We start from the raw sequence: 72,089 nt of genomic DNA, 5'->3' as shown, positions 1-72,089 counted from the left end.
ATAAAAGAAAGTGTTTCTTCAGCCCGCGCTGTGCGGGACTGAGAAAAACAACAAGAAATCGCCGCATTGCCGCCATGAGAGAGAGAAAAAGAAAATTCCACCTTCATTCTCGCCAGGAGAGAGAGATCCGCCTACGCCTATATTTTGCTAAATCTGTTTGCTACCGTTGATGCCACGATTGCTAATTTAAAAGCAATTGGTAATTAAAATTAAGCATAGGCTTAATTCAAATGATTTTTAATTAATTGAGCATAGGCTTAATTCAAATAATTTTTTAAATTAATTGAAATGGACTCCTATGCTTATTAATTGAAGTAGAGAAGGAAAATCTTGAATCCTTGATTATAGAAATCTTATCCTGTGGCCACTATCCTGAATTCTGAAAGTAGGAGAATGTTTCTCATGCCTTGCTCCATACATCCATAAAGAAGGATCTACAAACCATATTCAATTTGACAAAACCATTTTTGTGAAACTAAGCATGGTTTCTCTTCCACAGTAGTGGTTTTGCAAGAAGGGGTGACATCAATTGCCAGCCTTTGATTCCAATATCTATCCAAGGGTCCACAAAATTCCCATGAGCCTTCCAAGCTTTTATCCAAGAGTCTTCAAGCCTTTGTCTTCTTTATCCTTTGGGTTTTTGTGAGCTTCTTGTTTTTCTTTTTCTTTTTCTTCAAGTACAAGTATCAGTAGCTCAGCTCTGATACCACTATAGGAGACCTTTTGTACTTCTTGAAGAAATAATTAAAAACTCACAAATATATCAAATATTAAAGCATAGACTTGAATCAAATTGATATGATAGAGCAAAGCATAGCATAAAATAAGAGAAATAAAACAACATCACCATCAAGACACTATTGGGTGCAATCTCCCCCCTCATGGGTGTAGCTCCACTTCCACGACCTGGGTATTTTGAGAATTGTATTCAATAAATATCCCAAGGAGCTATTAATAGTTGTGTGTACAAAATTGGGCTTGCTTTTTCACTTTTACAAAAATAGCTCAAACACTAGAGCTTGTTCAAACTAAGTGTAAATAATCAAAATTCTTCTAACATATATGCTAGGAATATAGCAATGCCATGCACAAGCGTGTATAAATAATATGTACAAATATTTGTCACGTGGCCAACAAAATAATAATGTTCCGAGATGATATAGACAAGATCCTCCATGTGCAACATGCGTACTGCTCATCACCTATCTCACAAACATAAACACATTAGTTGTTTCAATTAGTTTCCCTTCTCTACAATTAATCCCAATATGAAACATTGATAGGCATAAACACAACATACATTTACCACTTGTTTCACTATACGATGAGAGTATCATTATACACATCATTTTTCACTGAGTGTATTGCCACTTTCAATTAGCATGGCATATTAATTGCATAAACCACTTATTACACTTCGACCATGTGCAGTTGTCTAGCATAGTCCACTTGTTTCACTTTTACCACAATACAGCTGTCAAGCATGGCACTACTTATTACACCTCAACAACATACACTGGTCAAGCATGGTTTGAAGCTATACCAATAACACTAGGTAACCAGTTTTTAATGTGGGGCCACCCATGATACCAATTCACTAGGATGGCACACTAGCATCTGGGTGTCCCCGTATAGCTAAAGTGTGGACATTATATAACAGAAACACCAGGCAAAGTTCACGATACCAATTCACTAGGATGGCACACTAGCGTTCGAGTGTCCCCGTACAGCTAAAGGGTGGACATTATGTAATAGAAACCCCAGCCAAAGTTCACAATTATAAGTATCTAGAGTTTTTCACATCCAAAACAGGTGGTTTAAATGCAGTGTGAATCATATAAAGGTCTTCACAAATGATTAGATACTCCCGAAAATCAGCTCAAAGTACATAAAATTGAAAAGTTTTTTCGACATGAAAAACCAGTAGATATTCACGGCCATGAATATCTTAAGTTTCTGATACTCTAAATTGAGGTAATCACAAGCTTCCAAGGGGATTAGAGAAAGCCTACATCTGGTTATAACCATAAATTAGTAAAGTTTTTTTGACATGAATATCTCAAGATATTCACGCTCTAAAAAACCAATTTTGTTTTTCATGTCAGGAAAAGGAATCCAAAATGGTACTTTACACATTGATCACATCTTCTTTTGCATAACTGAACCATTCTAGCTAAGTTGTGCCTCAAGAATTATGATATTTTTGAGATGTGAATATCTCAAGACCATGAAAAACCAGTCTAGTCCTTCACACTAGACGCAACCCTTCAAAATTATTATAGACGCATGTAGATAAATTGAATACACTACACAACAAATAAAAAAAATAAAAAAAGAGAAAAGAAAGAAAAAAGAAGAAGAAGAAGAGATTAACCCCTACTAGCAATGCTTCACTACCTAAACTAAGTTCGTGTCAAAGAGTTTCTCTTGGTGAACCAACCCTCTAGCATTACAATTGATTGGATTGTCATTTTCACAACAATTAGTCTATACTAAGTTCGTGTCAAAGAGTTTCTCCCGATGAGCAAGCCTCGAGTGCTCCCTATGTAGTGAGACAGGTCTAAAGGTAGGTGTGTATATAACACAAGTTATAATTATTTTTGTTTGCTTTCTTTTTGCACATGTGAACTTAACTCACATAGATTTGGTGGGCTCACATTAACAGTAGTTGGGTAGATTCATGTCACATCTTTTGTATATCCTGATTCATTCTGTTAAATCATTAGGCATTGCCTTATTGGCTTTCTTTGAGCCTTTTTGTAACATTGTTTTTGCTTTTACACCACTTGGTACTGAGAGCCCTTTTATGAGAGACTTAAAGGGGTCAGCCCCTTATTGCTTGGTGCTAACCCCAAAAACAAGAAAACAAATGGGGTCAATATCTAGTGATAAGGGGCTTATGCAACGCTTGCGAGCCCTTGACCGCTTGGTACTAACCCCGATTGACAAAATGAAAGAAAAGGGGGTTAGTAACAAGCTATAAGGCACTACAAGAATACCTGGTTTGGTTGTGATGGCAAAACGACGATGGTGGCAGGGGAGCTTGACACCAAGGAAATGGCAACGCAGAGGTTAGACGACGGCCACACAAAGCAACAATGATGGTGCAAAGGGGGATGGCGATGCAGAGGGACAACGCGAAGGGCAGAGAGCTCGACACACCAAGGCAATGGGAGGGCTCTCAGGGAACTCAACGCGAATGAATGCCTCAAGGGAGATTTGGGCCATTGTAGACCCTTGTGGTGGTCTTAGCACCACGCATGTGGTATGTACTGATCATAAATGGCATAAATATAAGGTCTCACGCATGAATGACACGTCAATATGGAGGTACTCCTCCCCTATTGGCTCCTTTTAGTTAGAGAGAGATCGTGAATATGCAAGAGAGAGAGAGAGAGAGAGAGAATGAACGAATGCATGAATTACACGTCAATATGGTAGGTACTCCTCTCTTGCATGTGTTTGATTTTTTTTTTCTTGTACCATGTGGTCTTAGCACCACTCGTACACTGATCATAAGTGGCAACGCATGAATGACACGTTAGAATGGTAGGTACTCACTCCTCTCCTACATGTGTTTGATTTATTTATCATGGTACCCTATTTATTTTGCCTCCGCATTGATTGCCATCACCATTTGCCTCCTCATAGACCTCCCCTATATCATCCCCAATGCCATCGCATCAACCAGTGCATCACCATCACCAGTGGTATCCTCTGGCTTTGTGAGACTCCCGGTAGTAGCTGACAGCGGAAGCAGCCCCCTCATGCGCGGGGCAGGGTTTCTCACTCGGGGCCTCGCCCACGAATGTCCGAGCACGAGACTAGGCTGGTGGTCACTCCAAAAACCGAAATCGGGAAAATTTCCCATGCCCGGAAAGCGGGGACGATTCCACCTTTTTGAATTTTCTTAACGAATTTTTCTAACGTGATCAATTCTAAGCTATCCTTCAACTGAATAAACCAGATAGAAGGAAACTATCACTAATATAATTTGATCATTTTAGTAAATTCAACGCTTTTTTCCTGATAGAAGGAAACTATCACTAATATAATTTGATCATTTTAGTAAATTCAACGCTTTTTTCCTGATCAAGATCAGGCACAGCCGTTGATCCACTCATTTGAGAAATTTATCAGGGAATTGACTAGCTACTCGAATCCTAGCGTAATCCTAAGATTTTTCAGTTTGATTATTAAAACTCCACTGATTCCAGCCTAACCCCATCCGGCCCATGGGGTAGCCACCACCCTACCACTGGAATCGGTGGAACCGAACAAGTACTCATCCACCCATAATTGAAATGCCATTCTTAACTTTAGCTTTAGAAAACAGATACGCACACACTCCTCTTTAAAATTTTAATCTATAAAACAATCCATTGACAAACAATTTACTGGTTATACATGTCATACTTCAAAATTTCCATTGAGTCTTTGTTTCTCACAAAACAGTATCACTCTGGACTCTCCGTTGAGACCAGCGAGTCGACAACGAGATCCAATGATAGATTACAATAAACATAGGTCCATCATATAATATCTTCCTTGACATACGCATGGATGTCCTCGGCACCGCGAGCCCGTGCATCTCCTGGTCAAAACCCTCCAGGATCCTCCTTAGGTGTCCTGGCACTTCACTCAAGGATGGCTTCGTCGGCCCTCGTCCATCGTACCGGAAGCGCACCATTTTAACCATACCGAGGCTGGTCAAAAAGACCTGGGCAGGATTTGCCGCGTGAGCTATCCCTTGAACACTCCCCGCCCGCTATTGCAACCGAACTTTCCTCAGAAAATATAAATGCCAAATGCTCCCTCCAGCATTCTGGCGTAAGACAGTCCTTTAAGAAAACAGGGTTTCTATGCAAGTTTTTAGTTTTGATTTTGTTTGTATACCATGAATAAATCTTAAATCCGTATCCCAATACTTCTAGATCCCGGTCTGAATTCCAAACAGAATTCCTCAAATTCTGTTAACTTGATCCTCAGATTAAAATCAAAGTCTTAACTTAGTTTCAGATTCGGTGGGTGTTTTGAGTGCATTTTTCCTGAACTGATCACATCGTCATTGACGAAGGAATTAGGTCTTGGTCAATAATCTGAATCAGAGTTTGGGTCTGGAAAGGTTCTTCCTAAACTATCTTTCTCGAAAGGTACTATTTCAATTTCTCTTTTTCTAAATTCCGTTCGACGAATATTTGCTTACAGATTTCTAAAACATGGATTTCTTAAGAGGAATAAAATAATAATTTATCTCGATCTCCGACTTCGATAGTTTAATTGAATTTTCTCATTACCAACTTAGTGAATATGAAATGGTAGAATTTGCTCTCACATATTATCTACCTATTCATTTTTATAATTTTTATGAAAATTAACAAAAGATTAAAGAGAACCCTTATTTAATTAAAAAGATTCTATATGCATCTAATTATGCATAAAATCCAATTCTGATGAAAGTCACACTTTTATCATCATAAAAATCATTTATGATGGAAATCACTCTTTTAACATGAAAGAATTTCTTTTATGCAACCAATTCATTTACGATGAAAATCACACTTTTAATATAAAAAAATATCTTCTATGCATATGTTTATGCATAAAAATCTTTTATGATGAAAATCATACTTTTTAAATATCTTCTATGCATATGTTTATGCATAAAAATCTTTTATGATGAAAATCACACTTTTTAAAAAAACACTCTTTTATGCATAGAAATCAATAATGATAAAAGTAACACTTTTTTAAAAAAATAATCTTTTATACATACTAAAAAGATTATTCTTTTATGCATAAAATAATAATAATAATAATCAATATGCATCTTCTATGCATGAAAATGACACTTTTAGAGTATAGAATTTGATAGGAATTACTCTTTTAGCATAATAAAAGATAATACTTATTTCCAAAAAATTTTGCCATAACCTCCTTGTATGGCTGACCATTTTTCAAATTTTCCTACTTAGTTTGTCTTTAAAATTTAACTCTAATTGATTTAAAGTAATCTATACTAATCAAAATTCACTTATAAAAGAGAAAACATTATAAAAAGTTTAATTTTAACAATTATCACTTAACTAGGATAAAGAAGGGTTGATTCTAAGAAGAGAGAGGGGAAAAGCCTTTCGATTAAGGCATAGCATCCATTTATCGCTTCAAACAATCATAAACATTAGAAAAACATAAAATCAATAAAGAAAATTACAAAAATCTCTACTTACATAATTTCTTGGAGCTTTCCTTTGGCTTGATGGTTTGAGGGTTCAACTCTTGTTTGTAACAAGAGTGGCCACCAATCTTTGGAAGAGGAAAATGTCAAAAACTAGTGAATTATTAATAAATTCACAGTTCTTGGCTTGGAATTGAGGAGTAGAGTAACAGTGCATAAACACTATTGTTTTTCAACAAAGGGCGAGGCTTCTATTTATAGGAAAAATTGAGCTCCTAACCAAACAAACTGATTCTAGAATTTTCCAAATCAGTTTGGTCAATTTTTGACCATTTTTAGGTCAGTTGAGCTAACTTTTTGGAACTAGACTTGAATTAGGAGAGAGGAGAGATGAAATATCTCAATTTTTGAAGATTTAAAACTCAATTGCACATGTGAAGTAGGTGCCTCATTCATGAGGGGGGAGTCCCCCATGCAGAGGTGTCAAAAATGCATCATTACTTCTAAATATCTCCCCTTTTTAACTATTAACATTGTCCTTAGTCAACTCTTCATCTTATGTGAGTATTTACTCATTTTTGGGGATTTTTCTTTTATTTCTTCACTTATCTCCTCCCTACATTTGGATGAATCTTATTGGTCCATAGGAACCTTAATTTAAAATTTTAAAAAAATCTTCACCTCTAGGATAATGCCTCTTGAACAGATTATACTTAATTTCTAATGCACCTTCTGAAAATCTTTTTGAACTTCTGTTTCAGGGAAACTTATTTTAATAAGGAGAGTTATTTTTCCATCCAAAAATATTCAAAATCTGAATATTCTCTCTCTAGAATATTTTCTCTCTCTAGGTTAAAACAGGTAGAAATAAGATCTTTTATATTTCTGAAGAGGGAATTGATTACAGGAGAAGATACTGGACATCTTGAGAGGCTAGGGAGGAAACTTACATTCTCTCCCACTTGAAAAATGCGAGATGTCCTTATCTCGCAACAGATCGGCTTCTTTCTCCCAGGTGGCATCTTCAAAAGGATAGAACTTCCATTTGACCAATAATTCTCTCAGAATTCTGTTCCTGAGAATCTTTTCTCGAACATCAAGGATTTCTTCAGGTTGGAGTTCCATCTGCCCCTTGGGTTGAAGAAGTTAAGATTTCATCATCAAGCACATGATTCGGGCTTGGTATATACTTTTTAAGAAGGCTGACATGAAATACATTATGTACTTTAAGATGAGGAGGCAGAAGAAGCTCGTAGGCTAAGTCACCTACTTTCTTTGTAATCAGATATGGCCCACAATATCTGGGGGATAACTTCTTGTACTTCCCAAGAGATAGAGAACTTCTTTTGGGGCGTACTCCAATGAAGACCATATCTGCTTCTTTGAATTCTCTGTCTATCCTCTTCTTATCTGCATATTGCTTCTGTCGATCCTGGGTAGCTTTAATATCTTTACGAATTGCCTGCATCTATTGTTCCATGTCGTTAAGCATCTGTCTGGACATCTCGACCCTAATCAATGGGTCGGACCAAGTTAATGGAGTTAAGCAATCTTGTCCATACAAAGCTTTAAAAGGGCTCATCCCGATACTTCGGTGATAAGAAGCATTGTAGGCGAACTCGACTAGGTGCAGATAGCTTAGCCACTTCTTGGGTTCCCTGCCACCACAGCATGACCGAAGTATATCTTCAATTACTTGGTTTACCCTTTCAGTTTGACCATCGGTCTCAGGGTGATAAGCTGTGCTGAGATCCAAGAAAGTTTCCACTGCTTCAAAAAATGTAGTCCAGAACCTTGAAGTAAACTTGGGATCTCGATCACTTACTATTCTCCTGGGTAGGCCATGCAATCTGAAGATTTCTTTGAGGAACACTCTGGCCACATCCACTGCAGTAGTGTAGGTTTCTTTTACTGGGATCAGATGGGCAACTTTGGTTAGTCTGTCAACTACCACGAAAATGGAGTTGTAACCTGATTGCAGTGAAGGTAATCTAGTAATAAAATCCATACTGATACATTCCCACTTCATCTGCTGGGGGGATGTCCAATGGATGTAACTTCCCAGGCATTTTTACTCTTTCAGCTTTGACTTTATGGCATGTTAGACATTGACGTACATGATTCAGTACATCCTTTTCCAGACCAGGCCAAAAGAAGCTTTTCTTTACAGACATGTAGGTTTTGATGAAACCTGATGGGCTTCATTCAGAATTTATCCTTTGGTTTCCTCATCATTGGGAATGCATAGCCTGCGATTATAATACATAATTCCATCATCCAGGCTGTACCCTTGAACTCGGTTCAACTCCTGTGGAGTTTTGCTTTCTTGCATAATTAGGGTAGCAATAGGGCCAAAGAATCTATCCTGCATGATCTTCTCGCTTGCTTCAATAATCAAGGGATTTGATACTACAATTAATGGGGGCTGCGATATCCATATGAGTTGTATTACTCATATGACTCATAGATCTCATGTTTTGGACTCTTATATTCTAGATTCTCAGAGTCATCTAATGGTAATGTTACCGAGTACAGTTATACTAGTGCGATTGTGAGCATGTTCTAGACTCTCAAAGTCTGATGGCAATGTCATCAAGTACTCTTGTACTATTGTGATTCTAGAATAAACTATTTGGGGTGGTAATATTAGAGGTGGGTATGGCATCGGTGGCAATATAGGGTTCTAATAAATGGACACTGGATTATGTGGAGGTTGAGAAGCATTTAATATGGGCGATAGTAGGTCTAGTGGTTGCTTTGGCACCGAGAGTGTTGTAGTACCGGTGCCAAAGAAACCACTAGTAGGGCTTGTGGTTGCTTTGGCACCGAGAGAATAGGTTGTGGTACTCAGAGCATAGGTTGTGGTGCGAGGTTTTCCTAGTACCAACAATGGGTTGAATCTTGGTTTCCATGGTACTAGCAACAAGCACAATATTGTTGTTGTCTAGGCCTCATCATCAAACACTCCCTACTTGTAGCGGAAAATTACACACTAAACCATATCTCTCAGTAGAAAAATAAGAGTGGGTGTCCAGCTTGAGAAATTGGTTAGGGTTGGGTTGCCCTTATTAGGGTTGGCCTTGCACTACTCGCCTAAAGAATTAAGCATAAATCAATCAATGAGTGATAGGTCATCTGGTCCCTTGTCATGGGGTTTCACCCTCCTCTTGCTTGAGGTTATAATATAGTCATACATTTTTTCACCCTCCTCTTGCTTGAGGTTATAGTAATATATTCATACATTGTTTCACCCTCCTCTTGCTTGAGGTTATAGTAATATAGTCATACATTGTTTCATCCCCCTCTTGCTTGAGGTTATAGATTTTTGTGATTTTGGCTCCACTAGGCAAGAGTCCTATAGTAAATGTGTGTCTTAAGACCTCGTATAGCTATGGGGTTGGATTGTATGGTTTCTAATGAAACCTGTTGGCTTATGGCTTTGAGGTTACGAGGTCGCTCGGCTAGGGACATGTTATGTGAATTTCCTTGTGGATCCCTTTTTTGGTTTGAGGTAGTCCTAAACATTCATTTTTCACCCTTCCCATATTCCATGTTCCTTGTCCGAATGGAGAGAAGAACTAGAAGTTGGTTCCATGGAGTGAAGACACTTACATACTAAGCTCCTATTGAAAGTGGACTCCTACTTGCACTGTGTGTGCTTGCTATTGTGTGTTTTAATAAACACTTCTCTCTAATGGCACACCAAAAGGATATATGTTTTTCAATTATCAAAGCTATGGTTTTTGGGCTACTTGTTAGTCGTGGTTTGCTTGGGATAAACCCAACTCAGGATTGACATCAAATGTTTGAAACATTGTGGCATCTAACATGGCTTAACCACTTCCTAAGGGAGTAACAGAAAAGTATGCCAAGTGAAGATTTTAGGACATTGGTCCTGACCCAAAGCTTGAAGGCATAGAAACTACACTCATAAGGAAGACTAAAGGATTCCATACTTTTACCTATAATAGAAGAACAAGCATTCGTCCACAAAGAATTGGCATTAGGGCCAGGAGCAAGAAGTAAGACCAAGATAAAGTGTCACCATTGTGGTATGATGGAACATATAGCAAAGGATTGTTGGCATCAAATCCACATTGAAGCAACCACACGATGAAGAGAAGGACAAGACTTGCTAGGAAGGAAATCAAGACCTAGTGTTGAGGGGCAATCCTTAACATGAGATTTACACAAAAAGAGACATACTCAAAGATCAACAAACCATTATATTACTTCATGAATAAGAATGATTTCATTTCTTATGACTACATGAGAGAGATAATGGTGGTTATGATATGAAAAGGTGTAATCAAATGGGTGCCTTTGATTAAGGGGGATTCACACCATATAAATGTAAATGTAATAAGTTCAATGATATCTTTATTAACGCCTAGGCTAACCTTAACAATCTCTTTCTTAGACCTAATGTATTGAGCACATTGTGGGCATAGCATCCCAATCCATATTGCATATACCCTAAGCTAGTCTTTCTACATTACAATCATTGCAAGGTGTTTAGGGTCATGATATCTCACAATGTATGTATCATCCACATGTAATAACTCACCTCAAAGCCAAGGAGCCCCATCCACACATTTAGTCTCCTTGACTCAAATAGAAACAAAACCAGGGATAGAAAGTGCTAATAAAATAGTTAGATAAATAGTGGAATGCTTCCATTTTCATGGACCACACAAGGTTGGGGAGATTGCTTAATGTGGAATACACCTGTAGTTCTTGATGCCATATAGCCCATGGGTGAATGATGTGTCATTGATAACTTGTTCACATGGACTACCTGAGGAGAGATGCTTATTTGCAAGCTATCTCATAATGTTCAACTCAATATCTTAAGTCTGCATAATGAACACTTGTCCACGGTTCCACTCAATGGATTCACACGGTTATATAAGGAAGGTGCAAGTGAAATCCAAAAAACTTGTAAAAGAACATTATATACGAGTAGGGGAGAATGTCTCAAAAAATAAGAACAAAAAAAAAGGATTCACAACCTCCTAAACCCAAGAAAGTGAAAGCTACACAAATTGAAGACAAGGGCAAGAGGCCTGAAGAAAGCATAAACCCAGGGGAGGTAAAGGCAACACAATGCCTAAGAATTGACTCCAAGGACCCAATGCATGTGACACTTGCTACACGTGCTCAAAATAAAAATAGTTCTCATCATGACGTGGAAAAGAACAATGGAAACCTGTGATTGGAGAAATATCAGATGAAGAAACAAGGTCTAGCACCTTATCTAGTGCAATTGAAAGTTAAATCAAAGCACTAAGACTTGACCCACTACTCTAAGATGAGAATAAGAGCCTTAGCAACAAACAACACTCTCAAGGTATCATGTTTCTCTCATGTTTAAACTGGTCCAAGTGTTGATTGGGTCACTAGTTGACATTGAACAAAATCTTGTTATAACCAAAAGAGTTTCCCAAAACCAACAAGAAGAGGAGTACCGATTCTCTTTTAAAGAGGAAGAGACACTACCTACCAAAATGGACGATCCATTAAACCATAATATTTCACAAGAACCTCCAAGGTCTTCAAGCTTCTCTTCAGTAGCCAAGAAACAAAAAGCTCAGGTTTTAACCTTGAAGCCAGCAGCCAAAAAGCCTGAGGCACAAGCCCCAAATGCTGTAGTAGCTCCTAAAAAGTCTAAAGGACCAAAACCAGAGGTCCAAAAGAAAAAAACCTTAAAGAGCACATGGCCGAAATGTAACACACAATCAATTGTTCAAGGGTAAAATGACGTTGTGACTATTGAAAGTGGTCTCGATGATAGCTCCAAGGCTTCCTCCCTTGGGAGAGAATGAGAGATCTCATGCACAAATTATGCCTTTTCAAATAGAAGGCATTGACTACATAAACCCTCTGAAGAAACTCAAATAGTACCCCAACCCCATGTGAATGAACAAGCCCAAGTGCTTGTAAAAAGGAAGCTTGTAAGGAAGATGTAGCAAATGGTTCCCATGGACCACTTTCCCCACATTCAATATTGTGCTAAAGATCATAGCTAAACCTATTAATCATTATTAAGAAGCCACAAAAAGAGCCAGTTCTGGAGTGTTTGATTCTGCATTACTCGATGTAGTATGACGAGGACTTAGTGGGAGGTGAAACTTGGCCTTCCACCATGGGTCATCCTACTTATCACATTTTCTCCGATGTTATAGGTGACTTCATTTTGACCCTATTAGAGGCATTACTTCTAGGGAAGGATCAATGCACATCCCCTACAAATTAGCACCTCCAAGTGAGCGTGAATGATTGGGAACTTAAGAGCCCACACTCCTGAACTTAAGAGGAGGGGGATGAGCCATGCCACATTAATCTCTCTTCTTCTATACCCAAGATAAAAGGATAGCCAAAAGTGTCCATGAAAAATCTAGGACACTACTTCAAAAATGATGAAATTTACATTGTGTTACCTATTGTTTATAAAGGCACGACGGCCTCTGTAATCTTGGATGGTGGTGTTGGTGTCACCATCATCACTAAGGCTTGTTGGGAGCAAACCTTTGGGCTAACTTCCACCACACATTCATGGTGATGGATTCTCAAAGAAGAGGGTCATTATATACAATGATCTTGGGAAGGCCTTACATGTGAGATGTAAGATTGGTTCATGATTGGGGAACCAATCACATATACAACATTACAAGCCTCTACAACTATGCCATCAAATGCCAAACCAAAGATGGAGTGGAGACTAAAAGCCATGCCTCCGATGTCAAAACCCCAAAGCTTTAGCAGGAATGGAGAACAGTGTCACAAAAGAAAAACACTTTCTAATTTTTTTTAAAGTGCCACGTGGTGACGTAGCCTTACGTGTGTGCCACATGACAACATAGGCTCACAATGCCACATTATTACCCAAAAGAATATATTTAAAAAAAAGTTCCACATGGTAGCATAGGTTCATGTACACCACATGGCAATGTAGGCTCATGTGGCCACATCATCACCCTTTTGTTTTTGCAAAAAGATATAAAAAAAGTGACACTTGGAGATGTAGGCTCACGTGTGCCACGTGGTAACGTAGGCTCTCATGGTGCCACATCATCCTCTTAAAAAATTAAAAACTGAAAAAAAGGTGCCACATGGTGACGTAGGCTCACGTATATCACATGGCACCATAGCCTCACAGTGCTATGCCATTACCAAAAAAATGAGAAATTAAAAAAGTTAATTATTAATGTGTGTGTGTGTGTAGAGAGAGAGAGTGTGTAGAGAGAGAAGAGGGTGCAAGATGGTGCACAAGAACCTCCCCAAACAAGAGAACCGACGGGAAGAGAAAGAGGGTGCAAGATGGTGCACAAGAACCTCCCCAAAGAAGAGAACCAACGGGAAGAGAACCTAAACGGGGAGAAGAGCTAGCAACACAATCGAAGTTGAATAAAGCCCAAGGCTCAGCCTTTCCCTCCATTCCCTCCACAAGGCACAAAACATGCCACAATCATGCTAATCAAATGTGGTAGAGATGTCACATCCCATGGTTTACATTGTCTAACAAGCCACCCAGCAGTCGTAGTTTACTAACATACATGACATAGTGGGTGTCCTAGATTCTTCCACTCTCATGGACAATCCAACCTCATTCACACCCACCTTATCGACCATCCTCATTATACATCAATACTCAATTCCCTATCTCAAACCATGTGTAAGAGTTATTAAAGAAAGTAGACAAATAAGTGTTGAAAACTCAACGATGCGTTGGAGTTTTCACCAGAAGGAGCTCTTATATGACCACACCTTTTGCCCAATACGTATATACATACCTACAATATATGGGCTATGCATCTAATAGACACATCAATAGGCACTAATATCTTAAGCACCTATATTAAGCCCATCTAGGTATGTTTCTGGGTGGAGAAACCATGGCAAGTGCAAGCATGGGCCCATGATACGACCCATTGGTTGGACCTTCCTCAAATCTACAGGAACCTTTCATGGCCTCTTCTTCAGTCCCACCACCTATTGATCCACATTGCCTCTATCCCTAGTGCTCGCTAATGCCAAATCCCTTGAGCCACAAAGGCCGCTCAACTCCACTGCAACTATTGGCAAAGCCAACTACCCAAGCATCAATAATCTAATGCTTAACCCCCTAAGAAAAGGGACATCACAAGAAAATATCAAGAAAGCGGTAAAGAGAGTTGAAGAAAGCACTTGGGTTTGAGAAATCTTCAAGTTGGAGGAGTAATTTCCATTTGATGGAAGACCTTTAAATAGGTTGAGGTACACCATTAGCCCATAGTTTAGCTTAATTCTCACCTAAACATGCCCGAAATCATCTACTAGTATTCATGAAGACTTTTGTGCTCTCCACATTTCCACTTGAAATAGGCACCTTCTTCCTACAAATCTACCATGCCTGGTTAAAACCTTTTGAGGTAATGCTAACACTTTATAAGTGTGATTTCGTAGTAATCTTTCATCTCCAAAGGTGCCTACTCCTCTCCCCATTTCTAAGTACCCTTTATTTTCTAATAGAGAAAAGCAGCATAAAAGGGAGAGGCATATAAAGAGAGAGAGAGAGAGAGAGAGAGAGAGAGAGAGTTTCTATGTGGGAGAGTGCATGTGAGAAGAGAGAGAGCATGTGTGTGTGTGTGTGTGTGTGTGTGAGAGAGAGAGAGAGAGAGAGAGAGAGAATTTCTATGTATAAGAAAGTGTATGTGGAGGGAGGAGAGTGTGTATCAATACATGTGCGACAGTGTGCATGTGTGTGTGTGTGTGCGTGTGTGTGTGTGTGTGAGAGAGAGAGAGAGAGAGAGAGAGAATTTCTATGTATAAGAGAGCGTATGTGGAGGGAGGAGAGTGTGTATCAATAGATGTGCGGCAGTGTGCGTGTGTGTGTGTGAGAGAGAGAGAGAGAGAGAGAGAGAGAGAGAGAGAGAGAGATCTATGTATGTGTGTGTGTGTGTGTGTGTGTGTGTGTGTGTGTGTGTGTGTGTGAGAGAGAGAGAGAGAGAGAGAGAGAATACAAAAATATAAAGATATATGATAAATAAGTATAAAAAATATATAATAACAATATGCAAACATATAATAAGTAAGGATATCAAATAAATATATATATTAGATCTATACTAATATATTATAATATAATGTTATATATATATATATAATAACACAAGTACAAATAAGATAATTAAGGATACATATATACAATAAATATATTATAATATGGATAATAATATAATATAAATGTATAATCAATAAGTAAAAATATACAAAATGAGAAATTAAGAAATATATATATATTAATATTATATTGATACTATTGCATATAAGCACATTCACACACACATAATGTGTACACACAGTCACACGTGCATGTGGAGGGTGTGTGTGTGTGTGTGTGTGTGTGTGTGTGTGTGTGAGAGAGAGAGAGAGAGAGAGAGAGAGAGAGAGAGTTTCTACATGTGAGTGTGCGAGACGAGTGTGAGAAGAGACAGTGCATGTGCACGTATATGTGTGTGAGAGGGTTGTGTCTGTGCATGTGACAAAGATAGAGAGAATGCATGTGAGAGGGACTCACATGGATATACGTCTATGCACATAGACATATGCATACATGCGCGCACATACACACATACACACAAATACACACACGCATATTAAACACACACACGTACACACAAATACACATAGGCATATATAAACACGCACACACACACACATGCACACACACACACACGTTTGCACACACATACACATATGCATAGATGGACACACACGTACGCAATCACACTTGCGTACGCACATACATATGCGCACAAGCAAAAACTTCGTGCCATAGCAACGTGCGGGTCATTCATTTGTTTTCTTTTAATTATACACATTATGGTCTGAGGAAAGGGTTGTACATGTTATGGTGTGAGGAAAGGGAAAGAGGGTTATCGATTCAAACTCATACCCACCAAGTAAAGTGCAAACACTTTTTTTTCAAATGCGAGGAGGGTACTGTAATAATATGCCATCACTTCCCACTATGGGAGTGGGCAGATTTGAAGCTTGTACCTCCCTTTCGGCTAACATAGAAGTGTAGAGAGAGAGAGAGAGAGAGAAGCTGTATAAACTCTGCTATATACCCTAGATCCGATACAAAAAAGATACAAAGAAGTGTGGGGGGAAAAGGTGGTATTTATACCACCCTAGGCTGCTGGTCGAGTCAGCCCCAGCACAGCAGATGACTAGTTGACCAAGACCAAAACAGGTCAGACAGCATGCAAATCAAGTCATCGTGGAGAAAACTGTCGGCTAGCTCTAAGGGTCCCCCCCACGACTAACAAAACTAGGAAAAAATGTGGGCAATGATAAAAAAAATGGAAAAAACACCTATCCGGGCAAGCGCACCCACAATAGAGGACCTCACTCCCTATGGTATAGATAGGAGATGACTACTAAAACCCCCTCTCAACTCCTAGATGTCGAACCAACCCCATTGAGATGGAGTGTTGATAGAGCATCACCTGAGGTAGAGACTTTGTGAAGAGGTCTGCTACATTGTCCTCCATTGAACAATATATAAGGAAGATGTCACCAGCCAAAATCTTCTCACGAACCAAGTGATATTGTATCTCTATGTGCTTGGTTCGGGCATGGAAGATCAGGTTCCAAGTAATAACTATACATCTCTGGTTTATCGCACTAGATGATCGTGGGTTCCTCTATGGAAACCCAATCTCACCAAAGTAACCTCCGCAGCCACACAACCTCGCAAGCAAGTCCGGTACTTTGCCTCTGTAGAAGATAAGGCGATAGTTGGCTGCCTCTTGCTGCTCCAAGAAATAGCACCTGAGCCAAGGGTAAATCCATAGCCTAATGTAGATCTCCTCGTGTCTAGATCTCCTCCCCAATCTGAGTCACTCCAACCTCGAAGTCTGACTCGGTCCTTCGTTCCCCCTTTAGTAACATAGAAGAGTCCAAGATCCTTCGCACCCTGCAGATATATTTATACACCAGGGCCTCTATTGTTGGTGTGCCCACCTTGTATAGGTGTTTTATCATTTTTCCTAACTCCCCGTATTTTTTTCCTATTTTTCTCCATTTTTCGATGGTGTGGATGGATGCCAGATGTTGGCAGGAGCTTCTAGTGGCTGGCCGGCTGTCCATTCAGCAGTCGTGTGGCTGGCTGATTGCCCAATCAGCAAGCGTGGAGTATTTTACTGCTCGCCGACTTGCTTTATGCAGTCGTGGAGTTTTCTACTGTTGGCCGACTGCTTCATGCAGTCGTGGAGAGCCACCAGCACTGGCCGACTGCATGCATGGGGCATATAAATAGGCCCCATGCCCCCCACCACTTTCTCATTCAGTTATTTTGCGAGATCTTGTGTATAGAGAAGAGTTTACACACCTATTTCTCTGTGTTTCTTATGCTGTCTATTTTCTGCATTCTACTTGCTCTTGTCAACCCAAGTTGTTGATTACGAGTGGTAGGCTCAGCACCATTACCTGGGAGGAGCTTGTGCCAATGGTCTTGGACCAGGAGGAATGTTTCACGAACCCTCCTCATAGCGGTGGTTCAGAGGCCTTAACTGGCCAACGGTCGAAAGGCCGGAATAACAACACAAGGGCAAAAGGGAAGGCTTCACCGAAGAAGTCTTCTGAGAAGAAGCCTGACTCGGAACGAGAGAAGCTGAAGGCCGAAAGATTCTGCAATGATTGTGGTGAGAAAGGCCACTACTAGAGGAAGTGTCCTAAGCGGACAGGGAAGAGTGCTGATTCCTCAGCCTCAGCTGCAAAGACTCCAGCATTTGTGCACTTAAAGATGATGGACTCCGACGCTTCATCATCTTCGAGCGAGGAGGCAGTTGGCTTCACCACGAAGGATACCCGGGAATGGATTCTTGACAGTGGTGCTTCCAGGCACATGACCCCAGCCCGTGACTTCTTTCTGGATCTGAAACGACAGTCAGGTCGCATCTTTATTGGCGACAACTCCACTATTCCGATACATAGTAAAGGCCGGATAGAGAGATTATTCCCGACAGCAAGGGGGGCAAGCATGCTTCCCGTGTTCTTTATGTCCCTGCTCTGGGTTTTCATCTTCTGTCAGTGCATGAAGTATGCAAGACTGGCTTTCGGGTGGAATTTGAGGAGCATTCAGTTTCTCTACGGGACCGTGAGACTGGCCAGGTTGTTTGGGAATGCGGTTGGAGAATGGTATCTACAAGCTCTCTGCACTCTCCTCGTCGTGGTTCTCAGGTCAGAGATTTGTGGCACTTTCGTTTTGACCACTTAAATGTGGATGCATTGAGGCGAGCTTTCCGAGACCAGATGGTGGTTGGCTTGCCAAATGTTGGTAGTAGGCAAAGACGTTGCAGTTCTTGCATACGTGGTAAGCAGCACAGGGAATCCTTTCCGAGTAGGCTTCCAGGCGGGCTTCGAAACCATTGGAGTTGATTCACACTGACTTGTGTGGACCTCAGCAGACACCATCTTTGGGAGGATCTCTCTACTTTATGCTGCTTGTTGATGATTGTACCAAATTCACGTGGGTCTACTTTCTTTCCCAGAAGGACCAAGCTTTTGCTCGGTTCAAGGATTGGCACGTGATGGTGGAGAAAGAGTCTGGATTTCAGGTCAAGACTCTCAGGGCTGATAAAGGAGGTGAATTCTCCTCGACTGTATTTCTCAGATTTTGTGCAGATCATGGCATCAAAAGGGAACTGGCCAATACAGGATCGCCTTCGGAGAATGGAGTTGTCGAACGCAAGAACAGGATTGTGGTGGAGATGGCGAGGACCATGTTGGAGCATCGTGATCTTCCTCGTCCACTTTGGGGAGAGGCTGTGGCAACGACTATCCATACCCTCAACCGATCTCCGACGACTTTAGTACCCCATATGACTCCATTTGAGGCATACTTTGGTAGGAAACCCGATGTCTCGCACTTCCGTGTCTTTGGGAGTGACGCGTATGTACATATTCCGAAGAGGCAGAGGGGGAAGCTTGACTCCAAGTCCCACAAGCTTGTATTTGTGGGGTATAATTCTCTTTCCAAGGGATACAGATTGTATGATCCAGACAGGAACGAGATCGTTGTCGGCCGGGATGTGGTCTTTAACGAGCATGTTCTAGTATCCACTGTCGAGGAGTCGCCACTTCTTGGAGATCCAGAGGAGTCTGATGATGATTCCCAGACCATCATTCCAGTTGATCAACCTCAATCAGTACTACAGGAGGTTGAGCCCGCAGCTGGAGTAGAGCCCCCACGACCATAGGAGGCTCCATGATCTGTTCGAGTACCTAGGTGGTTGTTAGACACCCTTCGGGAGTCAGGTGTCACGGAGTTACCCTCCGAGTGGACCACAGAGGACGGCCCTCGAAGATCACACAGAGTCTGAGATAAAAGCAATACATCAGAGCTTCTTCAGGTGAACTATGCTTTGATGTTTCGTATTATGCGGGACAAGGCGCCCACTGTCGTAAAGGAAGCCCTTTCACAGGATACTTGGAGGAAAGCCATGCAGGTGGAACTTGATGCCATCGAGAAGAACAACACTTGGGAGTTGGTTCCAAGGCCGTCGAAGCGGTCAGTCTCATTGGTATCAAATGGGTCTTTAAGACCAAATATGCGTCTGATGGGTCGGTGGACAAACACAAAGCCAGACTTGTGGCTAAAGGTTATGCTCAACGGGCCAGGCATCGACTACAAGGATGCCTTTGCACCGACAGCACGGATGTCCACGATTCGGACCGTTCTTGCCCTTGCTTCTTTTCAGAGGTGGCCCGTGTATCAAATGGATGCGTTCCTTAATGGTGACCTGCAGGAGGAGATGTATGTTGAGCAGCCTCCAGGCTTTATTGTTCCAAGATCTGAAGGGATGGTTTACAGGTTACGTAAGGCCTTGTATGGTCTTAAGCAGGCTCCGAGCCAGATGTTGGCAAGAGCTTCTGGTGGCTGGCCGACTGCCCAATCAGCAAGCGTGGAGTATTTTACTGCTGGCCGACTTACTTTATGCAGTCGTGGAGTTTTCTACTACTGGCCGACTGCTTCATGCAGTCGTGGAGAGCCACCAGCACTAGCCGACTGCATGCATGGGGCATATAAATAGGCCCCATGCCCTCCACCACTTTCTCATTCAGTTATTTGCGGGATCTTGTGTATAGAGAAGAGTTTACACACCTATTTCTATGTGTTTCTTGTGCTATCTATTTTCTGCATTCTACTTGCTCTTGTCAACCCAAGTTTGGTTATCATTTCTGCTGCATATTCTAACAATGAAATCTTGCATCCCAATGAGTCTTCAAAGGTGCCTGCATGAATGAGCTCAACAGCCCCACTAGAAAACTCAAGTTAAATCTGGTGTTCAGAACCAAATCAATGAACCAGCAAGCTTCTGATACAAGGAGGCATCGGCCTGCTCACAAGGATCATTAACTGTAAGTTTGGTATTCGGGTCCATCGGTGAAGAAATAGGCTTGCAGTTCTCCAACCCAAAGGCCTCCAGCAACTCATGAACATACCGCTGCTGCTGAGAAACAAAGAAACCCCCCTGGGTCTGCCAAATCTCCAATCCCAAAAAGAAATGGAGTAAGTCTAAATCCGTCATCTCAAACTCCTTTGACAAGGCAACCTTCATCATAGCTATGTGCTCCTCATGATCACCAGTGAGAATAAGATCATCCACATAAAGGATAATCAAGGTGATCATACCGCGTTCTCGAAAGAGATACAAGTTTGGATTTGCAACTGATCTTTGGAAACCCTTTCTAAGAAAGAAAGAATCAATCTTCTGATTCCAAGCCTTGGGAGCCTGTTTAAGACCATACAAGGCCTTCCATAACCTGTAAACCATCCCCTTTCATCTTGAAACCTCAAAGCCTAGAGGTTGCTCACCATACACCTTCTCCTGCAAATCATCATTAAGGAACACAGATTTTACATCCATCTGATATGCCAGCCACCGCTGAGAACAGGTAAGGGAAATAACTATCCGAATCATAGTCGATGCCAGGATGCTAAGCATAGCCCTTAGCCACAAGTCTAGCCTTGTGCTTGTCCACCAACCCATCAAATGTATACTTAGTCTTATAGACCCACTTGACACCAATGACTGACCGTTTTGATGGTCGCGGAACCAACTCCGAAGTGTTATGCTTCTCAATGGCTTCAAGTTCCACTTGCATGGCTTTCCTCCAAGTCTCTTGGGAAAGAGCTTCCTTAACGGAAGTGGGCTCTTTGTCCTGAATCATACGAGACATCAAAGCATAGTTCACTTGTAACAGCTCCTCTGATTGACTTTTATCACAAACTATGTGCGAACTTTGAGGTCCATCCTATGTGGTCCACTTGGAGAGATACTCCGTAACACCTGACTCCCGAATGGTGTCCAACAACCACTTTGGTACTTGAATAGAATGCAAAGCCTCCTGCTGGGGCCCATCTCTAACCTCGGGCTCAACCTCTACAACTAATTGAGGCTGGCTAGCTAGAACAATAGCCTGGGCATCATCCTCATACTCATCTGGTTCTCCAAGAACTGGTGGCTCATCAGCAGTGGAAGCTGGAACATGCTCATCAAAGACAACATCCCTGCTAAAAACAACCTCATTCCGCTCTAGGTCATACAACTTGTAGCCTTTGGAAAGAGAGTTATATCCCACAAATACAAGCTTCGAGTCAAGCTTCCCCCTCTTCTTCTTTGGAATGTGAACATAGGCATCACTCCCAAAAATACGAAAAATGGGAGACATCTAGTTTCCTACCAAAATAAGTCTCATATGGAGTCATCTTAGGTATTGAAGTCATCAAAGATCGGTTAAGGGTATGGACAGACGTAGCCACAGCCTCTCCCCAAAGTGGACGAGGAAGATCACGATGCTCCAGCATCGTCCTCACCATCACCACGATAGTCCGGTTCTTATGTTCATCTACTCCATTCTCTGAAGGCGATCTTGTACTGGCCAACTCCCGCTTGATGCCATGCTCCGCACAAAACCACACAAGAGCATTAGAAGAAAACTCCCATCCTTTGTCAGCCGAAAGAGTCTTCACTTGCAATCCAGACTCCTTCTCCACCATAACATGCACTCCTTCAAAAACCAAGCAAAGGCTTAGTCCTTCTAAGAAAGAAAATAAACCCATATAAATCTACTACAATCATCCACAAGCAACATGAAGTACAAGGAACCTTCCAAATATGGGGTTTGCATATGTCCACACAAGTCATTGTGTACCAACTCCAAAGTATTCGAAGCCCACCTAGTAGCCTGCTTCGGAAAAGACTCCGTGTACTGCTTACCACGAATGCAAGAACTACATTGTCCTTGCCTGCTGCCAACATCTAGCAAACCATCCACCATCTGGTCCCGGAAAGCCCGCCTTAGTGCATCCACATTCAAGTGGCCAAAACATAAATGCCACAAATCACCAAGCTGAGTACCTGTCAAAGAAGAGAGTGCTGAGTACCTACCAAAGAAGAGAGTGCTGAGAGTTTGTAGATCACATTCTCCACTCCTCCTTCCCAAACAACCTGGCATGTTGCTTTGTCCTTGTCCTTGTCCTGGAGAGCAACAAAATGCTCATCAAACTCCATCCGTATGCCACCCTTGCAAACCTCATGCACTAACAAAAGATAAAAACCGAGGAATGGGACATAAAGAACTTGGGAGGAATTCTTCCCCCCTTTGCCATCGGGAATAATCTCCAACATACCCTCATTGTGAATCGGGATAGTGGATTTGTCACCAATGAAGATGTAAATTGTCTACCGTCAAAAATCTTGTAATAACTCTCGGAAAGGACTCATGTGCCTGGAAGCACCACTATTGAGAATCCACTCCTGAGTATCCCTAGCGGTGAGACCAACTGCCTCTGTGCTCAAAGAAGATGAAGCATTTGTGTTCATAATCTCCAAGTGCACGAAAGCTCGAGTCTTTGAAGTTGCAATTGAAGAATCAACAATTTTCTCAGTACTCCGCTAAGGAGACTTCCTCCAAAAGTGACCCTTCTGGCCACAATGGTTACAGGTCCGTCCGGCCTTCAAAGCATCACGCATTGAGTCAGGCTTCTTCTCTGAAGACTTCGTCGGTGAAGACTTTCCTTCGCCCTTGTTGTTATTGTTGTTGCGGCCTTTCGACCGTTGGCCAATCAGAGCCTCAGAACCTCTGCCCTATGGAGGGTTCGTAAACCGCTCTTCCTGATCCAAAACCATTGGCACAAGCTCCTCCCACATGATGGTGCTGAGCCTCCCACTGGTGATCAAAGAAGAATAGAAAGTTGAATACTAAGGAGTGAGATGAGACAGCAAAGTGATGGCCATATCCTCTGAAGATATCTCCTTCCTAGCATGAAGAACCTCCTGCTCTGAAGAGCCTCGAGTTTATTGATGTGCTCCCTCATCATCAAAGACTTTGCAGGATTCATCACTCGCATCTGCACTTCCAAGGAAATCCACTTCATAGGTGATTCCCTGTTATACAAAGAAGCCAAGTGCTGCCAAATCCCTTGAGCCAACGTCATGTGTTTGATGTGATTGATCACTTGGGATGTGCAATTAAGGAAGATGAAAGAACACACACGGGCATTGACACGATCGCACAACTGTGCTTGAGCCTCCCGCTCTTTTCTAGTAGAAGGTAAAATCTCACCCTCCTGCAACTCTAGCCGTGGAACTCCAACCACAATGAAATCAGCCAAATCATAAGACTCTAAGAAAGACACCATCATTACTTTCCATATGCCATGATTGATCCCGTCCAACTGTTGGTCCACCGGGAATGTCGGGAGGGTGGGGATCTTCACATGCTTCTCAGCCATTTGAAGCAAATCTGCCATCTCAAGGATTCACGAGGTCTTGTGAAGGGAGGGTGGGTGGAAAAAAAATGAAGAAGAGGCTGCAAACACTATGCAAGGTGGCTGTCTAGCAATGATGGCCACCTTCTACCTGTTTCTCCAAGTCTCGAACAGCCAAAAAATTCTCCAATCAGCACCATAAAACAACACACCCTCAAGCTCTCACTGTCTCCAAGCTTCAAGCCACCTCGGACTTTGATACCATGTCGAAATGCCCAACGGAAATGAGACAACTGCTGTGAGAGAGAAAACGCAGAAGTGTAGAGAGAGAGAAGCTGTATAAACTCTGCTATATACACTAGATACAGTACAAAAAGATACAAATAAGTGTGGGGAGCAAGGGTGGTATTTATACCACCCCGGGCTGCTGGTCAGCCAGCCAAAAACAGGCCAACAACCCTATGAGAGCCCACGACTGGCAAAACCTCCAATTGGCCACAGCAGCAGATGACCAGTCAGCCAAGACCAAAACAGGTCAGGCAGCATGCAGATCAAGTCGGCCTAGAGAAAAACAGTTGGCCAGCTCTGAGGGTCCCCCCCCACGACTAGCAAAACTGGGGAAAAATGTGGACAATGAGGAAAAATTGAAAAAACACGTATCTGGGCGAGCACACCCACAACAAAGGCCCTCACTCCCTATAGTACAGACAGGAGATGACTGCCAATAGAGAACAATTATAAATACACACCCACAACAAAGGCCCTCACTCCCTATAGTACAGACAGGAGATGACTGCCAATAGAGAACAATTATAAATACACATACATATGTTAAATATGTATATACGTATAATATATCTATCTATACTGTTGAGGTAGGGAAAAAGGGGGAGGGATGGACCCATGTGTTGGGACACATGAGAGAGAGAGAGAGAGAGAGAGTAAAGGCCACACATTGAACAAGGGGAGAGAGAGAGAGGAATACATGGAGGGAGAGAGGAGGAATAGGGGAACTAAGAGAGGAGTGCAGAGATATGTTGAGAGAAGAAAATTTAAATAAATAATATAGTATAAAAATATAAAGATATATAATAAATAAATATAAAATATATATAATAAAAATATGTACACATATAATAAGGATATCAAATAAATATATATATTATATCTATACTAATATATTATAATATAATGTTTTATATATATATATATATATATATATATATATATATATAATAACACATAAGTACAAATCAAAAAATTAAAGATACATATATACAAAAAATATATTATAAATATGATACTTTAATATAGATATACATAATAATATAATATAAATATATAATCAATAAATAAAAATATATAAAATGAGAAAATTAAGAAATATATATATAATAATATTATAGTAATACTATTGTATATAAGCACATTCACACACACATAATACATACACAGTCACACGTGCACGTGGATGGTGTGTGTGTGTGTGTGTGTGTGAGAGAGAGAGAGATGTTGAAATTTGAGCATAATGATGAGCTATGGTGGATCAAACACTAGAATCAACATCATTAACAAAGTGATTAGCAAATGATTAAAACGTAATTAGTGAATAATTAGCAAATAGATTAATGTAGGCATGGATACTCAAAAACCAACAAATTCTCATTAGGGCTATGCCTCAATTTATAGAGTTTACATCAAGCATCAAATCCCATTGATTTCTCCATGATTAACTTCCAGAATATCTCCACCTTTTGCCTGATTCTCTCCACCTCTTCTCTTTTCCCTGATTATCTCCCAGAATATCTCCACACTCCTAAATTCCCTCATGCTACCCATTATTCTCTCCCAGTAGATTCTTCTAACCTTTTCACAAGTTCTTTCACAATTACATCTCCTCTTTTACAGCCTCTATCCAAGAGCTTGTTCCCACACACACCCTATTCACTTGTATATTTCAACACCTCCCCTCAAGTGAATAATCCTAGCACACCTAGACCCTATACCAAGTTTGCCTCCCCTTACTTGGTAGTCCGCGATCAGTGTCTACTCCTCCCCTCAAGTTATCTCAGCACACCTGGACCCTGTATCAAGTTTCTCTCTTACTTGACAGTCCGTGACCAGTGCCTCAAGTCCCTAAACTCCATAGTCCTTGACACTCTCTCTCTATATGTGTCCAAGGCTACTATAAGTGCCTACGACCTTGACTAAAGTGCTCACACATACATCTACCACGTGGCCTACATCATCGGTGGCTCAGAGGTGGTTTTACTTTATTGGGACAGGTTACATTGGGTTGTGGGCTCTCTCTCTCTCTCTCTCTCTCTCTCTCAGAGATTTTCACATGGCTCCTCACTCTTTGGAGCCTCACATCTTCTCTTGTCTTCAGTCTTCTTGTCGTGGCAGCTTCTCTCCACGCGTCCGTCTCTTCTTTCAGTCTTCTTGGGACAGCTTCTCTTCTCGTGGTGGCAGCTTCTCTTCTTGTGGCAGCTTCTCTTCTCGTGTCCATGTCTTCTTTCAGCTTTTCTTCTTGGTGTGGATCCTCTTCTTGGAAAGAGATATTCTTCTTCTTTCATGGCTGGGGCCATGAGCTTGTCCGTCAGGTCATTTTGCTCTATGTGAGCAACATGTTTCAATGTTTTGCTGACAATTCCTTTGGGCTTTTTATGTTTATTTTGTATCATTATGCAATGCAAACCCAAATTTATGCGGGAGGTCTTACCTCTTGCCTTATTCTGGACAAGGACAGTGTCTGTTCCCATTTTTACACTGATAAAATGTGCCCAATACATAATGCGTATAGCATTCATTCTCATGCACATTCCAAATGCAACTCTGGCTGTGAATAATCTTGAATTTGAGTGAGATTTACAGGCATTAACCAAGGGTTAAATGCAAAATGATGATTTTCACAATTTTATCAGCACAATTTTACTAGAAATTACATTAAATTAAGGATAACCAATTTGTACGGGATAGTTGGAGTATCAAACCAACTCCGATTTGAAATTTGAAGCTTTAGGGATCTGTATCAGATACCTAATGGTTAATTTGAACCCTCAATTGTACCAAAATACAGTGATTAGCACTGATTAATCACTGATTAGCAAATTAATGCCCTGTTTTGTGTGCAGAAAACAGAGTATGCGGGGAGCTCAGATCTAGTGCCTTCCACTTCAAATGAGCTCAAATGCTTTCAAAGGCATCAATAGCAATGAGTCTAGTAGAGGATTAAGCCAAGAAACACAAGATTTGACCAAATATTGAAAGCTTAATCTCTGTTTTACCAAAGTCACCTGCAGATTTGATGAAGAGCTTGGATCTCACTGTAGACTTGATGAAACTCAATTCTGACTTCACCAGCTTGTAGAGCATGCTTGATTACCCCTTGGGCTAAGAGGAATTAGAAACCTTTGGTCTGTGGAAGTAGAAATCACCAGTTCATCTTAGAAAAACGTAGCCTGCAAATCGAGCTCCCGTCGACGTTCTGCGCTGAATTAGCCCACAAGATTTGAGATGTGTGTAGCCCTATGAGTCTACTATGAGTACCTAAGAGGGCTTAGCCTAATGTTATGTGTGCAAGGAGAATGGAGTCCTCCACTGGCTGGGGGTGAAGGGGAGAAGTGAAAGCTTACTAAAAAATTGATTTTTTTTGCTAATTATCTACTAATTCTTATTAATTAACTAATGGGCTCATAAATATGATTGATTCTAGGCATGGCTCTGATACCATGTTGAAATTTGAGCATAATGATGAGCTATGGTGGATCAAACACTAGAATCAACATCATTAACAAAGTGATTAGCAAATGATTAAGACGTAATTAGTGAATAATTAGCAAATAGATTAATGTAGGCATGGATACTCAAAAACCAGCAAATTCTCATTAGGGCTATGCCTCAATTTATAGAGTTTACATCAAGCATCAAATCCCATTGATTTCTCCATGATTAACTTCCAGAATATCTCCACCTTTTGCCTGATTCTCTCCACCTCTTCTCTTTTCCCTGATTATCTCCCAGAATATCTCCACACTCCTAAATTCCCTCATGCTACCCATTATTCTCTCCCAGTAGATTCTTCTAACCTTTTCACAAGTTCTTTCACAATTACATCTCCTCTTTTACAGCCTCTATCCAAGAGCTTGTTCCCACACACACCCTATTCACTTGTATATTTCAACGAGAGAGAGAGAGAGAGAGAGAGAGAGAGTTTCTACATGAGTGTATGCGAGATGGATGTGAGAAGAGAGAGAGTACATGCACACGTGTTTGAGAGGGTTGTGTCTATGCAAGTGACAAAGATAGAGAGAGAATGCATGTGAGAGAGACACACAGATATACGCCTATGTGAGAGAGTCACACATAGACATGCACACATACACATGCATACATATACACAAGCGTACACACATACACACGCGCATGCGCGTACACACACTCACACACATCTGCACACACATACACATACATAGATGCATACACACGTACGCAATCACACATATGCATACAAGCAAAAATTTCATGCCGTAGCAATGCGCAGGTCATTTACTTGTTTTCTTTTAATTATACACCTTATGGTCTGAGGAAAGGTCGTCGGCGCCCGCCTAGTAAAGCGTGCACACTTTTTTTCAAATGCGAGGGGGGTACTGTAATGACATGCCATCACTTTCCACTATGGGAGTGGGCAGATTCCAAGCCTGCACCTCGCTTTTGGAATAAGTCACAAGAGGCAAGTTTGAACACTTCCCTACTCCTTGTTGAGAACAATAGTGATCTAGCAGCTGTTTCTCCCTGGTTGATGGCTACAAACCCTCTCTTGCTCATCTTCTGCTGCTCTTCAGTCCGACCAAACCAGGAGAACTTCCTTGATCACTTACATGCTCAGCTCAGCAACAGTCGAGATATATTTCTGCATAGTAGGAATCAGTTCAGCAAGGAAATTGCATTTCTTCTGTCACTACCACCCCACTGACAACCCGGGGACTAGCTTCATGCATAGCAATAGCCTGCAGAAATTGTAATCATTGCACAGTTGACGTTTGATGTATGTGTCGGTGGACTCTTGCCCAAGTGGTTAGATAATAAGCCACCCTATCCATCAAGAGAGGGTGGGTCATTGCAGGGGGCATCAAAACCGTACAAACAGCATGCCTTGATTTTCAGGAAAATGTACAAACATAGCCTGCAGAAAGGATTCCAAGGAGTGCTGACATTTTGCAGCACGAAAAAAGAGGACGTCACTATAATACATTCTTCCCGCTGACATGTTGCTGCAGGAAACCGTACAAAGTCACTCACACCTCTGCTGTCTCCATCAACTCCCCACAACCATGATGGTTGGGAAAGGCCATGGGTTACCTTTCCATAGGAAATGAGTCTCTGGCTGGCGCTAGCTTCCGATTTTGCTCTAGGGAACTAGTCCGATACCTCTTTGGGGAAAACATATCAATGTATGTAATGGTCACGATTCCAGATTGAATCGGGAAGGCAGACGGCCTTTAAGCATCCTGGTTCATGTGATCACAATATTACATGCAGTGCTGTGAGTGGTTAGATGGAGTGCATCCATTATATAATATCCCTCCCTGCAATGCAAAGGTTGAAAGTGCTTCTCATCGATATCGCAATTGCATGTTCAAAACATGTCGCCACAGGAACACAAGCCATCTTTAAAATGATGGACGCAAGTGTCATCTCGAAGAATGATCTCCCTTCTCTCAATCTTGCTTAATAACTTACTTGCATTATGACAGTCATTGCACATCCTTAAATTTTTTGTGATACGGAGTGTCTCTCCCTGTGCAGTGTTGAGAATGCCAAAAGCAATGGCTAATTTCTCTGCATGTTCACACAATGTTGCTTCCTTCTTATCATCTGAAACATGTCTCAAGACCAGATCCACATTTGGTACATGTCTTTCCTCCTTCAACCATGAGCCAAAATTCTTCAAGAAAGCAGAAATTTCTTCGCTTTGATTGCTCCCCACCGTGAACTCATGCACTGTCTTGTTCACCTCTATCACTGCAGTTGCAGGTTTCTTCTTTGCCCCTGCATGTTTCCTAAGCTCCTCTACTTTGAAAGCATCACCCCACCTGTCACTACTTGCATAGATATCTGCCATCAGCACATACCATGCCGCAACTTCCGGGTTCATCAGGACAAGCTGCTGAAAGCATCTCAGTCCTGCTTCTGCTTCGACGTAGGTCTTGCAGGCACTGAACAAAGCTACCCAGGTGTCTTCATGTGGATGGCACAACATTTCAAGAAACCTTTCTGCTTCATACAGAAGCCCTGATCTACAAAGAAGATCAACCATACACGTGTAGTGTTCTGTCGATGGTGTGATGCCGTATTTCTCTCTCATTACCTTAAAATACTCCTGACCCTCGGAAACCAAACTGGAATGACTACATGCACTAATAAGGCATGAGAAGGTAATAGCATCCGGCTTTGTGCCCTCATGTTGCATGTCTTTAAAACACTTTACGGCCATTTTACCCTCATGGTTTATGCCATATGCTTTTATCATTAGGCTCCAAGCCACAACATCTCGCACCAAAATCTTGTCAAAGACATCCCGTGCCTCTAAAAGTAGGCCACATTTGCCATACATGCTGATCAAACTGTTGCTAATAGAAGAATCTTTTACAAAACCTTTTTGTGCAATCTCTGTGTGTATCCCTCGGCCCTTGTCTATGGCTCCTATGGTGCCACAAGCTTTCAACATGCAAGTGAAAGTGACAGCATCTGCAGAGACCTGCTCCAACTGCATCTGTTCAAGACATTTCAGTGCTTCCTGGCCAGGTCCGTGTTCAGCAAATCCTGCAATAAGCAAATTCCATGACACCACATCATGAACTTGAAGCTTATCAAACACTTCTTGTGCCTTTGAGAGCAAGCCACATTTACTGTAAAATCCAACCAAACTGGTGCCAACTTGAAGATCTCTTTCGTACCCCCTATCTTCAACCTCCTTATGTGTTTCTTGACCCTTTTCTATGGCTCCTATGCTACCACAAGCCTTCAAGATGCAAGCATAGGTGACAGCATCAGCAGCAATAGTTTCTAGTTGCATCTGATTGAAACATCTCAATGCTTCTTGACCAGGTCCATTTTCAGCATATCCTGCAATAACTGCGTTGTAGGACACAACATCTCGAGCAGGCAGCTTATCAAAGACTTCCTGTGCTTGTAAAACTGAATTGCACTTGGCATATGTACAAACTAACGTGTTGCCAATCAAAAGTTCTCTTTCGAATCCTTTTTTTGCTATCTCCATGTGTATTTCTTGGGCCTTTCCAATGTCACCGATGCTGCTACAAGCTTTCATGCTGCAAGCAAAAGTGACAGCGTTAGGAGAGACACCCTCCAGTTGCATCTCACGAAAGTAGTAAAAGGCTTCCTGAGCAGGTCCATGGTCGGCATATCCTGCAATTAGTGCAGTCCATGATACAACATCACGGGTGGGAAGCCTGTCAAAAATATCCTGTGTCTCTAAAACCAAGCCACATTTGGCATACATGCTGATCAGAGTTTTCCCAATAGAGTGGTATATTTCATAACCTTTCTTTGCAATGTCCATGTGCATTTCTTGGCCCTTCTCTAGGGCACCTATGATGCTGCAAGCTTTCACCATACAAGTATACGTGACAGCATCTAAAGGGATACCATCCACCTCCATGGTTTGCAAGCAATTCAGCACTTCCTGGCCAAGTCCACGTTCCACATATCCTGCCATTAGTGCATTCCATGACACAGTGTCTCGAACTGGCAGCTTATCAAAGACTTCCTGTGCCTGTGAAAGAGAACCACAATTGACATACATGCCGACCAAAGTGTTGCCGACATAAAGAACTCTTTCAAATCCCATTTGCATGATCTTGTCATGAAATTCTTGGCCTTTTTGTAAATCCTTCAGCATGGCACAAGCTTTTAGTAGTGCTACAAGTGTGTAGGTGCTAGGGAGTAGACTACTCCCTTGGATTTTCTCAAACAAGGTAAGGGCTTGCTGTGGTTGTTCACATTGTGTATATGCCGAGAGTAGAGAAGTCAGTGAGTGCTCATTCGGAGAAGCCAACCTGTTAAAAACCCGGTGGGCATCAGATACAGTTCCACAATCTGCAAACATAGTTACTATGTAGTTGCCAAGGAATCCATGAGCTTCCAACCCTTTTCCACATATACAAACATAGGTGCGTCTGCTGTATTCTAGGTTTTCTGGCTTCCTGCATTGCTGCACGATGCAGATGAAGATCTCCATACATGGGAGCTCAGGCATGTGACCCAACGTACCAAGAGCCTCCTCAATGCTCATCATCTCCCAGTCATGGCCTAATGGTACTTGTTGATTTTGAATGTGAAGTTTAAAGGGGGCATAGACAGACTGCGCAAGCTCTTCATCCAAGCTATGGGTCAAACAATTCTGTTCTTGCTCCCAAATGGCCGCCTTCTTCTCCTCCACCCAACCTGAACTGGACAAATTCTCCATCCACAGAGACTCCTTGGTAGTATGCACGTACACGCGCTCTGGAGATAGCATTTTCTCTCCATCTACAATCAGAACAACAGAGTAACATAGTGAAGAGGGTTGCTTTGGAGTGGGATTCTTAAGAATAGAAGGAAGAGGAGTAAAGCATACCTGAGATTTGGGGGTCCTGAAGCTTTTGCCCTTGCAGGGGGAGCTGCGATGAAATTGCAAGTGGAGCAGTGACGATGGCGAGGCTGCATAATGGAGGCTTTACCTGAGGAGGCGAACATTGCAGCATCCTTCCACCCGCGAAATATTCCCATGGTCACATGGTCCATACATCATATGTGAAACCATCCTAAGTGCAACTTTCTCTCTCTCTCTCTCTCTCTCTCTCTCTCACTAGCCAATCATATGTAGATTGGCTACTGTAATTGCCCTTGGGATGACATGAACCCACCTGGGTTCAAGTCTCTCCGTCGATTGGTCTCTTTAGATCAAAAAAGTCGACGTTAAGCGGTCTCGTCTCAAGTGAGTGTGTGTGTAAAAGAGGACAATTCGCACTACCTTTCTATCACCCAAGTGTGATAGATTGGCTAGTGTAATTGTCCTTGGGATGACATGAACCCACCTGGGTTCAAGTCTCTCCATCGATTGGTCTCTTTAGATCAAAAAAGTCGACGTTAAGTGGTCTCATCTCGTCTCTCTCTCTCTCTCTCTCTCTCACACACACACACATTTTTAAAGTGCTCGGTTTGGTGGTAGGAAGAGATCATCCACGGGAGAGAGAGAGAGAGAGAGAGAGAGAGCCTGACAAGGTGTGCTCAATTTGGTTATAGGAAGAGATCATGCCCCTATTCTTAGAGTACCACCAGTTTGGCCCCTTGCTTCTAGATTTACTCAATACAAGTTTGAAAGATTGGAGATATTTCGATCAAAGGTGCATTTGAACTACTCTTTTAATGTGGACGCTGCTTGGAATACATGTGAATGTCCACAAGTAAGGCACTAGATAGACACCTGTTATTTGAACTTGAGATTGCATAGTTTGAACTTTGATTGTTAGCTGGTCTATTTGTGGATTGGGGTCTTCCATTTGCTACTAGCTTCTTCTTGCATTCTCCTTCCCAATGGCCTAGAATGCCATAATAGTTGCATATTCGTTGTCCATAGCTTCTTCCTCTTTGGTATTATGGTTTGCCATGAGTTTGTAGATTCACTTGGTGAGTTTGAATCTTCATGTGAACTCTTAGGTTTGTAGTTGTGGTATTGTCCACTTCCTCTTCCACTTCTACCTCTAAAGTTGGATCTTCCTCTTCCTTTGTAGACTGTAAGTGATGATTCTTGTTGCTTGAGTTGGGTGTGTCTTCCAATGACCCCTCTTCTTCTTAAAGTAGAAGGGACGTAAGGTCTTCAAGTGAAGGAAACATTTCCCTCATAGCAATAGAAGGGATGTAAGGTCTGAAAAAGAAGGAAACTTTTCTCTCATAGCAATAGAGGTAACAAAGTGCTTGTACTCCTTCTTGACTCCCTTGAGGATTGCTTGTGTCATCTCTTCATCTTTGACTGTTTCACCCATTGCTACAAGCTCATCTTGGATGTTCCTGAGCTTTAGTAGATAATCATGTACACTTTCATTTGAATTCTTTGGAGTGTCAGTAAGCGTAGCCCTTAAACGCATAGTTGTAATGGTACTTTTATCTTCAAACATATTTGCCAAGATGTCCCATGCTTCCTTTACACTTGCAGCACTTCTAATCTATCCAACCATGTTGTCATTGACATTAATGTTGATGAAGCCTTGAGCTTGAGTTGCTCTTCTATCCCAATCATTCCTTTGTTCTCCACCATGGGTTGGTCTTGCTTCTTTACCTATCACAATCTTCTAGATCTTCTTAATCATTAGTAGAGTCTGCACTGTAAACTTCCATGCAGTGTAGTTGTTATTAGCCCTTGCTGGAGATCTCTTAGTTGTTTGACACCAGCCACTCCATCATTTTTACCTCTTAATCATTAGTAGAGTTTGCATTGTAAACTTCTCTACTCTCTTCTTCTTACCTATCACTTACCTTGCTTGATTTGAACTCTGGTGTTCTTGTCTACGCATGTGTGAGAGTGTGTATGAGTAGGATATTGATCTGCAACAAGAAGGGTCCAGATTCTCTTATGTGCAGCAGCAATGTGGAGGGCTCTCTCGTGCTTCTGTGGGCATTTTTTTTATTTTTGTGGCCATGGAGAGAGCTATGGAAAGCTTGAGTCATTGAGAGCTTGAGGCCTTGAAGGCCTTCACAAAATTTCAAAAAATGCCCTGCACCGCCGCGGTTTTTGCCCACAGGGCGGTTTTTTTAGTTTTCTGGCCATGGAGAGAGGCATGGAAAGCTTGAGTCATTGAGAGCTTGAGGGCTTTGAGACATCAATAGTATTATCTTTCTGATTAGAGGAAGAATGAAGGCAATCCAACAAGCTGAACTTTTGGAATCCACCAGTCGCAATCTGCCGATTCAAAACAGTAGGTCGGAATTTGCAGTTCAGAATCCGCAAGTCAGAATACAACTGCAAATTTCGACGAGCACCGGCGTAGCCTGCCCACACGGCATTTTTTTTTATTTTGTAAAGGCCTTCAAGGCCTCAAGCTCTAAATGACTTAAGCTTTCCATAGCTCTCTCCATGACCACAAAAGGTTTTAAAAATGCCCTGTGGGCCAGGCCGCGAGGCCGCAACCTATCCACAGGGCATTTTTTTAAATATTTTTGTGGCCATGGAGAGAGCCATGGAGAGCTTGAAAACCCTAAAAGGAAGAAGAGATGCAAAGACAAAAGGAAATAGAGAGGGCCCTCACGTGGAAACCAGCCTCCTCGGTGGCATTGAAGCTCCAAACCACAAAGAAGAAAGGACACTGATGAGGAAAGGAAGAAGAAAGATCTCCAGACCAATTGATTATCCTAGTTAAAAAGAAAAGAATCAATAAGATAAGTTTAAGCTTTTTGTTGTTATTTTTTTGAAATTCGTACTTGTTAGTTGAGATTCATAAATCTTTTGAACATTTCTGTTTATTGAGTTATGTGCAAATCTGACGTTATGAAAGAGAATATTAAGGAATGTAGGTGCATTTAATGCTATTTAAAGCATGATAACTATAAGGATACGGTTTTCGTGGTTGTGCTTTAAGATTTGCTTTAAGAAAATCTAATTTTGACATAGATATAAATAACTATGAAAAATCACACTTAAATTCAACATATATAATTTCGACATAAATACACAATTATTACTATTAAGTGAAATTACTATGAAAATTACTTTCATCACATTTTTGTCATTTTTGATAATTATTACAATGAAATACAATTACTATTATTACAATGAAATACAATAATTACTATTATTATAATGAAATACAATAATTACTATTATTACAATGCAACTCTCAATGACTCAAGCTTTCCATGGCTCTCTGGCCACAAAAATTTTAAAAACTGCCCTCTCGGCAGGCCGCAGCGCTGCCCACAGGATATTTTTTTTTATTTTGTGAAGGCCTTCAAGGCCTTAAGCTTTCAATAGCTCTCTCCATGGGTGGCCACAAAAATTTAAAAAAACGCCCTATGGACAGGCTACAACCTGCCCATAGGGCTTTTTTTAAAAAAATTTGTAAAGGCCTTCAAAGCCCTCATGCTCTCAATGACTCAATCTCTCCATAGCTCTCTCCATGGCAACAAATGTTTTTTAAAAAACGCCCTCTGTGTAGACTATGGCCTGCCCTTAGGGAGTTTTTTAAAATTTTCTGAAGGCCTTCAAAGCCCTCAAGCTCTCAATGACTCAAGCTCCCCATGGCCACAAAAATTTGCCCACATGGAGTTTTTTTAAATTTTGTGAAGGCTCTCAAAGCCATCAAGCTCTCAATGACAAGCTCTTCATGGCCACAAAATTATTAAAAAACGCCTTGTGGGTAGACTGCGCAGGCCGGCACAGCCTGCCCACAAGGCGTTTTTTTTAATTTTGTGAAGGCTCTCAAAGCCATCAAGCTCTCAATGACTCAAGCTCTCCATTGCTCTCTCCATGGCCACCAAAATTAAGAAAAATGTCCTATGGGCAGGCCGCGCCGGCTTAGCCTGCCCACAGGGCATTTTTAAAAAAAATTTGTGAAGGCCTTCAAAGCCCTAAAGCTTTCAATGACTCAAGCTCTCCATGGCCACAAAAATATTTAAAAAAACACCATGTGGGTAGGCCACGTCGGCGCGGTCTACCCACAAGGAGTTTTTATATATATTTTTATTGCCATGGAGAGAGCCATGGAGAGCTTGAAAACCCTAAAAGGAAAAAGAGATGTAAAGACAAAAGGAAGTAGAGAGGGCACTCTCCTAGAAACCAGCTTCTTCAGCGGCATCGAAGCCCAGACCACGAAGAAGAAAGAACACTAAGGAAAGGAAGAAGACCGATGTGGCTTGCCCACAGGGCATTTTTCAAAATATATTTATGGCCATGGACATAGCCATGGAGAGCTTGAAAATCCTAAAAGGAAAAAGATATGCAAAGAAAAAAGGAAGTAGAGAGGGCACTCACCTAGAAACCAGCTTCTTCAGTGGCATCGAAGCCCCAGACCACGAAGAAGAAAGGACATTGAGGAAAGGAAGAAGAAAGATCTCCAAACCAAAGTGATGCCCTAGTTAAAAAGAAAAGAGACAATAAGTAGATAAGTTTAATTTTTTTGTTGTTATTTTTGTGAAATTTGTTGAGATGCATAAATCTTCTGAATGTTTCTATTTATTGAGTTATGTGCAAATCTGACGTTATGAAAGAGAATATTAAGGAATGTGTGTGCATTTAATGCTATTTAAAGCACGATAACTATAAGGGTACGGTTTTTGGGCTTATGCTTTAAGAAAATCTAATTTGGACATAGATATAAATAACTATGAAAAATCACACTTAGATTCGACATAAATAATTTTGACATAAATTCACAGTTATTAGTATTAAGTGAAATTAGAATGAAAATTACTTTCATCACATGTTTGTCATTTTTAATAATTGCTATTATCATTATTATTAGTAGTATTAAATTATTATAATTACTATTTTAAAAATTACTAAATACAATAATTACTATTATTATAATGAAATATAATTACTATAATTACTGATTACTATAGTAAATTATATAAATTTCTATAGTACTATTAAATTTATAGTATAATATTGATATACTGATATACTATATATTATAATATTATAAAACTATAAACTTATATAATAATATTATTATTATATGTTACCATTTATAAAAATTACTATAATTCTATTGATATTATCGTGTAATAATATTTATATACCATCAAACTCTTATACATATCTAATACTGACATATAAAAATAATAATTTATTACATTATTATCATCACAATGATAGGTTAGTTATAGAATATTTATTACATTATTATCATCACAATGATAGGTTAGTTAAAATTGAATTTTAGTAATATAAATATTAAATTAATGACTCATTATCAACCAGCCTATTAATGGTTCTCTCTCCTTCCTCAAAAATGTTTTTTTGATTGCTCTGCAAGGTCGTCTTCTCTTTTTCTTCATTCTTGTTTGGCCTTTTTGCATAAATCCAATGTCGTACCATATTATCATGTACGGCCCAAAGCCAAGACAAAAACTAGTGCTTATGTCAAGTGACAGACTAGTTTCTAATGGTTTAGTAGAGCTGAAAACTTATTTTGGTTTGGAAGGAATGCATATTTCTTTGCGACGTCTGATGCTAGGAGGTGAAGAAGTAAAGCTTGAGCCAGTGTTGCTTTCAAACAGAAAAGAGGGGTTGAGTCTTGTTGCTGCCATGTAGCACCAGTTTTACAAAGTGGTTGGTTGGTTGGTTGTGACTACTAAGGTAAACAATGAGGAGCCTGTTAATCTAGACAAGGTGAACAACTACAGAGGTAATGTAAATAGTGTTCTGCATTTAATAAGAGCATTGGCTCTGAACAGTAGTTTACATGTAGCTTTGCATAGTGTTAAACAAGTTAAGCAAGTGTGGAGGATGAGCTACCTAGGGTCTATGATGGGTATGTAGCATTTGAACTACCTCCATGTTTGGAGAAATCAGCAACAATGTATGGGATGGAACAAAAGTATGATTGTCATCAGTGGGTTGAATATAATACATGTTCAATTGACTGTTTCCCTGGTGGACAAGTTCAGTTCAATAGATGCTCAGGTAACTTGCATTATGCGAACATCGATTGTCCTTATTACTCTAGGCTTGGTTATCACATTAGAACACAATGAAAGGGAAGATTTAAAGAGAGTTTTCTCATAGAGTTGATTGGCCTCAAGTACGAGAACCTTCTTTGTAGACATTGTGACCAACTGCCAGAATGTGTGGCCTTGTGTCATGCTATGATATATTACTGTTTAGCCAGAGACCATAAGGGTACTAGCAGATGTGCAATACACTCGGGCCATCAAAGGCATTCATATGAGGAAGAAAAAAGTAACATACTCAGGTATATGGCTATCATCTTCCAACTCCACTCTTGGATCTCCTAAAGAAGGCCACTTTCTATGAACACTCCTTTTTTTCACATGGTCTCTACGCATTTCTAGAGAATGCACCCCCATCTCCTGTATGAAAGAGAGTGAGTGAGATCAACAAGTCGTTTAGCAGTTTAGTTGAACTTTTGCATGCTTGTTTCAGTCCCCAAACGAGTGCCTTTCAAGTATGCATTGTACTTGACACTTTGCAATACTGCCATTGACATGTCTGTAGACTGTTGCATTAAAGAGGGAGATTCTTGACTTGCAACCCACACTAGCACGCATGCTTGCATGCTTGTTCAGACAAATTTGTTGTTGGCATAATACACCAGAGTCATCATGTGTTACAAACAAGACACCCTAGTGAAACTCTCTAACCTCCCACCAAGCTAACCATGTTTCCAATGAAGGTATCTCATCTTTTCTCTTTTGCATGACTTGCATGCTAGAACTTGCAAATCTCATGCTTGCATTGTTTTGTTGAAGTCTCCGATGGAGCACTTCTCCATTTGCGACATAATACTTTAAGCTCCTCTTGGAAAGATGTCCTACTACAATTCATTAAATGTCGGATACTCTGATCCCAATGGAATACACATGATCCCAATGGAATACACACTTTGCAATACTGCCATTGACATGTCTGTAGGCTGTTGCATTAAAGAGGGAGATTCTTGACTTGCAACCCACACTAGCACGCATGCTTGCATGCTTGTTCAGACAAATTTGTTGTTGGCATAATACACCAGAGTCATGTGTTACAAACAAGACACCCTAGTGAAACTCTCTAACCTCCCACCAAGCTAACCATGTTTCCAATGAAGGTATCTCATCTTTTCTCTTTTGCATGACTTGCATGCTAGAACTTGCAAATCTCATGCTTGCATTGTTTTGTTGAAGTCTCCGATGGAGCACTTCTCCATTTGCGACATAATACTTTAAGCTCCTCTTGGAAAGCTATCCTACTACAATTCATTAAATGTCGGATACTCTGATCCCAATGGAATACACATGACCTCTCCTTCTCTGGCATTTTCTTCTTTGCCCCTCCAAAGTGCGGACTACAATCCAGTTGGCATTGGCTTCATCTGCCATAAAACCTCTAAATTATGGTTTTGCAAACCCATTGTCCTAAACCACTTTATTAAGCATCCTTCAGAATCTTACTTGGGCATTCCTATCCTCGACCCTAAATTCACAAGTGGCAACAGTAAGAAGCTCCCTCACAAATGGATCGTACATGAAGGCTGACATGGTTTGCCAACCTTGCACTCTATGCACATGGTCAAAATGAATCCACATGCTCTCTAAATTTCCACTTGGTTGCATCCTGTTAACCAAGGCAAGCCCACTTTCGGGGCCCATAGTTGACATTTTGAACACATGGGGTTCATGTTTAGAGCCTAGTTGACCACGAAACATGGCAATATGAATGAATGGAAACCTACATTTTGTTTTCAAATTAAGGACATCCTCCAAGCCATAACCATGGCGGCCATGCTTCCTCTTCCTTGCATCTTCCTTGCATCTTCCAAACACCACTCAATCCTTTTTCTGTTTGAAAGTTGAGTCACACTATCCAAAAGCTTAGCATACTCCTCCTCCCCACTACCAATACCTGTAGAGGCTCCACCCTTCTCATCACAACAAGCGTATTGAATATCAAATCCTTAGTCACATTTGTCTCCATTTGTTTGATTATAGTAAATGGATTGAAGTTTGCCCTAAATGAAACGATGTCTTCAATGCTTTGCTGCACTAAAATTATGTGCGTCTTCATGTTCCCATGGCTACAATCCCACTCTCTCGCATTAATTGCTTCCGGCCTCCTTCCATAATCCGTGTTCCCGTGAGTGTTCTCGTGGAACATTCCCCCCTTCCTAAATTGCGCACGTCCTCGGGCGCGGTAGAAGCAAAAGCTGCAAAAAACAATGGAAGACAAGTAAAGCCATTTATTGAAAACGGCAATGACAATCTCATACGTGAGCATGCAAGTGAAAGGCCGATTAGAGTTTTAAAGAGTGCTAAAAGAAGTGAGTAAAGACTAGTCAAAGTGACACTAAGTGGTAGATAGTGCTATACAAAGGCAAGTGTGCTTGTACACCACAGGTGTCTCATTGTCCTACAAGTATTTAAGTTATTCCTAAGTGGCAACCCTACTCCTAAATATGAGCAATGGTGATTGGACCTTGTTTTCTTTCTTTCTTTCTTTCTTTCTTTCTTTTTTTTTGTGTGTGTGTGTGTAAAAGATGATAAAGAGGAAGGTTCCATCCCAATGAGACCCAAGCAATGGCCAAGAGACCTCCGCCAAGAGAATCTAAAGGCCGCTAGGGCGACAGACCCTTTTCTTTCTTTTTGACATAAGGAGTACCCCATGAAGATGAGGGCATCGGTCTCGAGGGCCCATAATGTACCCCAGAGTCCTACCAGCATCTATCAAGGCAATAGAGTCCTTGAAGGTTTTTTCTTAAACTTTTAGACGTCAGTGTTCACCCCATGGAAACCAAGGCATCGGCCCTAAGGTGCTAAGACAACCCAAGGTTCTACCAATCATTTCACATGGCTGTAGACACGTCATGTCTCGATTCACTTGTATATATTTTTTAGGGCATGATTTTTATAATTTTTTTATTAATCGTAGCACCTAGCCCATACCTAAGAGGTAGCTACCACTAGGGATAACTAATATACTTCGAGAGCATAAGAACTTGGCATACTCCGTTGGTATATATCTTACACCGTCTTCAAATAGAAATACCTTCTACTAAGTCCTCTAAGAATCTAGAAATCACTCACCACATGGTAACAACTCATTTAAAACTTAAACCAGCCAACTGTGTGTGAACATGCAAACAAATATGCAAAAGTGAAAAGCACATAAAGAACAAAAGATTAAGATCTGAATACACCTGTTGTAGTGCTCGTTGATGTGGCGCGTTTGTCTTGATGCATTGCTGATGTGCAGATTGCTTCTCTTTGCTCTTTGTAGGCATTGCATGTCTCCCCCCTTCCTAATTTGTGTGCATGGTAGGTGGACTATTGGGGCGTGTTTGTATGCTCTTGTGTAGCTGAGATCTCTGCAAAATGTCTTATTAACACACAAGAAAAGGAATCTCCGTGCATGGTCAACTCATGCACATAATGGTGCTAAATCTCAATATGCTTTGTGTAATCATGGAAGAATACATGAATCTTTGCAATAATCATGCAACTTTTGTTTTCACACCACAACTTTGTTGATTACTCCTAAACTACTCCCATGTCTCCCAAATTATTTTTCAAACACATGAAGCAAAAACTTCTAGAAATTATAGGTGGCTTTTTATGTACAAGAGATAACTCCTGGTCTAAGAGAAAAGTAGTAACATGGTACTAACATAATGGCTGTCACAATCCCTTACCTCATTTGAGTCACAAAATCTAGTCAAGGTTTTAAGGTGATGATATAATCCTCGGTACCGTTGGATGAATTTCAACACCTATACCCTAGCTTTTGAATGGTTCTCCACAAACTTATTTGAGAACCTCCTCAACACACCTACTATATAGTTAATGTGTGTTGCATAGGAAGATAAGGCTCTTCACAAGTCTCTTACTATGTTTTTATGCCCACCTAAAGACAAATAGCTTCAACCTCCATGGGATATGCTGAAATCTGGCATATTTTTGATTTTTTTTGGGGGGGGGGGTTTCGATTCCTGGGGTCTTTTTTATGTGGGGAGGGGGGAGGCCATTCCTCTAACTTGAGATTGTCTTCTTTTTTGAATTATTGGCTTAGTCTTGGATTGACCAGCATTTCTAATGATTTGTTTTACTATCGCCAAGGAGGTTAATTTTTTATTTTTTCATGGGAGGGATTCTTCCTTAGCTTGAGAGGGGCCAAGGTCGAGGTTAAATTTGGACGCATCTTGGAAGTCCATTTCTTCAACCTCCTTCTCCAAGTCACTTCCTTGGCTCTGAGAGTTCAGGACTTCTTCGTCCTCCTCATCACTAGATGAGGAGGACTTCTTCGTCCTCCTCATCACTAGATGAATCTTTAATGTTTAGAGTGGGGTCAGATATCCACCAAGAGAGGAGAGAATCTATTGGAGTTAGGTTTTCTTTACTGAGATCGACCTTGAGTTTTTCTTCTCGTGCCACCTGTTGGAAACCCTGGCTATCCTCTTTGGGAGCTGTGTGATTGATAGGTGTTTGCACCAGTGGGCGGGAAATTAATTGGATCTTTTGACCCACAATGGAAACATGTGTTGGGCACATTTTTAAAGATAAGCGGTTGGTCTAGGGTGACCTTTGAACCAGTATATATGACAATGGACTCTAGGAGTGCTTTGCTCAGATCTATTTCTATTAGGGCTTGAGGATACCATCTAGGGTTAAGTTCTACGTTGGCCCTAACCCCAATAAGCCTACCTACTGGTTCGAGAAGCAGTTTAATTAGAGGGTGTAGGTGCAGGGCCTATAGGTTTGGCAGCTTGACCTAAACAGGGCGGAGGGTCGGTTTAGGCAATTAGGTGACTAGGGGAAAAGGGACAAAGGGGAATTCTTGATAACCCATTGGCCGGTCCCTAGCGCATTAAGCGCCATGCCTTCTTCCTTAAACAAGAAACAAAAGTAGTTTGGAAGAAATTGTGTGTGTTCTACGACAAGGCCTGGGGTTGGACCAATTGTTTCTTATCCATGATTTTAGGTTCTCTGGAGAAGGTCTCGATTCGCAACACAGCCCAATAAGAGCATAGGTCTGGTAAAATCTTTGCCATTCCTGAACTAAGGTTGCAGGAGGCGAAAAAGAGAGCTTATTGTTTCTGCATTTTGCAGTTTCTCCTCCAATATCTCCACTGCCTTGTTGCGAGTGATGTTGGGATCCAATTCTGCTCTTGTTCCCCAGGCTTCTTTATGAGGTCTGCTTTCAGCTGCATCTTCTCTCTCTCCGTAAGGTAGAAGCTCCGGGCTTGGTGTTCCTCCACTCTCCTCCGCTTGGGGCTGTGTGGCTGGGGCCAGCTTGCTGTTCCATTGGTACGTAGAGAATCCGTCGGAGAGGGTGTTTGATTGGGCCCTATGGCTGCGTGAGGGCAAGGGGAAAACATACCGTTATCATGTACATAGATGGGCAACAGATGGGTGGTAGGAGAGGGGGATAGCCAAAAAGAGTTGCTGTTTGCATGTCCACCGCATGGTTGACATGTGGAAATAGAAATCCCAAGGTTTGACGAATCTTGCCTTCTCCATGATGAGGGAGGAGAGAGGCGCGGAGATCTATGTGGTCTTTATGACGGAGATAGTCTGTCTTGTTGGGGGATGCCTGGGAGGTAAAGATAGGGCTGGTTCTTGAGGTCGAGGGGGACGTGCAAGCACCTGGTTTGGTTCCAACAAAGCTTGTTTGGGGTCCCTCTGGGGCCGAGCGGCCATGGGACAAGTGCGGTACCTCCCTGCTTCTCAATGATGTGGCCAGATTGTGTAAGGACTGGTATGGGGAAAGAACGAGCGGGTGAAACCCTAGTTGAGGGCATTCGTACACATGCAGACGTCAAAATGCTCCCTTCCCTTTTTTTTAATCTAAGTCCCCTTTAGACATATTTCATGTTTGGTTGGCATACAATTACAGGTGTATTACTCTTGGTATCCTATTTTCAAAGAGAGAGAGGGGGGCATTGTTTAATCGAGCCATTGTTAGGGTCCGTTTACAGAGCATTCATTTTCTGCACAATCGAGGGAGAAGAGGAGGAGAAGCACCACCAGTAAGAGACCAAAGATCGCAGTCAAATCTAAGGGAAAGCCTATCTCGCCACCTTCGCTATGGCATACTCCTCTGCGCGTCGCGGCGTCTTGCGCCTCTCCCACCTCCTCAAGGACTCCCCCCTCGTCCATTCGTCGCCTGCGTCTCCCTGGCAATATGCCGGTCTCCCATCTGGGTCAGTTGTCGTCTCGCCCTCTGTTTTTTGTAAATTTTTTTGTACCCCCCGGCCCCCCCCTAAATTGCACTGGTGGATCCGTCCAGAAAATATCATTAATTGAACAATGCAGTTTAGCAAGGGTCAAATTCATTTAAGGCTGAGGTACTATCCTAAGGGGGTCTGGGATATCCCCTAGATCAGAGTGTAGACCACTCCTTCAGTTCATCTGAATGGAAACCCACCCCCTGCTACATCAACTAACCTCCCCTCCGCCCTAAAAAAGTCAAAAAGTGCATGTATGTATGTGTGTTTATGCTTCTTTTCTCCACGCTTATATGTATCTCGTGCCTACCTACATTATTTATCATGTTGGGCTGCTTCTCTCCATGCTTATATGTGTCCCATGCATACCCACGTCATTAGTTATGTTGGGCTTCTTCTCTCCACACTTATATATGCAATTCATAGGTTAAAGGGAGGTGGCATCTTCTCATATTTCTTCATCCAAGCTCAAAAAGAAAAGTTTCAACAGTGCTCCTATTTGGGAAACAATGGGAGCTTTATCTATGTAGGTGAGTGTATGCATGTGTTCTATGTGTATCTCCATGCTTGTAGGTATTCTATGCATATGCAATTCATAGGTTAAAGGGAGGTGGCATCTTCTCATATTTCTTCATCCAAGCTCAAAAAGAAAAGTTTCAACAGTGCTCCTATTTGGGAAACAATGGGAGCTTTATCTATGTAGGTGAGTGGATGCATGTGTTCTATGTGTATCTCCATGCTTGTAGTATTCTATGCATATGTACACAAATCATTGTCTGGGGTTGATATAGCATTGAGCAACCAGTTTGAAAGGATTGACCGCCTTCAAATTGTTGTTGTTGCGGCTTTTCAATGACATGTTTACGTCCGAAATATTCCTTTTGTCCTCATAGCCTACAATTGGTCATGGAGTTTACCATCTGAAGCTTTGTAGACACCCATGAAGTCTAGTGCACTCTTTTAGGAGACTTTTTAAGCTATACAGATGTATGTTTTGTTTTTGGACTCTGTTTATGTCATGTGCATGAAAGATGCCATGGACATTCTCAAATGCTGGTCCAGGAGAGGCAGCCAGATAAAGAGTATGAGAACCAAGTAGAACCAGGATGATGGAGCACAGAGCACTTTTGGCAGTATGGACTTGGAGATAGGTGGAAGGGTGCCCTGTCAGTTGCGTTGGATTGAAGGCGGGACAGTCGGCTGTCTGCAGATTGTTGTCGGCTGTACCAGATTCTGAGGCGGCGGCTGCACTTCAGGAGGCGGCGGCTGTACTTTAGAGGGGCTGTCGGCTGCAGGCGCTGGTCGGCCAGTTTACCAAGTCTAGTGGAAGGCCTATAAATAGGCACAAGGGTTCCTCATTCTAGTCATTCAGTCCTTTAGGGATTGGATCAGTAGGGTCCAGCTTTAGGACCAGAATTTTGGTGTTTATCACCCTTTTTATGAAGACAGCCTAGGGCTGTAGAAGAGTACCTTTTTGTACTATATAAATATACTGAATTTCCAGCATCTCTCTCTCTCTCTCTCTCTCTCCATAGCATGATTCCAGGAGTGTTTAGGGCTGAAAGAAGACCCTCAGAGCTTCCGCGTGTTACATTGGTATCAGAGCATCAGGCTCAGCAAAGCTAAACACTGATTCAGTCCCATTTGATGGTGTACAGGTCCAAGGTACAGGAAAGTACACGGATATGAAGCCCAAGGCAAGGAACACAGAATCGGGAAGAACTCCCAAGAGGTTTCTTGGTGGTGTTCCACAAAGCCAAAGGGGATGGCAGTTCTGTGAGTCAGATAGTTCTCCGGCAACGGTCCCAAGGGAGGTTTATCCTCCAAGGGTGATGTGAGAGTGCCAGACTCATTTCTCAGGAATGAAGACCAAGACAGTGTTCAGAGTCAAGGCAGGAATGGATTGTGGACTAGATGGAACAGATGCATAGATCTTATTCTGAGACAGAGTGGTTTTGGAGAATGGGCCGGGCTTTCAGAGAAAAGGGTTTGTCAGGGATGGATGGATGACAGAGGGACTTTGGGTAAAGATTGGGATAATGACAGTCATCCAAGAACAGGTTGGAATCCCGTCATCAAGTTTAGCAGCGGCGGGGATGTCATGTGCATGAAAGATGCCATGGACATTCTCAAATGTTGGTCCAGAAGAGGCAGCCAGATAAAGAGTATGAGAACCAAGTAGAACCAGGATGATGGAGCACAGAGCACTTTTGGCAGTATGGACTTGGAGATAGGTGGAAGGATGCCCTGTCAGTTGCGTTGGATTAAAGGTGGGACAGCTGGCTGTACCAGATTCTGAGGCGGCGGCTGCACTTCAGGAGGCGGTGGCTGTACTTTAGAGGGGCTGTCGGCTGCAGGCGCATTAGAGCACAAGAGGAAGGCCCAGTTGGGCAGTACAATGGGCATTTAATGAATTATTGACTGGCCAACCAGCAGTCGGCGAGTTTACCAAGTCTAGTGGAAGGCCTATAAATAGGCACAAGGGTCATTCAGTCCCTTAGGGATTGGATCAGTAGGGTCCAGCTTTAGGACCAGAATTTTGGTGTTTATCACCCTTTTTATGAAGACAGCCGAGGGCTGTAGAAGAGTACCTTTTTGTACTATATAAATATACTGAATTTCCAGCATCTCTCTCTCTCTCTACTCTCTTTCCATATCTGTGTTTTGCATTAGCATGGTTCCAGGAGTGTTGAGGGCTGAAAGAAGACCCTCAGAGCTTCCGTGTGTTACAGTTTATGCATGTGTAGTATATGTATGTGTGTTCTATTCATCTTATACATGGATACACACATCAAATAAGTATTGCTATATCAACACGAGAGTGTGTAGTGCATGCTTATTTGTGTATTCATGCTATGTGTACACTGAAAAACCTACATATACATGGACAGATGGAGCAAATAAGTTAAATATGTATGCTTTTTATAAATAGAACTTCATCTTTTATTCCTTGATTTAAGTCTGCCATGGCTTTTTCAACTAAGTCACGTGGAGCTTGGGTCTCTGTCTGGGGGTGTGACTTTACTTTGCATTGATGTGAGATATGTGCAAAACATTTAATGGCAGCAGATCAGAAATGTAACATAGGTCTGCGTATTTTTTAGACTTATTAAGGCATTTTGATGATTTTTGCAGTGAGCTGGCACCATCTGGTACAAGAATGGCATCTTCTCAAATTGGTAGGTCAATTTTATGCCGTTTTTTGTTCCTTTTTTGAGGGCAAGTGTGTTTCAACTGGGGTACATGGAAAGCCTTAGACTCGTTTGTATTTTATAATTTCAATGCTGCACAATGTGTGTGCAGTGAGGAACAGGATGAAGAGTGTTAAAAGTATTCAGAAGATTACAAAGGCCATGAAGATGGTTGCAGCATCCAAGCTTAGAGGAGTCCAATCGAAGACAGAGAATTCTCGAGGTTTTTGGCAGCCCTTTGTAGCTTTGATGGGTGATCATCCTGGTATGCACTGTGCCCATCTGTCGTTCAACTAGTTTGTGCTTCTGTTACTCAGATTTAGGCTGATTTTTATTTTTTCCGAGATTTTGTGTGTCTTTTTGTGCTTGTGAGCAGATATTGACTCAAAGAAAAACTTGATTCTTGCAATCTCGAGTGATAGGGGTCTTTGTGGTGGAATCAATTCAAGTGTTGTGAAGTATAGCAAGGGATTATTCAAATTGACCGAAGGTTTGGGTGTCTTTTTCCTTTTGCATACAGCTTAAACCCCTTGTGAACACCTCTTTAATATTATTTTTAATTAATAATTTTTGCAAGATTGAGCAAATGTGTGACCAGAAATAACCGTCAAAAGAGGTTTTACAGGATCATTCCATCATACTTTTCACAAACTCTTTTGGTGTGAAGCACCCGGGACACTGCCTATTTTTGATATTGAGTGTGCTTACTAGGTTCTGATGAGGCCTCGAAATACCTTGTGATTGGTGAGAAGGGTAAGCTGCAGTTGCAGCGTGATTCCAAGAAGAGTATCCATATGGTGATCACAGACACACAAAAGATGCCCATTAACTTCACTCAGGCAAGGGCTTAGAAATCTGCATTTTTCTTTGAAGTGAATGTTGAGAGCTGTGTTTGCATGGTCTTCTCACAAGCTTTTCCCACCTATGTGCAGGTTTCCATGATTGCCGATGAGATATTGAAAAATGTTGAGTTTGATGCAATCAAAATGGTCTACAACAAGTTTGCCTCTGTGGTTTCTTTTCAACCAACAGTTGCAACCATTTTGTCTCCGGAGGTGAGAACTGAACCTCTGTAAAGTTCACATGCTTAAGAGGAACATGGATTCTGCATCGCCTTCTTAAATTCCACCATGAGATTGAACGGAACATTTTGTCTTCTACCAGCTGATAGCCAAAGAGTCGGAGGGTGGAGGTAGGGTTGGTCAATTGGAATCCTATGAAATAGAAGGTGCTGATACCAAGGCAGAGGTTCTTCAGAACTTGAGCGAGTTCCAGTTAGCTGCTGTATGTAGCCTTTCTTCTCTACAAGCCTTCCTCTTAACAATGTTTTTTTAATTTATGTGACAGTTGGGGTTCTAGTATGTGGTGGGCGAAATTGATTCTTTTTGAGACAAATCAAATCCATAACATAGATCGAATATTAGGAGAAGTATAAGTTTAGGGTTAGTAGGATCATATTTTAGAATTGTTATAAAATTCAGCATGGGTTTGGAATAGATTTTTCAAGAGGATACATTGAAACGTTCAAGGTGACTATCATAAATGTTTTTGACTTCTTAGAAATGTTTCTGGTGGCTACACTGTTGAGCTCGATCTTCTTGCTAGCTGTACCTGTGCCTTGCCTCCTCCCATCACCTTTGTCTTTGTGCCACCCCTTTTTTCCCTTCACTTTGTCATTGCTCCTTTGCCCAGCTTTGGCACTTGCAGAGCTGCACATTGACGGCTGTTGGCTGAGCATGTTGTTGCTTGTAGAGCTTAGTTTCCTCTGCCCGTTTTTGGTTGGTTAAACAATCATCTCTCTCTTTCTCTGGAATTTATCTCTCTGTTCACCAAAATTGGAATGCTTATGCCTTGCACGAGGGGAAGAATGGAAGGAATGCAAGGGTCTTAACCGGTTTGCACTCTTAGTTGTCTTGGAGAAGGCAACCCTCTCTTGTGGAGAGACTAGGGTCCACAACCTTGCCTCCAATGGTGTCACCCCAATGGAGTTTTTGCAAATGGGTAGTGAGCAAGGAGGAGAGAGCTATGGAAAAGCTCAACTCGTACTCAATGCCATTGCAACAATGCCATTGTTGCTTGCAAGAAGAGAGAGAGAGAGAGCATGCACAAGCAAAACCAAATGCAAACACCCAACCATCCACAAGCATGCATCGAAGCAATCATGCAAGCTATCAAACAAAAGAGCTCCAAGCTAGAAAACTCAAGCTTAATTGTTGCAGGGCCCGGGGGGTGGGGGGTTGTGAACTCTCCGAGGTGTGACATGCGGGGGATTGATCGTAGTAAAACAATCTTAGGCTTAACTAAACTTCACTTAATTATACTTAAGAGATAGACACTGGTGTCAATGCAATGCAAGATAGACAAAGGTGTCAATGCAATGCAATGCAGCTATATTAAACGGACGAGTTACAATGAAGATCTATAAATAGATCTATGCTGTTCCTTGATGAGTATCTATCTCGGGAAGAGGGAGATAAGCTGAATGCTGATGATGAATGACTGTTTCCTTTTCCAATGCTGATGTCCACCCTTGGAATGCTGGTTTTCCTCTATGTAGGAGGTAGGAGATGATTGAACTGAATGCTTACTGTATGCTGAATATGTCACCGTATTAGGCATCTCCAGAATTCATGTGTGTGGAAGGGCTTTGGACGCCCAAAAGATCAAGAATGTACAAGCTTTGGGAATGGGGGATTATATAGTACAGAGGACCAAGTGTTCATAGCATGGTCCAGGCACTCTAGATAGTTTCTTGGACACAGAAATGGGCTTGGAACTCAAGTGTCAAGTGGAAAGTATGTATGGCGAACTCTTGAGGATTTGGGGGAGATCAAGCAATGAAACATGTTTCTACATAGTGCTTACATGTATTTCTCATGTGGTGGAACACAAAGAGATCATCTCCTAAATTTTAGGGAAAGTTGCTATTTTTGACAATCTCCAGTGGAATTTTCGTTTGCATCATTTGTCAAATCCCCACCGGATCTCCTCGTGGCTCCTGGTACGAGACTCAAAACCTGCAAATAAACAAACAACAAGGGGGTACAGGCTTGACTCACCTCCCAACCATGACAGCCGTGGGCAAGCCCACAGTCTTGGTTGTCCCCACCGAGCCACAAGCTGAGCTAACTAGGTTGACGTACCGACTAATCTCCTCCTCGCGACGTCCCATACCACCATGAAGCTACCCTCGCGGGCCTCGAGATTGCTGCCGGCCTCGGCTGCGTAAAGCAGGTGCACGTCTGCACTAGATGACCATCGAGCTCTCACAAATCTCGCGAGACTCTATATGACTAATGACTAACCTTGGCCACCCTTTTATAGGCTCTTGGCCGGTCATCGGGCGTCCACACTTGGGCGCCCGTCCGTCCATACTTGGGTGCCCGCCCGTTAGTCCATCCCTAACTCAGCTCGCCAATCAGCCTACCTAGCTCCAAGCTTCCCCAAACCTGCACAGTGTGTATCTACCGTGTGCTACACACTGTGCACGTGACATCATTACCTCCGGAATTCGACAGAGATCGAGTATTGCCAAAGTGACATTGTGAAATTAGCTATCATCTAGGTATTTTTAGAGTTGAAGATTGTGGAATTTTTGGCCTTTGGATTTGGGACATGTGGTAGGTAAGAGGATAAAAGTGAGACAAGTGTCCTCACACTTGTCAATTCAGCTCTACACATGGCATTGTAGCATTTTCTTGTTTATTTGAACATGAGAGAGTTATCTCTTGGGCGAGTTTGAGCTTCAAGCAGGTTTTTGGAGGTTAAAAACTCTGATTTTTCTCCATTTCTCTTCATTTCTAAGCCCACCATAGCCATATCCAACTTGGGGAAAATGATTTTCACTACTCTACATCTTCTTGCACACCCCGGATGGCTGTTTTTCAGCAAAACAGTCCTAAAGCTTGCTGAAATTTCTGGTTTTATGCGATATACAGGCTGTTATACTAGTTTATGCGCTTATGGATGAGCCACATGGGTTGGTTTGCAAGTTTTGGCGCTCATGGATGCGACATACAGGCTTTTATATAGGTTTATGAGCTCATGAATGAGTCACATGGGTTGGTTTACAAGTTTATGAGTTCATGGAAGAGCCATATGGGTTGTCATACAAGTTTATGCATGTATGAAAGAACCATGTGGGCTGTTATACATGTTTGTGCGCCTATGGAAGGACATGTTGGATAGCCATATTGGATGAAGGATAGGGTTATGATTGTGTATGGATAATCCGGCATCTCCCATGGGGAGAGTACATGTTATATTTCTCCTTGGATAATGAAATACTCCAAAGGGGGGGGGGGTGGGGGGGGGGCGTCAGCCCATTTCGGCTTCTATGTGGTGTCAGTTGTGCAATTTTTATTTTCAGCTTTGTGGATTGTTTAATGGCCGTGATTAAATGCGAAATGTTTAATTGTGCTCATGGTCAAAGCGATGCACACCCACACCCGCGCTTCCCGGCGAGTTACAGAATATGCTGGATGCTGAATTGTTGACTCCCCTTGCTCCCGAGGAAGGAAACGCCGAGAAGAGGCCAGATGATCTGAATGAAGGATGGGATTTGGTTTTATGTGTGTTTATGCTGCTGGTTGGGCTGGGTACTGCTGTCGGCCAGATGACTGATGAACTAGGACCTTCACGACCCATAAACGCCAAAAGATGCTGTCGGCTGGATTAACAGGTCCCGACTTGATGTGATAAATGCTGTAGATGCCTTTTAAGGCTTTATGTGCTGCTGTTGGGACTGTAACAGTCCCATACACATGTTCATGCTGTGATATATGCTGTAAATGTCCTAGATAATACTTGATGATCATGAACGCTATCTGATTAATGCTTATGGATGGTAAGAATGTTAGCAATCAACTCTTGTCTGCACCTATTACTTAGTGAGGGCCTTTGCTGTGGGTGTGCCGCCTAGGAGTTGTCTCCATTTTTTCCATGTTTTCTTCTTGTTTGTGGTCGTGGGGGCTGTTTGATGCTAGCCGATCTGATCTTGTGGCTATTTCCCCCTAGTTGCTGCCTTGGGGGCTTGAGCAAGCGTGGGTGGGGTGGAATCACCCACCCTTGCTCCAGCATGGATTGTGGTGAGTGTTTCCGCCTCCCTATTCCCACTAGGAGTTCTCTCCATTTTTTCCATGTTTTCTTCTTGTTTGTGGTCGTGGGGGCTGTTTGATGCTAGCCGATCTGATCTTGTGGCTATTTCCTCCTAGTTGCTGCCTTGGGGGCCTGAGCAAGCGTGGGTGGGGTGGAATCACTCACCACAATCCACGCTGGAGCAAGGGTGGGTGGGAATAGGGAGGTGGAATCACTCACCACAATCCACGCTGGAGCAAGGGTGGGTGGGAACAGGGAGGCAGAATCACTCACCACAATCCACGCTAGAGCAAGGGTGCACCAGGGGTGCTGGAGCGTGGAATGACTCACCACAGTCTGTGCTGGAGCAAGGGTGCGCGCAGCAGGGGTGTCAGAATGACTCATCACAGTTAGCATTGGAGCAAGGGCGCGTGCAGCGCTTGCTTGCACAGACTGTGAGGCAGAATCACTCACCACAATCCACGTTGGAGCAAGGGTGGGTGGGAACATGGATGCGGAATCACTCACCACAACCCACGCTGGAGCAAGGGCGGGTGGGAATAGGGAGGTGGAATCACTCACCACAATCCACGCTGAAGAAAGGGCGCACCAGGGGTGCTGGAATGACTCACCACAGTCCGTGTTGGAGCAAGGGCGCGCGCAGTAGGGGTGTCGGAATGACTCACCACAGTTATTGCTGGAGCAAGGGCACACGCAACGCTTGCGTGCTTAGACTGTGAAGCGGAATTACTCACCACAATCCACGCTGGAGCAAGGGTGGGTGGGAACAGGGAGGCGGAATAACTCACCACAATCCACGCTGGAGCAAGGGTGGGTGGAAACAGGGAGACGGAATTACTCACCACAATCCACGCTGGAGCAAGGGCGCACCAGGGGTGTTGGAATGACTCACCACAGTCCGTGCTGGAGCAAGGGCGCGCGCAGCATGGGTGCCGGAATGACTCACCACAGTTAGCGCTGGAGCAAGGGCGGGCGCAGCGCAGCGCTTGCGTGCACAGACTCTGAGGTGGAGTCACTCCCCACAATCCATGCTAGAGCAAGGGTGGGTGGGAACAGGGAGGCGGAATCACTCACCACAATGCATGTTGGAGCAGGGGCACGCGCAACAGGGGTGCTGGAATGACTCACCATAGTCCATGCTGGAGCAAGGGCGTGCACACCAGGGGTGCTGGAATGACTCACCACAGTCCATCCTGGAGTAAGGGCGTGCACAACAGGGGCGTCGGAATGACTCACCACCACAGTCCGCGCTGGAGCAAGGCCGAACACAGTAGGGGTGCTAGAATGACTCACCATAGTACATGCTGGAGCAAGGGTGTGCACACCAGGGGTGCTGGAATGACTCACCACAGTCCATCCTGGAGCAAGGGCGTGCACAACAGGAGAGAAGAGAGAAAGTAGGCAAGTTTGAAGAGAGAGACACTGCATTGCATAAGGCAAGCTAACTTGTAGGTTAAATAGAGAGCCCTTCAAAGTTCATTTGCGGGTCAGTTTATGTGTAGGTTAGTTTTTTCTTTTAAAAAAATTCCCCTGATGTGTTTTTCCCTTGCTGCAGAGATGCGCATCAGTTTTTTTGCCTTACAAAGTTGTGCGTTTGCCATCAACCGCCGTTAAGCGTTCTTTTCCCCTTGATTTATTGCAAACGACGTGCATTGGATTGGTAGTGGTTTTCGTGGAGGTCGTGGGTTAGGTTTAATAATGTCCCACTACCCATGTTGATAAATGCATCATGCCCACGTCAAAAAAAACCACTGACGGACCACGATGCCCACGTAAAAAAACACAGACGCTGCCCACTAATTGAAACGGCCGTGTGTCAACTTTCTCCACGCAAGCATTCTTGGATGAGTGCACGTTTCGGGATCATGTTCCGCACGTTCTTGGAACGTGCACATGGTGATCCCGGCTATCCGTCTGTTCTTGCACGCTCTTGCGTTTCAGCTCGTGGACAAAGGACGTTCCCACGTTCCTACGTACTCGGAACGACGTTCCTTGTGACTGTGCTCTTGGCTCTCATCCCCTTGTCATCTTCTCCTAGATTTGCTCTTTTGATTGTCTCAGATTGAGCTATCCTCTTAGGTGGAGAAGGTATACCCTATAGTGTGTTGTTAACTACGTTAACATTGTTAACAATGTTAGTAAAGTTTTTGTGTGTTTCGGAGTGTTTTGGGCGCGTTTGCTTTCGTAGGCATCCGGGGGAGATTTAGTTCGAACTGTTTTTGTTCAATTTCGGGTATTCTTCACAACAGAAACAACATTTAGTGTGCATAAAGGGCCGTCGGCATCTTAGACATCGCATCTTCGAGCTCAGCTTCAACAACATCATCGACATTATCATCGATTTTTGCATTCTTGCTGAGTATCATTTCCACACTCTACACTCTGCAATTTGTCATACACTCTGCAGGTTTACATTGTCATCAGTGATCTACTGGCAGGCAAATATGTTGCATTCAGTGGGCATTGACAGCATGTATAGGTAGTAGGGATATTTGCATTCTGTGTCATAGATTAGTTATTTGCACTTTGCAGGTAGAATGGAAGGTAATGATGTATTTGGTATGTTATCCGTTGAGGGTAGTCTTGACAAGACCAACTACCCATTGTGGTCTTATATGATGTGCCATGAATTGGTTGCCAAAGGGCTTTGTTATTGGCATTGAGGCATGCCTTGTCTCGTGAGCACAACAGCTTAGTACAGGTACTTTGGATGGTGATACGAGTTTTGATGTAACTATGGCATCCGCCTCCACCTCCCAGAGTGGAACAAGCTAGGCGCAATGGGAGGGATACACATGTATATGCATTAGTGGCACTTTCTGTGAAAAGGAGCATTATTCCTTGTCACATGTACGGAATGAAGGAGCTCTGAAGAGCTCAGCTGTAGAGAGTTAGGGTTTCATGTGGGAGACATACACAGAGAAGAAGGGAGAGAGAGAGAGAGAGAGACATGTGGGGATAAGTCAACTCACAATATGAGTGTGTGACTCCCCTATCACACATGTATATTTGCTCTAGTACACATAGTGCACTTAGTACATTAAAAGTACTAAGTGTACTATGTACTATAAAACTTATGGGCTAGTTGAAGGAGCTCTGAAGAGCTCAGCTGTAGAGCGTTAGGGTTTCATGTGGGAGATACACAGAGAAGAAGGGAGAGAGAGAGAGAGAGACATGTGGGGATAAGTAAACTCACAATATGAGTGTGTGACTCCCCTATCACACATGTATATTTGCTCTAGTACACATAGTGCACTTAGTACATTAAAAGTACTAAGTGTACTATGTACTATAAAACTTATGGGCTAGTACACACTATAAGGGTGGGCATAATGCCTTTACCCCAACAACCTCCCACTTAAAGGCAAAGTGCCCTTAAATGAAGGAAAAGAAAAATCAGCATGTACATGATAATATACAAGGCCATATCAAGGCTGAAACTGGCCTCATCCAATGCCCATCAAGTGTCTGCAATGAGCAAATCGCTCTGGAGACAAACTCTTTGTCAACAGATCAGCCGGGTTGTCATCCGTATGAATCTTGACAAGCTGAATCAGCTTGTTCTCTATCACCTCTCTGATGAAGTGATACTTCACATCCACATGCTTCGTCTTTGCATGAAAGATAGGGTTCTTTGCCAACTGGATGGCACTCTGATTGTCACAATGCAACAATGGAATATCCCCTGTATAACCCAAATCAACCACTAACCGAGATAGCCATAATGCCTCCTTGCAAGCCTCTGTGGCTGCAATATACTCGGCCTCTGTAGTAGATAAGGCAGTGTACTTCTGCATCTTGGATATCCATGACACAGCACCTCCTGTGAATGTAAACACATAACCGGTAGTAGACTTCCGGTTATCTGGATGACCGGCATAATCCGAATCCGTGTAACCATGCACTAATGCATCCTGTTTGCCAAAGCAAATGCACATATCCTGTGTGCCCTTCAGGTATCTCATGACACCTTTCACTGCTTCCCAATGCTTCTTGCCAGGGTTGGCCATGTATCTAGTAACCACTCCCACTGCAAATGCAATGTCCGGCCTGGTAGCAACCATGGCATACATGAGACTGCCACAAGCTGAAGCATACGGAATCTTGGCCATATCAGCCCTGTCACTATCCGACTGTGGGCTGTCCATAGCACTGAGTTTCACATATGGAGGCAAAGGAGTACTAGTCTTCTTTCCCCCTTCCATATTGAACCTCTGCAAAACTTTGCCAATGTATTCCTTCTGAGACAAATACAACACATGTTGATTTCTGTCCCGAAGTATCCGCATACCCAAAATGTGATTTGCATCACCCAAATCCTTCATATCAAAGGTCTGATGCAGCCTCTTCTTCAAGGCATCCATCTCTTTACGAGATTTCCCGGCAATCAACATATCATCAACATACAAGATGAGGATCAATAGACTGCCATCCAAAGCTTTCTTGGTGTATAAGCAGTGATCTATGTCACTCCTCCTGAAATCCTGGGATTTCATGAATGTATCAAATTTATGATACCATTCCCTTGGTGCTTGTTTGAGCCCATAAAGACTCTTTTTCAGCTTGCATACAAGCTTCTCCTTTCCATTCATTGCATAACCCTCTGGCTGTTGCATATATATCTCCTAATGGAGATCACCGTGAAGAAAAGCAGTCTTCACATCCATCTGAATCAAATCCAGATCATCATGAGCAACCAAAGCTAATACAGCTCTTAAGTGTGGTCATTTTGACCACTGGAGAGAAGATCTCATCGAAGTCCACACCATATTCCTGCTTGAAGCCCTTAGCCACTAACCTGGCTTTGTATCTTGGCTTTGCATCAGGTGCAACTTTGAGCCTGTAAACCCACTTGCATGGCAAAACCTTCTTGCCTGTAGGCAAATGCACCAACTTCCATGTTCCATTTTTGTGCAGAGAATCCATCTCTGACTTCATAGCACGCTCCCAAAGAGCCTTGTCTGCCCTCTGTAAAGCCTCCTTATAACATGAGGGCTCCCCACAGTGAGTAAGCATCAAGTAGTCAACCCCTGGAACAAACCTGTCAGGGGGTCTGGAGTGTCTTGTGGATCTCCGTACCCAATGACCATCATTTGCAGGTTGCTGTCCAGCCTGCATATCACCTATTGGTGACTCCTGTTCCATGCCATAAGGTTGAAAGATCATGCCCGGTATCTCCTCTAACTGTGGGATATCCATAGGGATATCTTCTGCCATCTCTGGCTGTCCATTTGGACCATTTTCAGCACCATTTAAGGGCTGGTTTTGATGCTGTAATGGTTGATTTACAGCCCTTGGTTGTTGTCCATGATGTCCATCATCATCAAAGATGACTATGCCAGGCTCGTGTTGCCTTGCAGGCTCCTTATACATGCATGTTTCATCAAAAATGACATCATTGCTGCGTATAATCTTTCTATTCACTGGATCCCAAAGTCTATACCCCATTTCACCTCTGTCACCATATCCTAGGAATATGCATTTGTGAGACTTAGGATCAAGTTTGGTGCGTATTTCCTTGCGTATGTGCACGTACGCAACGCAACCAAACACTCTCAAGTGCTTGTAGGACGGAGGCTTCCCTGTCCATACTTCCTCTGGCACTTTCCCACCAAGCCTCGTGTTAGGTGACCTGTTTATAAGATGAACGGATGTCATAATAGCTTCAGCCCAAAAACCATGAGGTAACGCAACATGTGACAACATAGAACGGACCTTCTCTTGAATGGTCCTGTTCATCCTCTCTGCTGTCCCGTTTTGTGGAGAATCATAAGGAGAGGAGAGCTCCCTCTTGATGCCTTTAGCATCACAAAAGTCCTGAAACTGTTTGGACATATACTCTCCACCATTGTCGGTTCGCAAAGCCTTCAGTGTTTTGCCAGTTTGATTCTCAACATGAGCAACAAACTTCTCAAACACTGAGAATGTATCACTCTTCAAACGAAGAGGATAAACCCACACCTTGCGTGTGGCATCATCAATAAAAGACACAAAATATTTTGCCCCTCCCAAAGAAAGCTGAGGCATCTCACATACAGCTGTATGCACAAGCTCTAACTGAGCATCTTTCTGTCCAAAAGCTTTCTTGTGGGGGCACTGGAGTTGCCTGCCATATATACAATGCTCACAAAACTGAAAACTTGAGAACTTTAGAGAAGGCAAGCAACCAAAACGAGACAATTGCTCCATTCCTTTGACACTCATGTGTCCCAACCGGCTATGCCACATAGAGATTTCCGGCAGCTCGGTTGCATTTACATTAGCATGGTGACAAACATTAGCATGCATGAAGTAAAGAGTGTCCACCTTAGAGCCTCTGGCAACAACCAGTGAGCCCTTACTAATCTTCCACTTTCCACCACCAAATGTGGTAACATAACCAGCATCATCAAGCTGTCCAGTAGAAAACAAGTTCTTCTTGATCTCAGGCACATGCCTGACATCATGGAGCATAAGCTGTGAGCCATCTGAAAACACAAGCCTCACATCACCTCTGCCAAGAATCTGGCATGCATGGTTATCACCCAAATAAACTACTACTCCATTGCCAGCAGTATACTTGACAAACAAGTCTCTGCAACCTGTGACATGAAAGGAGGCACCTGAATCAATGATCCATGAGTGCATACCATGACCATCTCCTGCAAGAAGTGAATGGGCATCAAGTGAAGACGTGAATAGGACTTCATCCTCATTGTCACCTGCATGTGACACATTGACTTCTTCAATCTTGACTCCACTTTTGCCCTTTGGCTTTGCATCTTTGGCTTCATCTTTGTCTTTGTCTTTTCCTTTGCCCTTTTTCTTTTGATCATTCTTCCATTTGTAGCATTGCTTTTTGAAATGTCCCTTCTTGCCACAATAATGGCATTCCAAGTCCTTTTTGGAGCGGGACTTGCTCCTTCCCCGTTCTTGGCTTTTACCCCTTTGTTGGGATCTCCCACGTGCATTCATTGCATTGGACTTTCCAACAGAGTTGTTCTTCCTGTTCATCTCCTCTTGAAGGAGAGCACCCTCCACATCTGCATATGACAGCATAGCATTTGAATTGCTAGTGGCTGTCCTGAATGTGTCCCAACTCTCTGGCAAAGTGCATAAGAGAAAGGTGGCTTTGAACTCATCGTCCATTGCCAACTTTTGATTGATGACCTGGCTGACAACACCATTAAACTCATTTAGATGGGCTGTCATAGACGCCCCTTTCTTCATTTGAAGACCTATGAGTTTCTTCAACCAATACACTTTGCTTGAGGCACTTTGTTGGGCATACAAGTCCTGCAATCTTTGCCACATTCCCCAAGCTGTCTTCTCTTCACGTATGCTGAAAAGTAAAGTGTCTGACACAGACAACATGATAGTGGATCTTGCTAGCTAATCCATATCTTCCCATTCTTCAGTAGTAAGAGAAGCGGACATTACACCGCTTTCTTTGATGGGCTTGTGCTGCTTCTTCTGGAGCAACACATTATAGCACTGGGTTTGCCAAATGTCATAATTATGTGAGCCTTCAAGCTTCTTGATGTGAAGCAATGAAGAGCTCTCACCTGTGGTTGCCATAGCAATATGCAACCTTTGACACAGTCAATGCCTGACTCCCTGCAAGATGTGCAAACACTGCACCAAAAGCACACAAAGTGCTCACAGTTGTTCTCCCAAAGTTTATCTCCCACTGCGGAAGCACGAATGCAACTCTCCTCCCACTGAATGTGATAAAATCACCAAAATCTGGTTGCTGCAGATTTATGACAGCACCTTAGATGTGCTCTTTTCCCCTTTCAAAATACTGTACAACAGTACTAAGTGCTCACCAATGATATACCAAATCTGTACCGGCAAGTACAGCAGCTGAAAATGAGCCTTTTCCTCACTCAAATCAATGTACAGCCATGCCAAAACTTGTACAAAGTTGTACCAAATTTGTACCAGCAAGTACAGTAGTAATAAATGCTCTCCTGGCTGTCCAAATGAGTGAAAATCAGACCTTGAGAGTCCCCACCACTGCATACAACAGTCCCGGACAGAAATTGAGCAAAAGCCCCTTGACTGCAAGTGGATTTCTGAGGGTTCAAGGCATAAAAGTCTTCCCTGCTGCTTTGCCAAGCTCAACAAGCACAGAATCTTGAAAAGCCCCTTGATTCAAGATCAATTTCTGATCATGAATGGTACATTAATGCACATGAAGGCATCCAAAGTCTTCACAATACTTCCCCCTGGCCACATATACATCCAATACATAAAAGCCCCTTGATTTATGGCACATTGAGTGCTTGACAGGCATCAACACATTGCCCAAAGCATCAAATGCTAGTGCCTGCATGCAAATCAACCCAACTGGCACAAAAGCCCTTTGATTTGCACTCCAATTTCCTGCAATTTTGGCCCGAATGTGAGATTGCTCACATCATACAGCATGTATGAATGCCCAATGGCACAATTACATCAAAAGCCCCAAATATTGACACCCAATTTCCTGCAAATTGACCCGGAATGTGACCAATGTCCACCCAATGTTGCCAATTTTGCTCAAATCTGAGCCATTTGGACCTGTACCTGCTCAATTGATGATAATGGACATGCAAATCCCAAAAAATTGAAGCAAATACCTCTGAAATTTTTGATTTTTGTTGCAGGGAAAAAAAAGGGGGGGGAGTCGTATTTGCTCTGATGAGGTGCTGCTAGTTGTTGACGTGACGGGAGCATCGTTGAAGGGCAACAGAGGACGAGCTACAGAAAGTATGTGCAGACGGGAGCTTTTGTGTGCAGACGGACCGCTCTGTGGACTGCAGCTGGTGGGAGCTTCTATACACAGAAGCCTAAGCTGGTTCGCCTATCTACATATGGTGCTGGAGGGGACAACGACGGGAGCTGCTTTGCTGAAGGCGACCAAGATGCAGGCGCATGCGACGGGAGCGAGGCAGGCTCATGGAAAAGCACTGGACGGAGTGTGGCGAGACGGCCATGGCACATATCAAGCAATGACGGCGATCTCTGCGTCGCACAAAACGGAGAGATCGTGGGCCTTTTTCAACAGTCACCCACGACGCTTCGAGAAAGTCACCTGCCGTGTATTCGCGTGTTCGTTCCACGCTCACCGCACCATCCTTGCGCACCATCCTTGCCGGCTCGTGTGACGATCTGTAAGCCGTAAAACCCTTCGCTTCACCCACAGCTGTACGACAACAAGTTCTCCCAACCAGAAGTAGGCCGCCCTAGTAAAGCAGCTGTACTGCTGAGATAAAAAACCCTAAAAAAAATGTAACCCTAAAACCAGGGCTCTGATACTAGTTGAAGGAGCTCTGAAGAGCTCAGCTGTAGAGAGTTAGGGTTTCATGTGGGAGACATACACAGAGAAGAAGGGAGAGAGAGAGAGAGAGACATGTGGGGATAAGTCAACTCACAATATGAGTGTGTGACTCCCCTATCACACATGTATATTTGCTCTAGTACACATAATGCACTTAGTACATTAAAAGTACTAAGTGTACAATGTACTATAAAACTTATGGGCTAGTACACACTATAAGGGTGGGCATAATGCCTTTACCCCAACACGGAAGCTCTGTGTCTTCTTTCAGCCCTAAACATCTTTCATAGGAACACATAGATGCAAAACACAAAGAAGAGATGGAGAGAAGAGAGAGAGATAGCTGTATTTTCGGTATATTCATATAGTTCAAAAAGGCACAAGTCACAGGCCTGCCCTTGAAAAGGTGGAAAACTATCCTACCTAAGCTATTTTGTGACCTAACACTATGAAGGTATGAGATGTTGAACTAGAAGCCAACCTTTATCTTTTATTGGGCCTTGAAGAGTAGGTGAATTGGCCGACTTGCTGTTGGCCAGTTTCATGAACTTCGAAAACACCCTTGTTGTCGACACCAGCCCTCAAAGGCTCAGTTGTTAGCCAGTAAGGGATTTCAGCCCTACGTGAAGAGGTAAGGGTTTGGTGCGATGGGGTGGAGTGGAGTGGGGAGGGAAGCACAATGTACCCCAATTAACCCAGGTGCAATAAAGAGAACCCAAATATTCACTTACCGCAAACCTGAACTTATGCACTCTTGGAATCTAGGTGCTCTACCCTTTCCAAGCAATCAAAGCACACGAGTGCTAGAAAAGAAAAGAAATTTGTAGGTTCCCTAGGCTATGATACCAATTGTAGAACACTTGCGCCTATGTGCTAGGGTTTTCCAGAGATAGAAAGAAGAGGGCGGTGGAATCACACATACAGCCTTGTCAATGGTACAATTCATCACCGGGATTTTCCAGTAGAAGAACATAATAATCTCTTGCAGTTTGGGAGGGTCTTGCTCAGCTATGCTTTCCGAAGCTCCCAAATTGTTGTCTTCTATCTACTTTTTCAAATTGCGCTCTTTAAAATGTGCTAGCACAATAGGTTGTTCTTAGTGGCACCCATTCAAACCTTGCTAGCAACGAACCCCTTCAACAATAATCTTTCCACCATAAAATCCCATATTTATCTCAAGAAGTGAAGAACTTTTCTATTATCCTTACAAGTCAAAAGAATTCTTTCATGCCTCTCCAATGATATTGACTTCAATAGTAGCAACATCAAGAGTCTTCTCAATTCCATTTAAGGCACTTCATTGTATATATGCTTGTTGTAACAGCACAAAATATATTTATACATAAAAAAATAGGTAAGGCGTTTGCGAATGAGGTTAGGTTGTCCATGATAATGGAAGAATTTAGGATGACCTTAATGGCCTGCACTTGGAACGAGAGTCCATGCGATGGGTCCTATAACAAGACTCAATGAAGAAGACAAAACAAGATGACTGGTCACCGGATGGAAGGCAAGCATGTGAAGTGTTGGCACGGGGCATTGATGCGGCTTGTATGGATGGGATTGGATGCTAGATTGTATGGATGGGATCGGAGGCTTGGTTGAGATCATTGGGCGATGGGTCGTATGACTTAGCAAGAACAAGACTCAATGAAGAAGACAAAACAAGACAACTGGATGGAAGGCAAGCATGCCTGTGATGGCACGGGGCATTGATGCGGCTCGCATGAATCGGATCCGATGTCGGAGTGTCTAGATCAAGGCTTGGTTGAGGTTATTGGTGTCAAAATACGCAGCGGAAATGATAACCAAACTTGGGTCCACAAGAGCAAGTAGAGTGCAGAAAATAGACAGCACAAGAAACACTGAGAGATAGGCGTGTAAACTCTTCTCTATACACAAGATCCCGTACAAAACTGAATGAGAAAATGGTGAGGAACATGGGGCCTGTTTATATGCCCCATGGATGCAGTCGGCCAGCGCTTGAGGGCTCTCCACGACTGCATAAAGCAGACAGCCAACAGAAAATGTCTCCACGACTGTAGAAAGCAGGTCGGCCAGCATCAGTACCTCCACGACTGCATCATAGGCAGTCGGCCAGCCACCAGGAGCACATGAGGTGCAGTCGGCCAGCACCAGGGGCTCCTGCCAACATGTGGCATCCATCCACACCATGGAAAAATGGGGAAAAATGACGGGGAGTGAGGAAAAATGATAAAACACCTATACAGGGCGGGCACACCCACAAGAGAAGCCCTGGTGTCTGATTAAGACAGGAGATGACTTCTAACACCCCCTCTCAGCTCCTGGTTGTGCAATCAACCCAAGGGAGCTGGAGTGCCACCTGAGCGTAGCCTGAGGTAGAGACTTCGTGAAGAGGTCCGCCGCATTGTCCTCCGTCGAACAATAAAGTAGCAAGATGTCACCAGCCAAGATCTTCTCACGTACAAAGTGATACTGTATCTCTATGTGCTTGGTCCGGGCATGGAAGACTGGGTTCCGAGCAATAGCTATACAACTCTGCTTATCGCACTGGATGACTGTGGGCTCCTTCTGTGGAAACCCATTCTCGCCGAGCAGCCTCCGCAGCCACACGACCTCGCAAGTAGCACCACAAGCAGGAAGCAGTGAGTGGCACACCAATGCATGTGCAACCAAATTTTTTTGGTGATAACATTACTATTAGCTGGCGTCGAAAACCCACATTTATAAATCTTGAGGAAGATAACTCATCACATCGTCCAAAGTATGTCATAGAAAACCAACCATGTAAGAAACAAGATAGGAGATTAAGCTTTCCACGCCGCCCTATTCCTTTAACTATAGGTGGTCAAAAAAAATGCAGAGGGAGAGACAACTGAAGCAAAGCTACAGGAAATTGTGGAGAGTGACATACACGATTTCTTCCATACTGAACTCGGAAAAACTTCTCTTGCCCGGAAAGCACGGGCGATTCTACCAGGATAACTTTTTCCTAACGTAGTCAAAAGCCTTAACTAACTGAGCTCATCTGACCGAACCCGTAAGTACCTTTGTCAAAGAGAGGGCAATAGTTGGTTGCCTCTTGCTGCTCCAAGAAACTGCTCCTGAGCCGAGGGTAAAACTGTATCCTGAAGTAGATCTCCTCGTGTCTGGATCTCCTCCCCAATTTGAGTCACTCCAACCTTGGAGTCTGACTCCATCCCCTCCTGTGTAAAAGAGTCCTAGATCCTTCGTACTCTGCAGATACCGCAAGATCCGCAATCCTGCGTCCCAATGAGACTTCAATGGCGTCTGCATGAAAGAGCTCAACAGCCCCACGGAGAAGCTCAAGTCCAATTTGGTGTTCAGCAACCAGATCAATGAACCAACCAACTTCCGGTATTGCGAGGCATCAACTGGCTCACAAGGATCAGTAACGGTTAACTTTGTGTTCGGGTCCATCGGCGAAGTAATAGGCCTGCAGTTCTCCATCCCAAAGGCCTCAAGCAACTCATGAACATACCGTTGCTGAGAGACGAAAAACCCCCTCTGGGTCTGCTAGATCTCCAATCCCAAAAAGAAGTGGAGTAAGCCTAAGTTGGTCATCTTAAACTCCTTTGACAAGGTAGCCTTCGTCACACCAATGTGCTCCACATGACCGCCGATGAGAATGAGATCATCCACATAAAGGATGATAATCGTGACCATGCCGTGTTCCGAAAGAGATATAGGTTAGGATCTGCAACCGATCTCTGAAATCCAGTCCGAACAAAGAAGGAATCAATCTTTTGATTCCAAGCCCTGGGAGCCTGCTTAAGACCATACAAGGCCTTACGTAACTTGTAAACCATCCCTTCTGATCATGGAACAATAAAGCCTGGAGGCTGATCAACATGCACCTCCTCCTGCAGGTCACCATTAAGGAACGCAGATTTTACATCCATTTGATACACGGGCCACCTCTGAGAAGAAGCAAGGGCAAGAACGGTTCGAATCGTGGACATCCGTGCTATCGGTGCAAAGGTATCCTCGTAGTTGATGCCTAGCCGCTGAGCATAACCTTTAGCCACAAGTGTGGCTTTGTGTTTGTCCACCGACCCATCAGACGCATATTTGGTCTTAAAGACCCATTTGACATCAATGACTGACCGTTTCGACGGCCTCGGTACCAACTCCCATGTGCTGCCACTCGTAATCAACGAGGAGTAGAAAGCAGAATACTGAGCAGGCAAGTGGGACAGCAAAGTGATGGCCATGTCTTCAGATGATATCTCCTTCCCAACCTGGAGGACTTCCTGCTGAAGGGCCTGCAGCTTGTTAATGTGTTCCCGCATCGTCGAGGACTTTGCAGGGTTCATAACCCGCATTTGCACTTCCAAGGAGATCCTTTTCATGGGTGATACCCTGTTATAAAGAGAAGCCAAGTGCTGCCATATGCCTCTGGCCAACGTCATGTGCTTTATGTGATTGATTACTTGTGGTGTGCAGTTGAGGAAAATAAATGACCGGACCCTGGCGTTGACACGATCCCACATGTGTGCCTGTGCCTCTCGGTCCTTCTTCATCGACAGTAACTCCCCTTCCTCTGCTTCCGGCCGTGGAACCCCGATGACGATGAAATCAGCAAGGTCATATGACTCCAGCACAGACTCCATCATGACCTTCCAGATGCCGTAATTGTTCCCGTCCAACTGACGGCCCATAGGGAACGTGGGGAGAGTCGGGATCTTCACGTGCTTCTCAGCCATCTCTAACAAATCTGCCATCGCGGGGATTAAACTGAAAAAAAAGGGTGGGTGGGTGGGAAAAAAAACTCTAAACCTGCAAGTGGCTGTCCAGCACCTTAGCCCGCCTTACTCTTGCAATTTCTCTTCCCGAACAGTCCAAAACCGTCCACCAATCAGCAACTTAACTATCCCCCTCTTGCTCAGAAAACTCCCAAGATCTATCAAGAGCCTAGGGCTCTGATACCATCACCAATAGCGGAAGACTAACGCACGTAGGAGACGCATCACCATCGAGCTCCACGAACACCCCCAACGAGCACTGCAGCATCCCTCCACCGGGCTCCCATCTCCCGGTGAGCTGCCTCCCAAAACACCGGCCGGAGGAGATGATTATGACAAGGTGCCACTCTAGCCTATATATGGCTCTTCAACTTCCCATGCTTCCACTTATGGGATAATCCAAGGCACCTTCTAGCCATAGATCACACGCTCGAAATCACCAACCTTCCAACACCCTCCCTCGATTCGAGCTCTGCAAGCCACCGAGGCGCGAGGGGGTCGCCCACCCCAGGACCACACACGCCTAAGCTGCCCAGGACCACACATGCCCAGGCTCTGATACCATGTCAAAATACGCAGCGGAAATGATAACCAAACTTGGGTCCACAAGAGCAAGTAGAGTGCAAAAAATAGACAGCACAAGAAACACTGAGAGATAGGCGTGTAAACTCTTCTCTATACACAAGATCCCGTACAAAACTGAATGAGAAAATGGTGAGGAACATGGGGCCTATTTATATGCCCCATGGATGCAGTCGGCCAGCGCTTGAGGGCTCTCCACCACGACTGCATAAAGCAGTCGGCTAGCAGAAAATGTCTCCACGACTGTAGAAAGCAGGTCAGCCAGCATCAGCACCTCCACGACTGCATCATAGGCAGTCGGCCAGCCACCAGGAGCACATGAGGTGCAGTCGGCCAGCACCAGGGGCTCCTGCCAACATGTGGCATCCATCCACACCATGGAAAAATGGGGAAAAAATACGGGGAGTGAGGAAAAATGATAAAACACCTATACAAGGCGGGCACACCCACAACAGAAGCCCTGGTGTCTGATTAAGACAGGAGATGACTTCTAACAATTGGGTGCAACTGGTGAAGGCATGGGTGCGTGGGTGGGAGCTTGATGGACCACATGGTCGAACGGACTGCCCGGGTCTATGGATATAAGTGCTGGTGGCAAAATGATTCGTGCGAAGATTGGTTCAATGCAAACCGCAACTTGCAAGGGTCTGTTGGTAAGTGGAAGCTGATTTGGGTTTGGACTTAGCGGGATTTGCCTTTGGACTTACAGTGGTTTAGCATTTGGACTTTTTGGGCAATGTACTTGCAAACAATGATGGGTTGGCAGTCACGATTGCGGATTACCCAATTGATTCGGAGGGGATTGATGAAAAACTTCATCGCCTGGTCTTTTTTGGGCTTGCTCTTGTCAGGGCTACCGGTTGGTTCTTGGGCGTTTTCCAGCTCTGTTTGCTTTGCCGGTTCTTGCTCCCTAGTTTTCTACCTTTCCGATTGCATGTGGTGCCTTGCCAAGTGATTGCGGTGCCTTTCCGGTTGCTTTGGCTTTTCCATTTTCTGGCCCGGTTGGCTGAGAATGGAGACATCAAATCACAGCCTATGACCTATTGTACACTCATGGCTAGCTTTTTACCTACAGAGAAAGGCTCTTTGAAGTCCAACACTGAGGAAAGTAGATGAATATGACGATTTGGCTACCCACGTATATATTTGCACCAATGCTCCTAGTTGGCCAGTAGTATTTTGTCAGCCACCTTTGTCGATCACATGTACCCTACCCACATCACGTGCGCTGTCTGACTCTGCCTGTTGGCTGCTATCTGATGTCCGGCTGTGTGCTGCATACTTGTAGAGGTGTCACAAAACTCATAGCTGTGCCATTGATTGATTGAGAGCTAGTATTTGCCTCAGTTTCAGAACAAGGTAAGCATGCAATATTGGGGTCCTAAAACAATTGAATAAACTTAAGGGTGCAAAGATATGGATTGCTGAAGAACTCACGCCAATGCAACTCAAGCACAAGAATTAGCCAGGTCAGAGCAGCTCGGAAAGAAGGCAAATGGGCAGTCTATTGTGAAGGTAGAGCGCTCATTGAGGATTTTCGGAAACCCAAAGAGAATCCAAAGCCCAAACTAAAAAGAAGGCAGTCTATCGTGAAGGTAGGCTGGGCGCAATGGCATAGGGGGAAGGGACGACGGCGAGCAGGGTGGGAGGAGATGGCAAAGGCGGGTAGGTGCAGGTCCCGCCCGGGGGGGGGGGTGGGGGTGGGTTGGGGGTGGGTGGGTGGGTGGGTTGGGGGGGCTTACGGCTCATGCTCGAAGCTCTTGCACTGGAGGCAATCTCCGCCTGGAAATGTTAAGCCCCGAAGTGTCTCACTTAAGAGCTTTGCTTTTCAAGATTGGTTCTCTTCCTTGGCTAGCTGCTCCAAAAGACTTTGTAGAATATCTTAGAATGGGTAGAGTGGGGTTCTATTATAGATTTTTTAAAAGTAGGCCAACTTGTGTTGGTTATCTTTATTTGTATATTTGCATAAATTGCACTTACCTGTGTTAGCTGGGTGAGCAGTTACCATTGCTTTTTCATGGGCTAATCTCTATGTTGAACCCTAACCCTGACTAGGAGCCCTAACATGGCATGTGCATGTGAGTGTTGGAGCTGATGCTCAAGGCACAGGCTGGTGAGTGAGCTTAAAAGGGGGACAAGGAAGGGGGAGTAGATCGTGCAGGGCAGCTGGGGCAATGCATAGGGTGGTCTGGGGCAGGGACAACAGGCAGGGGAAGCACGCGTAAGGTGGGGAGGGGCAGCATGAAAAGGTGGACTGGAGAGGGAAAATGGGTGCACATTCCGCAGTGGGGTACGGGGGGAATTAAGCTTTTGTTTCTTTACAACTCCTGCCAAGGCTGTTATCTCAGTGATGTCAGAGTTACAGGTTTGGATAAATCTGACAAGGCTAGTGAATTTATATTCAAGGCTAGGATCAAGCTCTTCTTGCCAGTTTGATTAAGGTAAAGCAATGAGGATGCTGAACCTTCAGAAGCTCAAAGGAATGGATGGATTATGTATTCTGAAAGGCTCGTGACAGCTGCTTCAAGTCGGTGATATAAAGCATTGTAGTACCGAACCTTACATTTACTAACTTTTCTTGCAATGTAGATGCTTTTCAATGCCTCCTTGGAGAATGCTTGTAGTGAGCAAGGTGCCCGTATGTCTGCCATGGATAACTCAACCAGGAATGCAACTGAGATGTTGGAGAAGCTCACTCTCAAATACAACAGGTTCTATGGGTTTCCTTTTACTTTTATGCGTTTACAAATTTTGTGCTAATGAAGGTTTATGGCTTCTCATTTACCTAAATGTTATTGCAGATCTCGCCAAGCCTCAATTACAACTGAGCTCACTGAGATTATCTCTGGTGCTGCAGCCTTAGAGGCAGCTTAAGCCAGATCTTGGCAGGTTAACATAGTGATTTATGGTTCAAGTATGTGTAAAGCTTTGTGGTGGTCAATGGCAGACTTCACATAATGGTGCATCCTGCTTTTAAAGGTGAAGACTATGGTTCTTAGGATGTCAAGTTTTACACAAACAGGATACTCGACTTCTCTGTCCAAAAAATAAATAGGAAAGGTCTGGAGGGTTAGTGCTGGTTTTTTTAACTACTCTTATCAATAATTTGTTGTGTTAGACTACTGGAGTCTTCAAAAGTGTGGGCACAATGAGCTGGCCGAAGTGATTTTTTGACCAGTCTTTTGCTGAAGTTGGGTTCTTCAGGATCTAAGAACTGTGCCTCTTGACCGAATATCCTTAGACCATAGCAAGCAATTACATTTTAAATGTATGCTTATTTTTGTGGTGGTGAGAGGTTTGCCTGCAACGTTGCACTTACATATTAGGAACTCTTGCATGCAAAGTTGGTATGCGTCAACATGTACTCAGTCGGCCTTAGCAATCTCCTTTGACAGAGAGCTTTCCATTGTATGTTGAAGAGGGCAGAGGGTTGTTTTTGGTGCCTTTGTGCCTCTAAGCAGAGACAAGGACTGTTGATTGTGCAATCTACTAGGAGTTGATGGATTTACCTACTCCACATGCTGCTAAAACTTGTCAATGAGGCCCCTTGATGTGCACTGATGTGTCGAAAAATAAAGTTGCGCCTTGTATTTGATACTCATGCTGCATCTACTGGTTGGCTGTGCCATGTGCATATTTAGTTGCTGTCAAGCTGAGTGGCCCTTACTATTGTTAATGTTACACGCTCTGCCCACCGTGGCATCAACCCAGCTTACACCATGTTTTGCTTTAAAATCTGTTCCAGGCTAGGCTTGACCTTTTTAACCATATACATGCAAGGCTTAAAGTAGTGCTTGAACGGCTATGCTTGTAGTTTTTAAGTCGGCACATCTGTACTGACGTTTGTGACTTTATATAAGCTTGTTGGAAAAGTTTTGCGAACCTTGATCATAGCTAAGTTATAGTGGTTGGTCTCACTGAAGAATTTTTCTTGTTGGAAAAGGATGCACAGTCCTTTTGCTTGTTGAAAAAGGATGCTGATTACATTGAGCAGTCGAGTTATGTAGGCGCAATGTTCTCATCAATCATATTGCTGTGTAGTGTGGAAGCAGACGAATCCCGTATGTTTTCTGTGATCTATGTTGTGAGTAGCTATCACAAATGGTCCATGATATCCATATGTCAACACGTATGTTGTGTGGGGGATCTGTCTTGTGAGTAGTTATTACAAGTGCCAGTTGTTGACAAGCTTCTATGAGAACAATGCTCCAAAGTGCAAACAAGTGGTTTGAAATTTGGGATGTTTTAGAAGTTATCGGGTGGTTACTTATGATGTATGGAAATGA

The 72,089-nt window shown here is 43.0% G+C and overlaps 2 protein-coding genes across 2 annotated transcripts; one reads left to right on the top strand and one right to left on the bottom strand.

Moving 5' to 3' along the window:
* Positions 1-28,462: 28,462 nt before the first annotated feature.
* LOC147620128 (putative pentatricopeptide repeat-containing protein At3g49142) lies at positions 28,463-32,813 on the bottom strand. The gene is made up of 2 exons (XM_086772318.1): positions 32,584-32,813; positions 28,463-32,495 (listed from the first exon to the last, which is right to left on the bottom strand). The coding sequence occupies exons 1-2, from the start codon at positions 32,708-32,710 to the stop codon at positions 29,581-29,583; spliced, it is 3,042 nt and encodes a 1,013-aa protein (XP_086628444.1). The 5' UTR covers positions 32,711-32,813; the 3' UTR covers positions 28,463-29,580.
* Positions 32,814-44,563: 11,750 nt separating this feature from the next.
* Positions 44,564-71,107, top strand: ATP3 (gamma subunit of Mt ATP synthase). The gene is made up of 9 exons (XM_086772321.1): positions 44,564-44,857; positions 48,017-48,060; positions 48,185-48,337; positions 48,449-48,562; positions 48,784-48,911; positions 49,005-49,127; positions 49,237-49,356; positions 70,393-70,514; positions 70,605-71,107. Exons 1-9 carry the CDS (start codon positions 44,742-44,744, stop codon positions 70,675-70,677), a joined length of 993 nt encoding a protein of 330 aa, XP_086628447.1. The 5' UTR covers positions 44,564-44,741; the 3' UTR covers positions 70,678-71,107.
* The last annotated feature ends 982 nt before the right edge of the window (positions 71,108-72,089 follow it).

Source organism: Cibotium barometz, chromosome 32 (genome assembly GCF_041138505.1).
Source record: "Cibotium barometz isolate CiBa-2024 chromosome 32, ASM4113850v1, whole genome shotgun sequence".
Classification (NCBI taxonomy): domain Eukaryota; kingdom Viridiplantae; phylum Streptophyta; class Polypodiopsida; order Cyatheales; family Cibotiaceae; genus Cibotium; species Cibotium barometz.
This window is presented reverse-complemented; position numbering and strand designations above follow the sequence as displayed.

Coding starts and splice junctions, on each gene's coding strand:
- LOC147620128 (XM_086772318.1), bottom strand. CDS start 32,710: ATGCTGCAATGTTCGCCTCCTCAGGTAAAGCCTCCATTATGCAGCCTC. Junction 32,496..32,583: donor TCAGGACCCCCAAATCTCAG/GTATGCTTTACT, acceptor TTCTGATTGTAG/ATGGAGAGAAAATGCTATCT.
- ATP3 (XM_086772321.1), top strand. CDS start 44,742: ATGGCATACTCCTCTGCGCGTCGCGGCGTCTTGCGCCTCTCCCACCTC. Junction 48,912..49,004: donor TGCCCATTAACTTCACTCAG/GCAAGGGCTTAG, acceptor ACCTATGTGCAG/GTTTCCATGATTGCCGATGA. Junction 49,128..49,236: donor CAACCATTTTGTCTCCGGAG/GTGAGAACTGAA, acceptor GTCTTCTACCAG/CTGATAGCCAAAGAGTCGGA.